The following is a 72,089-nucleotide window of genomic DNA, read 5'->3' as shown; positions in this document are numbered from 1 at the left end:
GTTAATCCAACTCCTTCAAATCATGTAACTACGTCATAAAGGATTTGTTGATTCCCTTGGCTGAAAATTATCTTAGAAGACTTGAAGATTAATTGGGATGGACTTATGAAGCACAAGGATTTGTTGATTCCCTTGGCTGAAAATTATCTTAGAAGATTTGAAGATTAATTGGGATGAACTTATGAAGCACAGTTGTGATCAGCAATTAGTATGTCCCATAAGCCTATTCAGCATGATCAAACCAAACACATTGAAGTGGATATACATTCTATCAATTAGATAGTGGTTTTGTACTCCATATGTACCTTCACAAGGTCAACTTGCATATCCTTTTTGAAGGATTGTGAACTCCAAATTTTGGGTGAATAATATGCTAGTTGGGAATGGAAAACATTTGTTCTCGAGTTTGTGGAGTGTTGGAAATAAAAGCATTCACTTTTATTATCTTTCCAAGTAACTTATAATTTAATAGGGTTCAATGTATTGCAAGAAGTTGCGATACATCAAGTAGAGCAGAGACGAGAGCAAAAACGTGAATCGAGCGCTAACCAAATGCAAAAAAAACGTCAATACAAAGTGGCCGCCTTCAATGGCTCTCAATGGTCTCCAAAAATGTAAAAGAGATACAAAATGGAGAGGAAAGGGTTTTGAAAACCTAAAACCCTATTGGACATCACTAATTACAAAACCGTCACTCTGGGCTGCAAAATTACAAAATTTACGCTTTGGGCAAATAGGAGATGGCCCATTACTAATACCGATGTGGAAAAGCAAGTTGATGTGGCACTGACGTGGCACTCTTCTCTTCAACCTAAATTTAATGTCCAAGCTCAAAAATGCTTCACAACAAAACCTGAAAATAACTAAGAAACAAAAATTAGACCAATTGAATCTAAATTAATTAAAATTCGAATTATTAGCCCAATGAAGCCCGATAAAAGAAATGCACTAAAGATAGATAATTAATCACTAAACATTCCTCAAGATGGGTACAAAAAGGTAAGAAAATAGGAAAAAATAATGGCTTATTAGTTACTCTACCTTTCTTATAGGATAGATGTTTATCTACTATTGGCAAGATATATATATCCAAAGATGTGATATTCAATGAAACTGGCTTCACTTGCAATGAAATATTTCGCTCACGTTCCCATTCTGTTAACCCCATCCTTTCTTGCATACCTGCTAACATTCCTTTAGTTTTTTCTAACCCTACTCAATCTCAACATTCCACACATATCATTGTTCCTACTTCTTCCTCCCTCTTTGCATTGTACTACCCTTGATGCTTTTCTTCTTCGTGGAATTAGAGAGGTATTCTTCATGGAATTAGAGAGGTATAGGCCTTCAACTGAAGGGGCTGTCCACAAAGCATCCCTGTGGTGTGCTCTGAAAATAAAGTTTCTATAGCATTTTGGATACCCTTCTTTGATTCTGAGTTGAGGGCAAAGGATGTTGATCCTTGTCTTCAATAACATGATAGAGCTTATAAAATCAGTTTGCCTCATGAAAGTACCATCGTGCGCCTACTTTCCTGCTCCTTTATTTAGGGCAAAAGTGCCCAATCCACATAGCATTGAAAGAAGAGCTATGTTGCCAATTCCTACCTAACCAGGAAGCCTGACAATAGAAAGAGTTAGGTACCTCTGTGGTAGGCAGTATGCAAAAGGGAAAGGCTACATCTTTTCTTTTGGGACAAAAATCTTTCTTTCCTCATTGCTGAATCGAGACATCGAAGTTTTGTGACCCATGCTACCTACTCTAGTGCTTCTTCTAGGCCAAAGATGTTACCTGAAGCTCTCCACTCTGATCTCAAAAGGACTAGACAAGACATATTCCTAGTTGCAAGCTGAAAGTAAGTAGCTTTTGCCTTCCCCATAGTCTAGGAGCTTCCCAACTCTTTCCAATTCAAATAGTGGGAGGGTCCTCACATCCCCTTACAAGAAGCTAGAGGACATTCATCGATTAGTTTAGATCTTTGTCAAGTTAGCTTTAAGCAAACCAGGCCATTAACACCATTCCTAAGCACAAATCTTTTGTGATATAGAAGATAGGGTTACCAGCAATCCCATTTGCTTTTCTGCCTGACTAGTTCTAGTCCCTCGAGTCAATTGTCTCCTCCTCCTTACTTTCCCATAATATTCGTCTTATGCAAACCCATTCCACATTGGGCCTTGTTATGCATCACATTCACCACAGTCTACTTGTTGCTCATATACCACACCTAAGTCTATTAAGCAAGCTTTAACTAAGTGTGCAGCTTTACAGAATGAAACTCTGTCCCTTGTACCTCTTCCTACAGATCGCAAACCCATTGGTTGCAAGTGATCATTCTCCATGGAGTTATAGGTTTCTATGTAGTAAAGGAGTAAGACGGGCCATACCTTTCCGTTGTCTTTTTGTTTCTTTGTTGATATTTGATACTTAATACTACCACTCTTTCCATCTGTCTGGTTTTTTTGTTTCTGTTAATATTTTTGTGGTCATTTGGCTTTAATTTTATCTTCGTTAACATTATTTCAGGTATATGGCTGGGGAAGGGGGGAACATGGCAGGCTTGGGTTTGGTGATAGTGACAAGAGCAGTAAAATGGTACCCCAGAAGGTTCAACTGTTAGCTGGAGAAGATATTGTGCAGGTACTCTTTTTCTTTCTACACTAATAAAATATAGTGCATCAATGTGATGGCTTAGTAATGAAAACAATCACTTTCTAGCCTTTTTCTCACGTTGACATCATTGATGCTGCAAAATGAAGAACCGAAATATCCAAAACTATTTAATTCTGAAGATGTAAATTTAGCTTCTCACATCACATGAACTGACTTCCATGTTCTTGACTAATCATGACAATCTAAGGGAGGCATTTTTCAGGATAATCATTTTTCTGATATGAAGATTACTGATTTGTTGTCAGGTATCCTGTGGAGGTACCCACTCAGTGGCATTAACCCGCGATGGCCGCATGTTTTCTGTAAGTATTTTCTATGCCATCTTTGTTTCTCTTTTCTATGATTTGGCCATATTATATAATCCTTCAAAAACAGATTTAATATATTGATTATTCAATTTTGTCTTCTTATTGATAAGATATTCAATCAAGTTTTTCAATCTTTTACAACGTAATAATGTGATCAATTTTTATCCAATTAACATTAAAATATTTAGTAAGCAAATATTGTAGATTTTATAATTCACATATAAACAATTTGTAAAATCTATATATCAATTTCAACACACGAAAGAGCCTTATTGTTTTTTATTTTAAAAAATTGAGGGACATGATTGAATCTTAAATAGTTACACTGTTATATATTTAAAATTTAGATACTTGATTGAATTCTTTATTAATAAAGGGATTAAATTGAACAAGAATAAATAAATGAATAAATAAATAATAGAACTAAAGGTAACTAAGCCAGGTTTTTCTCCATTTATTTTTAAATAGTGTTTGGTTCTTGAAACACTATTTAAGCCATTTTTCTCATTTAACGTTGTTTAAAAACACCAAGGACTAAAATTGATGCATTTCAAAATTAAATATTATTAAAAATAGACAGAAGTTTTTACAGACGAAAACTGAATTTACAAAGTTCAGAATGATTGAACACGTTTTACCCTTATTTGTCTTATTTTCAGGTTTTAATTAGTGAAATAGTTAAAGTATTTGTTTAGGACTTTGACTGAACATGTTAGATCTAATGTTCAATTGGACCAAAATAAAAGAAGTAAAATGTATGCAAAATTAAAGATTAAAGATTGAACCAAAAGTTGTGATTTTCCAAAATGGAATGACTATAATCACAAGAAAAATAGGAGGATTGGAATCCCTTATGACTAACTAAAGGGTTTAACATTGCAATTCAACCTATTCTTAAAATGTGTGGTAGATAATTTAGTTTGTGCTTTATGTTAGTTAGGTAGTTAGTAGTGATGTATTGTGATATGCATATGTCTGAAAATATAAACACTTGAAATTCAGTGTCCAAATCCCTTGTTCACCTTTGAATTTGGATTTTCTACTAGTTTTTTTTTTTATTGTTTCTCTTCCATACTTTCAAAATATATTAATGAACATTAATTTTGATGTTTTAAAATATATTAGAAAGATTGTTAAAGTACGAATACTAGTGTATTTTGTCAATCCTCAGTAGAAAATAGTACCAAAAATCCAGTAGAGAATCTGGATCCTTCTCTTTTCTTCTTTTTTCTTGGTAGTGTGCATTAAGAAAATGGAGATTTTGAATGAATGAAAAAACAGAGTGATTTAAGTATATGATTTGTTGGGTTGAACTGTTTGCAGTTTGGTAGAGGTGACCATGGACGTCTTGGATATGGTAGGAAAGTGACGACTGGTCAACCAATGGAGGTACCTATAAACCTTCCTCCTCCACACAACCTCACTGCCACTGAAGCTGAGGGACATTGGATAGCTAAACTTGTTGCCTGTGGTGGCAGACATACCTTGGCAATAGTACAATGGAATAACAGATCATCTTAACTCATTCATAAATCATAAACACAAACCAAAAATGAAACACTAGATTATAAGGCTAATCACTCACTCATGTCAAACTCTGCTGTGTTCAGTTTGGTATGATCTTCTTCTTTTACTAATAACTTCAATAGATATACTATTTTAAAACTTTCTTGTGTCATTTCTTAAAATCTTTTATTGCCATAAGATAACTGAAAAAGTAGATGATGCGGCTAATCACTCACTCATTTGAAACTCTGTTGTGTTGAGTTTGGTATGATCTTCTTTTGGTAATAACTATTTTAAAACTTTCTTATGGTATTTCCTAAAATCTTCTATTGCCATAAGATATATATATATATATATATATATATATATATATATATATATATATAAAACATTGCCTTTGAATGCAATAGAGACATTAAGTTATCTTTTAATAAAACTTTTAAATACATCAACTAACTTATTTTTGTTGGTTTCTCAGAAGCTAGCCTTTAAATAAACTAATGGATAAATAATCTGTTTACAGTAACAATTATTACATATTTTGTTTTTAGTATAATAAGAAAAAAAATTATAGTTGTAGTACAAATTTTTTAATTTTGTTAATATGGACTTAAATTTAAAGGAAGGTTTTTTTATTTTGTGTTTTTGTTTTTTAAATTTATTTTTTTTTGTAATTTTGTTATAATTAATTATATATAAATTGATTTTTTTCTTTAATAAATATATGACAATTATTAAAGATCAAACACATACCCAATCATTAATATTTTACAAAGTTCAAATAGTATTAATAATTAAAGTTATTGTATTAATGCTGTAACTTTTCTGTTATATTAAAAAAAAATAATGGTTTCTACTTTCTAAAAAAATGACAAGTTCATTTAGTATTATTTAGTATTATTTTAGTCTTAATTTAGTCTTGATTAACATAATCTTAGTATTAAATTTGATGAAAATTTTAAATCCGTTTTTAATAAATTTAACGGAAAAAATGAAATTGTATCTATTTTTGTAATAATTTTTACAAATCAAAAATAAATTGAGCCTAAAATAAATGAAAGAACTCAACATAACATAGACAAACGGGTAATTAAACCAAAACAAAATGTTTTACCGTTGACTAATGTGTTATTCTAAAATAATGCAATAAAATTTAATATAACATTATTAGGAGAGGAATGAATTACTTTTACGTTAAGAAGATAATTATTCTTTTCTTTTCTTTTCTCTTGTGTTTTTCTTCCTGCATTCTAACACTTCTGAAATTTAATTTCCAGAATGCAAAAACAGTTCAGAAAATTCTTTTCCGGACAGTAGTGACTCCTCCTTGATAAGGAAAGAGAAAAAAAAAAAAAAAAAAAGATTCCAGTAACTTTTTTGATGGGGTGGATGAAGAAATGTGATAGGAAGCAACACCGTCTTTTAAATTTGGAGGTAAACCTTATTATTTGAAGAAGTGGTAGAAGCTTCATTGTAAGACCTTTATGCGATTTATTAGTGGAAACGCTACGTAGATCTGTGTCGTTTTTCTTTTATTCTAAATAATTAATTTAATTTTACGAATAGTGACTTTTAAAAGGTTAAAATAGTAAAATAGTTATTTTAATTTAAAAAATATTTAAATTTAAAGAGAGTAAAAATAAAAATGTAATTATTTTAAATTAAAATAATGATTACTTAAAAAGTAAAATAAAGAAGTTACACAACAAAAAAAAAATTCAATTAATGTCCACGAAATTTGGGCTGGGAAAATTTTAATTCTTTTTAAAGTGGGTTGAAGTTCATTTAACCCAAGGGGTTTAATCGATTCAAGTTGGATTAAAGATAAGTTGGCGGGTAACTTATCACTAACAACATTTTATTAGTATTTTTATATCTTTTATATATTTTTCATTAAAATTATTTATTACTTCTAATTATATTATTCATATTTTTAAGTACTTTTAATAATATTTGAATAGTTAAGATATTTAATTTACTTGCTTGTTAAATTATGTATATTAATACTTTAATTTTCAACTATTATCTTTATAATAATAGTTGAGGAACTATGTAAACACTTTAATTTTACTATTATGAAAAAAATGAATTAGTTAATCCATTTTTATTGTACTATAAAATAAATTATAAAAATCAAATATTTGTAAGTAAATCAACTCACTAACTCGCGAACTCATGGTAGGTTGAGTCGGATTGAGTTGTGACCCTGATTGACTCATTTTGACATTACATATATAGAGGTGAAAATATATACTGATACGATCCTATCCAGGAAAGAGTATGATTGTTTCTGAATTTGAATCCTCAAGAGGCACGACACGAATAAATAAGAGAAAAACGCGGAATAAGACAGAGATGGAGGATGCCACAATCTAGCAGATTGATAAGTCAAGTGAAGATTCGCCACAAAGATGTTAATCTTTGATAAGAACCAGAGGCCTAAGCCAAGAACAAAGAGAACCCTCTCTTTAATGAAAATCAAATTCAATATATGATTAAAAGTGTCTACATTGTTTTTGGTACCTTTATATATAGGCACATAAGTTTAAGAAAACCTGAGAACCTACAAGAGGGCCCAAGTCCAAAACATTAAAACATAAACTAATTTATAAAAGAAAGCCCAAAGCCCAAAAACATAGAACAAAACTAATTTCTAAGAGGAAACCCAAAGTCTAAAAACATAAACTAATTTTCCTAAAAACTATCTTCAAATATGCTTCAAGCAATGATCTTCATATTCTTTGAATTTCAGATTGCTTGTAGCATTAGGAGCCTTGAATAGTTTTAATCTTTCAATCTCTTGCTCCTTGCCCTTGTCATAGGTCCTTTAAATTGTAACGGTTCATCTTCAAGTTCTTCTTGTATGAAATCTTGGGATAGTCCTCTATCATTCCCTCCTTCTTGAAGAGAATTTGTCCTCAAATTTGTCTCATTTGAAGATTCTTTATCATTCTCTCCTGTTTGGAGAGAATTCGACCTGAATTCTAGAAGGTCCTATTCACAAACACAAACATAAATCAAAGTCACAAATTGAAAATAAAATAATAGAAATTCTACTAAAATGAGATATGGATCCTGAAAGAGGTCAAGCTCTTATTATAAAAAGATTTTGGAGTTCTGCCTCCAGGGTCAAATACCCACCTGCACCAATCATCAAACAATTTTAAATTAAAGATAAAATGCTCAAAGAAAAGAAAAGGAATATTGCTCAAACAAACAACCCAATTATAGGTATGACTTTGATCACCCATAGGTTTGTTAGAAATGGGTAAACAAGTTAATTCATGAGCATATATTTCTAAGCTTGTGTCTTTTTTATCATCATTTCATCTTCCATTGTTGATCTCCTTGTTGCTTGATGAATAAGTCTTCCTTAAATATCCTTTCATCTTTCCATTGTTGATGTCATTGCTCTTTGATGAATAAATCGTCCATAGGCAATAAAACAATAAGAGGAAAGTTAGTACCTTTTTTCATGGACAATTCATAATACTCTCTTATTTCTTTTTCTTTTTCTCTCTTTTCTTCCTTCTCTCTTTTTCTACCCTCTTCTTTCTTTACTTTTTCTCCCTCTTCTTTCTCTTTTTTCTCTCTTTCTTCTTTCTCCTCTCTCTCGCTCTTTTCTTTCTCTTCTTTTTCTCTCTTTTCTTCCTTCTCTCTTTTTCTACTCTCTTCTTTCTTTACTTTTTCTCGCTCTTCTTTCTCTTTTCTCTCTCCTTCTTCCTGCTCCTCTCTCTCGCTTTTTTCTTTCTCTTCTTTTTCTCTCTTTTCTTTCTCGTCTCGTTCTCTCTTTTCCTTTACTTCATTTTCTATAAGTGTTTCCTTCTCATGGGTTCTTTTTAGCTTTCGCTCTTGCCTTCTTTTCAATACATCTAATTTTTGCATTGTCCTTTCTTCCTCCTTTCTCAAGTATGAAATGTAGTTCTTGAGGTCTTCATGAGTCATGGGACTTGCATCCCCATTAGGACATTGATAAGTTTCATGCCCATAGCCTTCACATTTGGAACATCTTAGTGTACTTGTCTTTGGCAATGATTTTCTATCAAGATTGTGCTTCCGTTTAATACTAGCAATCTTGCCAATTAGCTTTATAATTCTGGATTCCAAGGCATTAATGTCTGCTACCAAGACCTAATAAACACTAAGTGTATCTCTACGTGTCACCCTCTTGGTACGTTTAAGTCCTTGAACCAAATGATCTTGGTTAGGAGAAGGATAATTTAAACCATATATTAAACCATTTCCAGAAGGATGCCTTTGTGGAAACATGTTTCATTACTCAATATTTGTCAATTCCTGCAAGAAAATGTTTAGCATAATAAAATATATTTAGGACCTCACCACTCCGCTAAGTGTTTCACTCAATTTTTCACTCGTGTATCACACTTATAGGCTTTTTCTTGAATGTACGCTCTTGCCTTTTACCACTCAAATGCCCTTTAGGGCTTGGCAAAGAACTCTAGTAACTTAAGCAAAGAGTGAACAAACAATGTGAAAAAAAGTTGCGAGATCTAAATCTTGACTTTAGAGGACAAAGAAAATTCAAAACTCTAGACAAAACTTCAAGAAATTTTACAGACACAAAACAAGAAAATTAAAATTAGAAAATAATAGGACTACCAAAGAGATTTAAATGAGACAACACAAAGACTCTAAGAGAAAGACTGATTGCAAGTAAATATCAATAAACCACAAATAAAATTGCAATAAAAGTTGTGTTGAACTCCCCTTTTTTTTTGGATCCTTCTTTTTCTACTTTTTTTTCCAATATATATTTGTTTCCTTTGGACTTGATTCACAATATTTTTTTTTTGATTTTTTTTTTGCAGTTCAACAACAAAAAAATAAACTTAAACCATTGATCCTTCAAAACCTCATACTCATGTAAATCAAAAGTAAATGTACTTGCACATCCCAAACACAAAAAGAAATAATTTCCACGAATCAAATGTAGAAATACACAATTTAAATAAAGAACATAAAAGAAAAAAAATAGGCCAAATAAAAAAAAATCAACCAAATTGGAAACAACCTTAGGGATTTTACTCTTTACAAACGAAACAAACAAAATTTAAAACAAAAAAAAAAAAACAGAACAAGCAGACATTGAAAAATTGTAGTTTTTTTTATGTCAGAAAAATAACATAGAAGAGGAAATTCAGATCAGAACCTTGCTCTAGATACCAGATGATACGATCCTATCCAAGAAAGAGTATGATCGTTTCTGAATTTGAATCCTCAAGAGGCACAACACAAATAAATCAGAGAAGAATGCGGAATAACACATAGATGGAGGACGCCACAATCTAGCAGATTGATAAGTCAAGGAAAGATTCGCCACAAAGATGTTAATCTTTGATAAGAACCAGAGGCCTAAGCCAAGAACAAAGAGAACCCTCTCTTTAATGAAAATCAAATTCAATATATGACTAAAAGTGTCTACATTGTTTTTGGTACCTCTATATATAGGCACATAAGTTTAAGAAAACCTGAGAACCTACAAGAGGGCCCAAGCCCAAAACATTAAAACATAAACTAATTTATAAAAGAAAGCCCAAAGCCCAAAAACATAGAACATAACTAATTTCTAAGAGGAAACCCAAAGTCTAAAAACATAAACTAATTTTCCTAAAAACTATCTTCAAATGTGTTTCAAGCAATGATCTTCATATTCTTTGAATTTCAGATTTGAAGATTCTTTATCACATACGTTGTGCTAATAGACAATAATAAAACTATAACTATAAAATAATATAAATCATTTTTATAATTTTTATTTATTTTGTATATAATAGTTTGTTATAAATAGTTATTTTAGTTTAAAAAATGGTTAAATTAAAAAAATGGTTAAATTTAAAAAAAAATGCCACTTAAAGGACAAAATTGGTAAATGGATATTTAATAAAGGGTAAACTAGAAAAATAAAATGTGTACACAAAAAAGAAAAATGTTCTTTATATAATAGTATAGATATAAAGTTATAGATTAAAAAATTACAAATAAAAAACTTATCTTAAAAATATAAAAATATTAAAGAATTTCGAACAACAAACAAGTAATAAGACTTTAGTTCACAAAATATAAAAGTAAGAAGTAAAAACATTTTTATGAACTCAGACATGATAAAAGGCTAATGTAATATAGCTTTATGTTGTGTTTGGTTTGAGCTTTGAACTTGTGTTTGGAATGAAGGGGCATATGTAAAAAGATGAAAAGAGGAGATAACCTCTCACCAAATTGATTCTCAAAATAATAATAATAATAATATATTTAATAATAATAATAATAACAATAATATATTTAAATTTATATCACTTCTATTATATATCTAAGACAATGTTAGTGCAGGTAATTTACTGAGATAGACATTCTAACTCATTGACACCTATCTCAAATTGAGGGTAATTTAGTCTTTTGGATTTTGTTTTTTTTTCTTGCTGAAAACATTAAATGGTGATTGACGTTTGCTGCAGGCAGAGCCTTCTTCTTCAAGCCATTGCAGTTGATCGAGGTATTTGATTTTTTTCTTCTTTCGTTATCTTTCTTCTTCTCCTTTTTTTGTTTTCTTTCTTCTTTTTCTTCAACTTCATTGCTTCTTCTTTCTTCTTCTTCATACCAACGTAAGTGTTTTTAATTTTTTTTTTGTCTGTTTTTTTTTTTTTGTTAAATCATTCCAGAGGTCCCCATATTTGTAGCAAATTCTCAAGTAGGTCCCCCAATTTTCATTTGACTCAATTGGGTCCCCAATTTTGAAAAACAGCAACAATTCAGCCATATCCATTAACGATAGTCAATGATTATTAAATGAACAGTGATTGGGCATGTTGAGGTGTTGTTTTTCACTAACGTGGCTCGATCAGAATTAATTAATAATTAAGTGTTAAAAATTATATTTGAAAAATGAATAATAGAAAAGGACGAGAATACATGAGGACTTTGTGTTTTGAAATTGATTTGGGGGAAACCATCGAGCTAGGGTTCTTGCGTGAAGAGAAGCGAAGGGAAAAGAATAGAAAGGAAAGAAGCTGCTGGAATCGAATTGCACTGGAGGTTTTCCATCATCTGAATCGCGATTTGATTTAAATAGAAGGGCAGAAGGTGAGTTTCTCTCTATAGCATTTGGGGATTTGGGAATAAATTTTTCGGTGCATGTTTTGATGTTTGTTGTTTGGGGAACCAAAGTATTGATTGTGGTTTGTCAATGTTTAAATATGCTTTTTTTTTCCCACCATGTGTAAATGGTTTTGCGTTGTGGTCCCCTATGTTTAAAGTGTTGTTGTACTGTCTTTTTCATTGTATTTTGTATTTAATATATGTTTCATATTTTTTTGTCGGTATATGATTAATATATAGGTTTATGTATCTATCTGTATACGTGTTTGCGTGATGGACGAGGAATTTGAGGTGGTTTTTCACCATGGAGGTAAATTCATAAGTGATGGGAAGTTGCGATACGAATATGGAGAAAGTACTAGGTTATCGTTCGACCTAGACATGTGGAGCCACTTTGTTGTTTTAAGCATGATAAAAGGGCTCGGGTATGTTGGAGAAAATAAATTATGGTTCTCAGTTGGAGGTTCTTTAGTATTGGATGACAAACTGCAGCTTTTGTGTGATGACAGTGGTGTGTTGCATATGGTTAATATCGCAAGAATGAATGGTGAAGTTCATTTATTTGTGGAACACTCATTGTCTGAATCCCAAGTCATTGAAATGTTGGAGTATTATCCGGATGAACCTGACACACAGGAGGAAGGTGAACCTCAAGTTGAGAATCAGTGTTCCTATTGTAGTAGATGGTATTGAATGTGAAGGTGAATGTGATGTTGAGATAAGGGAAGTGGGAACTAAGGCTGATATTGGTGCTGTTTTAAGTGATGGTTTGTAGTGTGAAGCTGAAGGTGAGTGTGAGATCAGGGATGATGGAGTTTAGTGTGAAGTTGAAGGTGATGGTGAGATGAGGGAGGATGGAGTTCATTGTGAAGTTGAAGGTGATGGTGAATTAAGGGATGTTGAAGTGAACTGTGAAGCTGAAGCTAAGGGTGAGATGAGGGAGGATGGAGTTCAGTGTGAAGTTAAAGTTGAGGGTGAATTAAAGGATGTTGAAGTGAACTGTGAAGGTGAAGCTAGGGGTGAATTAAGGGATGTTGAAGTTACCTATGAAGTTGAAGAAGATGTGGGACAGACTGAGATAAAAGAAGATGGTGATGTTCACAGTTGGACTGAGTTTGAACCAGATGATAGCATGGATGAGAGTACTGACAACCTACTAGATGTTATTTTGATTGTGATATTGATGATGAACTACGTAATAAGGAGTGGTCTGGTAATGTAGAAGTTGAGGTTGAATTTGGTTCCCGTGGACAATCAACTGCCTCTGGGCCACAAGTGAACCAAAGCTATGACACTGACATGGAGGATGATGTGAGGGGATTGTCGGATAATGAATGGATATTTGATGAATATATGAGTGATGTAGTTGATAGTGATGAAGAGTGGTATATGAATTTTGGGACTTTTACAATGCCCAAGACAATGGCTGATTACAAATGGGATGTGGGGACCTATTTCACTGAAAATGAGGAACTTTTAGAAGCTATCAAATGCTATGCACTTGAAAATGGGAGAAACATAAAGTTTGTTAAGAATGACAAAAGACGAGTGAGGTTAAGATGTATAGGTGGGAAAGGAAAATGTCCATGGACAGCATATTGTGGTTACATGAAAGCTATTAAAATCTGGTAGTTGCGAAAAATTGTAGATAACCACACATGCAGTAGGGAATTGAACCTACGTGTACTTAGTTCAAAGTGGTTGAGTAAGAAATTGGAAAAAACAGTTAGGGAAAACCCAAGAGTAAAAGGAATTGAAATCTGTGAAAAAAAATTAGTAGAAAATGGAATGTTGGTATCTCAAGGTGTATGGCTTATAGGGCCAAAGCAATTGCAGCACAAAATGTTGAAGGGTCCTTTAAAGAACAATACAAAAGGATATATGATTACGCGCATGAGCTTTTAGCAAGAAATCCAAGATCAACAGTGAAAGTTAATGTTGAGGAGAATGAAGGGGAGCCAATATTCAAGAGGTTTTACGCATGTTTGAAAGCATGCAAAGACAGTTTCATTTCATGCAGACCTATAATTGGATTGGATGGGGCTTCCTTGAAAGGGAAATACGGAGGAAAGTTGTTAACAACCATTGGTCGAGATGCTAATGACCAAATGTTGCCTATTGCATATGCAGTAGTGGAGGTTGAGAATAAGGATTCATGGTCCTGGTTTTTAGAGCTACTTATTAAGGACCTTGGTGGACCTACAGTGTGTGCATCTTATACATTTATATCTGATCAACAAAAGGTACATTCAAATTCAAGCTCTTTTCACAGATTTATTTGATAAGAAAAATTTTAACCTATTGCTTTATTTATGATATTGTCAGGGCCTGCTACTAGCCATACAAGAACTTCTACTTGGAGTTGATCAACGTTTCTGTGTAAGGCGCTTGTATGCCAATTTCAGAAAGAAATTTCCAGCCAAAAGTCTAAGACGTCTTATGTGGAGAGCAGCTGCATCCACACACCCACAAGCATGGGAAAGGGAGATGAGGAATATAAAAGATGTGAATGAAGATGCATTTAAGCATCTGATTGCAATCCCACCCAAGTAATACAATTTCCATTGCACCGTTTTCAATGGTTAGTGATTTTATTTCCAACCAAATGGGATTGTATATTATCATAATTCGAATATTTATGTTATACTTAGATATTGGTCCAGATCAAGATTTACCACAAAGGCCAATCTGATACCTTGGTAAACAATATGTCTGAGGCCTTCAATAGTGTATTGTTGCATACAAGGACTAAGCCTGTGATAAGCATGTTGGAGGATATTCGAGTATACTTGATGAGAAGGTGGGCAAAAAACAGAATGAAGATACAATCAATATCAGGATCTATTTTCCTAGAATTATGAGCAGATTTGAGAAGGAGTCAGAATTAACAAAGTATTGGATTCCTAGGTAAGGATTGCATTTTGTTTAATTTGAAAAAAATGAAAGTTGTTTAATTGTTGGTGTTCTATGTGTCATTGCAGCTGGTCAACAGATAAATTATTTGAAGTTAGGCACATCTCGCAATTAGGGAAGAGGTTTGTTGTCAATATAGACGAACAATCGTGCACATGCAGGAAATGGAGTATAAGTGGTATTCCCTGCTGCCATTCACTGACTGCAATGAAGTTTCTAAACCTCAATGGAGAAAACTTCATCCCAACAGTCTTTAGGAAGTCCACTTATGAAGAGATATACACTTCCATAATATTTCCTATCAATGGTCAGACTTTATGGGAGATAACTCCATACCATGATGTCTTACCCCCCTCGAAGAGAATTTTACCAGGCAGACCGAAGAAAAAAAGAAGATTAGAGCAAATGGAGATCAGAAGAGATGAAACAAGACTGAGAAAAGGTGGTTTACGTAAAACATGTTGTATCTGTAAGCAAATTGGGCACAATAGAAGGGCTTGTCCGAAAGCAATTGAAATTCATTTGGCTCAATTAAGGAAAGCCCAGTAGCAATGTCCAACTGAAGGATCCCAACAGCCAACACCCATTGATGCATCTGAACAACAAATAAACCATCTAAGCACCCACCTCCACCCCAACCATCTTAGCACCCACCTCCACCCCAACCATCCCACCAGCCAACACCAACTCAACTATCCCAACAGCCAACTCCAACTCAAACATCCCACCAGCCACCTCCACCTCAACCATCCCAACAACCAACTCCAACTCAACCATCCTACCAGCCATCACGAGGTGCATTAAATGCCAGAGTGAAACTGAATGCTAGAAGGGGTCGAATGTCATAAAGTTACATGTGTTGGTTTTTTTTTGTGATCTCGTTTTGCAACAGCTGTGAACCTTTAAGGCCACTTTGAAACTTTTTTAATTTCTTTCATTGCATGAAGACATCTTTTAATAGTGCTAATGAGTGGCTGGACCACCACTTTTGTTTTGTATTTTAATGTTGCTACTCAGTGGTTGGACCACTTTTGTGATGTACTTTGTGTGAATTCAGGACCTCTTGATATGGAATCTATTATGAATTACAAGTCTCATGCTTTTCATTAATTGTATGTAGAATCAGATTTAAAATTAGCATGTGTTGATACACTTAAAATTGTAAATGGAAATAACTTCCAAATTCATTGATACTCAAATATAAATACAGTACATGAAAATAAGCATTCTAAACAACTAATTATAACCACTAAGGGGCACTGCAACAACTAATCATGCATTATTTATCAACATTGATAGCACAATTACATTAACCACACAAACAAAGATAATCATCCAAATCAACACCTTCATCCATTTCTCAAATATGGCAACTAATTTCTCCAAGTTAGTAATCGTTTTCCTATCACCATCACTTTCTTCAGTCTTCACCAAAATTTCACCCCTTCCTTCACAATTCTCACTGTTACCAATCTCTTCAATGGCATCTTCAGTCTACCATTTAAAGTAATTGCATCCACCATCTTCACTACCACTCTGCAACAAAATTACAAAAACAGTTATCCTATATACCATTTAAAAACACAAAAAACATACCTTCAACCTCTCTCACCTTATATTTTGAACAACCCCAAAATTGTTTCCCTTGTTCTTTGTTGTTTCCACAGTTCTTAAAACTGATTTCTCTCCACAGTAGCAAATGGGTAGTGAACCCAAACTCCTCGATCCTCCAGCACCACGTGAAGATAAACTAGGGTTCTTCTTCCCCCAACCATTACACGTGCAAGAGGAACAAGAATGGCAAAGCGACATTTGAAGATGAAGAAAGAAATGCACCAGTTGAAAGAAGATCACTACAAGGAAGAAGATGAGTTCAGCGGAGAAGATGTTGAGGAGAAGATGAATCCATTTAGGGTTTCAATCAATTTATTTCACATTTGACACATAGGCTACAGAGAATTTTTAATACCATTGACACGTATCTGTTTTACTTGTCCACTTCATCATCTGAAAACGCCATTTACGCAACTTTAATGGTTATGGTTGAATTGTTGTTTTTCTTCAAAATTGGGGACCCAATTGAGTCAAATGAAAATTGGGGGACCTACTTGAGAATTCACTACAAATATGGGGACCTCTGGAATGATTTAACCTTTTTTTTTGGCTGATTGTTGTTGTTGAAGGTTGACAAATGTTTTGGTTGGTGTAGGTAATTTTTTCTTCTATTTCTTTTTTTTCTGTCGTGGATTCTCTTTTTAATGCTTCTTCTTTCTTCTTCTTCATACTAGCCTAAGTTTTTTATTTTTTTGTTGGTCTTTTTTTTTTTTTGGTGATTGTTGTTGTTGAAGGTTTACAGAAATTATGGATATTTTTTCTTTTGTTTTTCTTCTTCTTCCGTCTTCTTTCTTCGCGATCCTTTTTCTTTCTTCTTCTTTCTTCTTCTTCATATGAAGTTATATTTTTTTAACTTCCTGTTTATTGTTTTTCATGCAAAACATAACGTTTGGTTCATCAAGGTTAGTTGTTGTTCTTCTTCTTCCTTTTTTTCTTCTTTTTCTTCTTCTTTGTGGATCCTTCTACTTCCTTTTTCTTCATACTCTGTTATTTTTTCTTTACTTTGTGTTCTGTTATTTTTTTTTACTTTGTGTTGACTGTTCTTTATGAAAGGTTTGATTTTTTTCAGATTGAAGTGCTTTGTCGTAGAAGAAAATAAGGCTCATGGATAAGGATCTAAGGCCCTTTGCAAATCAATTGGACTTTTGCTAAGCAGAGCATTTGTAATGGCGCCAACACTGTAGAGGACGTGATTTAGCGTTCTATTCAAAATGAAAAAATTGTCGAGGAAGCTTCTAGCCACGACTAAAATTCTATATTTTGTGATGCTTTTGTGGGATGAACTCGCAAACGATCCCTCCTTTCTCTCTTGCTCATATTTTTGGAACCCCAGATTTATATATTTTTCCTTTGACTTTTTTCTGTTAAAGTTTTGTTCTCCTTAATCAACTGATTGTTTTGTTTCCATTTCCTACGATTATTTTGTTTCTATCTCCTATTATCGGATTTTCGTGGATCTATCAAATGGGTTTGTGGTTTGTTTTTATTTTTGTGTATTTGTTTATTATATTGATGGTTGGTTTGCTTTGTTGCTTTTGTTATTAAGGTTTTGTTTTCTTTCATGAGATGATTGTTGTTAAGGTTTGCTTTAGCTTTTACTGTTAAGGTTTGCTTTGGCTTTTGTTGTTAAGGTTTTGTTTTCTATCTTGATGTTTCTATTTGTTTTGTATCTTGAATATGTTTTTGTAATCCAAAAAATCCTTTCCACGTGAATGTGTATCTAATGTTTTTCCTTTCTTTTGTCCTGATGAAACCTTAGGGAGCATAATCCTTTATCTGTGTGTTTGGAGTTACTGAAGGTTTACTGTAAGTTTGCCTTCTCCATATTTTTCTTTCATGGTTTTAAATTGAAATCACTCTAAATTCATAGATATTCTTAATATGAATGAATGCAATGATAGATATACTCTAAAAAGATCCCAAAAATTCTTTATTACTAATTTTAACACTCTTACTTTCTGAAATAACAAGTCTTTGTGGCACAAATAGAGGGGAAGGTTCAGCAAGGTGATGAAGACACTCAATTACTTTGGCATTGAGCTCATGGATACTAATCTCACTACTACAGAAGGAGCATTTATGATTACAGGTGATTCTGAGAATGATAATAATCAAGACTATTTTTTACTACAGTTATTTATCAAATTCATAAGAAACTTAAAGATGAGATATGATTCATCTTTTCACTACTATGAATATGTAGGTGTTCATGCTTACTTGACAAAGTTAACAATGTGATAAAATAATATTCATCCTATAAGAAATTGCTCTTGATTTTGATCAATTTTACTTTGGGAAGTTTCATAATGTTCAAAAAGTATAAACACCCATGCATGTTTTTCTTTGAAAGATATTGAGTACTTCATACAATTCCATGGAATTATATGTTTGATTGAAAGAACTTTATTCACAGGCAAGCGGGCAAGAAGAGGAGATCCCTCCATGAACAAATTGTTTTTCCTGCACGAAGGTACAAAATATAAATGTGTCACTTATGTTTATCTACATCTTCGGGTTTTAAGGGAATTAACTAAATTTAATGGCAGCAGGAACTACAGCTATTGAGTAGAAATGCAAACTAGAGATACAATTCTCTGAAGTAAGAATGGTTAGTAAATTTGTTTGTAAATTATAGTTGTATTTTACCATCTTACTTATATGATATCAATCTTAAACTTTGAACGTTACATTTTTATTAGGCAATTGATGAGGAGAAAAATGAAGTTATCTCTCTATACGTCTAATGATTTGGTTTGAAGAAAAGGTTATCTTGACGAAAATTTAAAACTTGCTAATGATTTAAAAGTAAGTATAGTTTTATGATGATATTAGTATTTTATTATTCTCTTTTCATTTTTTTTATTATTTTGTTGCTACTTTTATACCTATTTTTTATTAGTAGACATGGTTTTTAACGGTTAATGACTTTCTTTTTTTATTTGAATTCATTTTAGAATGGACCTAAACTTTTTTTTTCCCATATAGGGACATGTTGTTAGAGAGTTAAAGCCATATTTCCATATGTTGGTGCAGTCCTTCTAAAGTATCGGTGGCAATATGTTATTTTTTGTATCTGTAAGCACTGGCGGAACTACCTAGGGGCATAGGGGAGCAGTGGCGGAACTTGCTCGATATTTATGGGGGTGCCAAAATATAATTAAAATTTATATATTTAATTTATATATTTAATTATGGATCCGTAAGATTATTTAACTTAATAATAATTGAATCAATACTAAAATTTTTGGTTATATTTTGTTTTTAATGTAAATAATCATATCGTCAGCAAAAAATTCATCTTCCGTAATATTTTGCAGTCTTATTTTGATAATTTTCATTGTAGAAAATTATCTTTTTGATATAGTTGTAGAAACAAGAAGAGTTAAAATAAGACGAGACAGATTAAAAAATCAATGAAATAGATGTAATTGACTTCCTATTTTTGTCAAAGATTGATTTTTTCTATTTTCTTCCTCACAGTAGCTTCCATTTTATCACTTTTAAATAATTAATTTATTCTTTTATTTCTTCATCAATATACTTACGTTTAAAAAAAATACTAAAAGATAATTTATCATAATCTAAATAAAAATTGTGATATGTAATTAATAAAAGAAAAAGATATGATAATCAAGTCACAATTAAAAACCAGTTATTAAAAAACACTTAGTGCATTGCTTTTTCTTGATATTTATAAAAATGAATATACCAAATGCTTGTGAGATAAAAAATAATATTAATTATTAAACTAATATTTCACTATCAATTGAGAAAAAAAGAATTACTTTTCTCTTCAATAATAGAAGAAAACATACAAAAATGAGAGCACAAAATAATAAATTTGTGTTCAACTTTCTTTTTTTCTTCATAACCAAAAGAAAACAAAACAAGTAAAAGTCTAAAGTGGATACAATATGTGAGAAACTCAAAAAACAGTGAGAGACAAAATAAAAAATATCTTAATAAATTTATTTATTTTTTATTAAATTTAATTTTATGTTTTATTATTTATTAACATTAAATGTTATATTTTATAAAATAAATAAAAAGATACCTATTTTAATATTTATCAATTCCTAATATATATTTTTATTATTTAAAAAATTTCAAAACATTAAATTTTTTATACATAATTTAAAAAATTAAAAACAAAAAAAAATTCATATAATATAAATAAATAAAAAAATCAAAAACGTTGGGGGGGCCACGGCTCCCCCCCGTCCCTTCCTGGGTCCGCCACTGTAGGGGAGCCATGGCTCCCCCAAAATTTTTGAAATTTCTTTTATATATATATATTTATTTATTTATTAAAATTAAATTTATATATTATTTATATTAAATTTATGTTATGAAAAATTATAATAAAAGATAAAATAAAAAGTTTAATGAAGATATTGATTTATAAAAGACATTAGGGTTTTTTTTTTCTGACTATAAGAACTTTTCATCATATAAATTATCATGAAAGTGTGTGAGGAAAAATAAATACAAAAGAGATAAATAGAGGTTGGGGAATACATAGTTTGAGATTGAAGTATACATTCTCAGATGATCTCTCACATATCAAGGTTAGTATCTTATTATAATTTATATATGTTAAATTTATTATTCTTTTTAGGATGTTTCTTCCAAATTAAGTTTATCCCAAATTAGTATAAACCCTAATTATGATTTTAAGATTTTTTTTATGAAATTTGTATGAACCTTAATTATAATTTTTCCCAAAATTATTATAACCCTTAATTATGAAATTTAGGGATTTTATGTTTTCTACTGCCTATGGTAAATTTTATAAAAGTTTTGAATTTATACGGCGTTGCTTATTTAATTAAATTTGTATGGGTTTTGTTATGTTTTGCATTGTGATAATTGTGATTTGTGAATATAAATTTTATCTTTTTCTCTAAATAGGTGGGGGAAGTGATAAATTTAGATTAGAAAGAGTATGACAAAGAGTAAAAGAATTGATTCTTTTTTGGAAAGAGAAAGGTTTGTGATAAAGATGAAAAAAAATGCATCGACATTAACTAAACTCATGATTTGGTATGATATAATAACGAAGGATAGTGATATTTTTTTGAATTCTACTATAATGTGTGTTTGTTTTAAGCAGAGAAAATGAAAAGAAAAAATAAAAGTTTTTTTTCTAATTAAAAAAAGAAATAGATCTAACAAATTTAATTTGGCGCTCCTAAAATTTTTGTCCAAGTTCCAGAACTTAGATTAACGCTTTATGTTTTATCTGGTGGAAAATTAGTTCTGAGATATACCTTAATGTATCTTAATGTATATGATTGTGACTTTTGAATTACACTAATTACTTACTAAAGTAGTCGTTGGATATGATGTTGTAGATCCGACAATTATATCTCAATTCTTTTGCTACTTATCCATCTTGAGTCACCGGAAGCCTGCGGAAGTTGATGATGAGATTGTGGGTACAATATCTTTCTAGAGACTTTGGGCACAGTAAAAAATTCTTTCTGTGTAGTTTTTTCTTTTTGTGTAGTTTTTTCCTTTACCTTTTCTTTATACTTCCAAAAATTCCCATCTAAATGTTTTGCTTTGAGTTTTTGATTATACAACCTTTATGACAATATGTGGGTGATGGGAATTCTCTAGGACGAAGGAGGTGCAGAATTATTTAACATGTGTGATGTACAATCGACGGAACAAGTTCAATCGTTTGTGGAATGCACTTGTGCTTGATGACATTAAAAATGGCAAGAAAAATGGCCATAAGTACCTTGGCATGGTGTGAATTTGTGTTTCTTTGTTTTTTCTTTGCAGATCCAAATTTGGTATACCTGCAAGTTTTTTCCTTCCAACAATTAAAATCCTTGTATCTTATACAGGTTAACATGATTGGGATTATATTTTGTCAATATGTTTAATCATCTTTACATTATCTTTCTTAATTTGCAATATATTTATCATTATTATTATTGATATTATAATTTTATATCATTTTAATATTTTTGTCCAATTATTAATACTATTATTTGTTACTATAAATATAATGAACTGTTTTATTTTATTTCTTTATTTATTAATATTATTATTTTAATACTCAATGGAGCTTGAATTTGTATTTATTGAACATTGGAAAGATTTATTATATTTTATTTTTGTACAATTTCATGTTATATTTATTTTTTACGGGACTATATTACATTTTACTTTAACAATGACCCGTGCATATGCATTCCATTTTAATATAATATACATGTGTTTATAACACAATTTCATGTTGTATTATTTTATACGAGACATTATTACATAATAAGCCTACATTTTACTCTAACAAGGACCCGTGGATACACATTATATTGTAATATAATATATGTGTCTGTATGTGTTTCTATTTAAAAAATTTAACATAAATGATATCTTATATATATTTTGTATGGGACCATATAACACAATATGTCTACATTTTACTTTAATAATGACCTTTGCATACGCATATTTCATTTTAATATATCATTAAAGTGTTTATATGTACATGTGTTTCTATTTAAAAATTTTAACATCAATTTCAATTTCATGTTGTATTTAATTTATACGAGACAATATTACACAATATGCCTATACTTTACTTTAACAACGATATGTGGATACGCATTTTATTATAATGTAATATACATGTATTTCTATTTAAAAAATTTAACATCAATTTCATGTTGTATATATTTTGTACATGACCATGTAACACCATATGCCTATATTTTACCTTAATAACGTGCAAGCACATTTCATTCTAATATATCATACAAAGTACGCATCTTATTTTAATATAACATACAATGTTTTTTTTTTAATTTTAACATCAATTTTATATGGTTACAAAATCATATTATATAATATGTCTTTACTTTAGTAACGATTTATTATTATTACAAATTATAATAGTTAAATAAATCAATAATATATTTAAATAATAAAATTAATCATTATATAATTAAACCAATAATAATTATTATTAATTTAATTATTCTAACAATAAAATTTATTTTAAAAATAAAAAAAATATACAACGAAGAAAAACCCGACCCGTAGCACGGTCTCATGCTAATTAAATAAAATAGTAATTATATACTTTTATATACTTTTATCTATTAAAAATCTATCATATCATATCTTAATTCCACCCAAATTTACTCCCCTAATTCATAAAACTAATAAAAACTAAAGGACTTACTTTTTCCATACCTCATAAAAAATTTGCTTCAATCTTTTTTATTTTGAAATTTAAAATTGAATATACAATAATAGACAAAAATTGTATATAATAGGCCCTTGGTACCACAGAAAATGGATTTCTTCTGTCTGCTTTAATTAGAGCAAGGACCCCAAAATAATGGAAAATGTAGTTGGTGATTATCAATAAATTCACCAAAACAAAAATACAGAAAAAATATATAAAAGATTCAATGCTTCGATTTCAGATCTTCGTTAGTGTTTATGTTGTAGAATATAGTTCCATTCTAAATTTATTAATTGTATAATTTGACTAAATTTAGGCTCATGACCACGAATTATTTTATTTAAAAATATAATATTTTAATTTTTGTCCCATCTAGATGACGTAAATTTCTTGAACATGTAGAGAAGGAAGACTATGGAGTGTGGAATAATTTTACATCGTGATGAAGTCACGTAAATATCATTAAATTATAACTTTAACTCGTTAACCATTAAACTAATATTTTTTAAATAAATGTCATGATAATAATCTTTAGTAGTTTTTCTTTTTAAATAAACTTTTTTGAATATATAACTGTATTCTTTGTTGTATTATATGGGTCAGTTGACCATGACTCGAGAAATATTACTCCAAAGAATATTTGATTGATGCAACCAGCAGCCACTCAGTAACTGAGCAGATCCCTCACTGTGTCAGCAATTAGATTGCTCTCAAGATTTTACCCTAGGGTCCTTTTATACAAGTTGTATGCAATAAACAACATCCACTTGAAAACTGAACAGATCCCTCGTAGTACCAACAGTCAGACTAACCCAAGGATTTCCACCCTGGTGTTCATTTATACAAATTGTGTGCTACATCATCTGGACAGTAGGCCGAATGGTGTAAGAGTGAATTAATTAGTTTTGTAATCAGCAATCAGGTTTAAAAAACAATTGGACAATAACTAGGCTGACTCTAGTAACGAGCCCATGTAGAAAATTATAAATACATGTAAAAGGGATGGTGGTCAGGACTTTTCTCTCGTATCTATTACAATATTCATTGCTTTCACCGATCGAACCATTGTTGACTTTAGCATCGAAGTCTCTTTAACAGGTACATTGATCGACTAGCGAACAAGAGAACCGTAGATGTTAGAATAGTCACTCAATCTCCCATTCAACATACAAAACATTTAACTACTAGTATTATACTATACCATGGATTAAAAGTATATATATTTTTATTAATTTTAAATGGAAAAGATATTTTTTAAATAAAAATAAAAAATCATTTTATAATATAATTCAAAAATTAATCACATTGTTTGAAAGTTGTTTTTCTGTTTTATTTTTTTATAATGCAACATTAATTCAGTGATATATTCTTGCTAGAAGTTTCCTAATCCATGAAATAACGAGTATTAATGAGTAAGACCAAATAATTGAATGAAAGTTGTTAAAACATATCACATGGTTGATGGTTCCATCAACAGCAAAGCTTCGAAGACTACAATACAAAAGGATAATGTTAATATTGTCCACGTGTCCTTTTCATATAATGTCAACATGATATAGGTGTTTGTACTAGACTAGTCTTTCTAAACGTACTATTTTTTATAATAGCAATGGGTTTTGTGATATTTATTAACCTATAAAGTTATAATATAATGTTTTTAAAAAAATAACAATAAAAAAAGACCAAATTATATATTTATAATGTATTTTTTGTTAATGAACTTCATAACTTGTTTTTGTATACAACTTTGATTACTTCTTAAATCAGCATGATATTCATTGTAAGCCTTGAACTTTATGCAATAGATCCTGCATTGCACAACAAAATTATAACAAATATTTTAATTATAACAATATATCCTGCATCTATATTTATACAAACTTTCAAATTAAAACAAAATTAGAAATTACATACTTATAATGTGTTCATTGTCAAAGAGTTTCAAAAATTTCTTTGTACACAACATTTTTAGTTGTGTTTGTGGCATTTCCATCTTCATCCAATATAAGTATTTTCAATCCTCTCTTGGTTTTTACTCTAGAAATAGCAACATATAGTTGGCCATATGTGAATATAGGTTGTGGAAGATAAAGTCCCACTCTAGAAAGTGTTTGTCCTTGACTTTTGTTAATCGTCATTGCAAAGCATAACTGTCTTCTTTGAAATTTGAAAGGCAATCCGGAATTAGATGGCACTAAATCCATTCTTGGTATAAAAATCATGTCACCAATGTTTTTTCCAGTAATTACAATTGCAAAGATTACATTTTTTTTCCAAATGGTTGACTTACAATATTGTGTCATTGCAAAGACCTTTTGCTTGATCAATATTTCTCAAGAGCATAATTAATGTAACAACTAATTTTCGTATTTATTTTTCTTATTTCAATTATGGAACAACTAATTAATGTGGGTTTTTTTTATGTAGTTGTTTTATGTGATTTTTTAAGAATAATATTTTTCATTTTTTTTATTCTTCCAATAAGAGACTAGATGAATACATAAATAAGACATTTTAGATGACTAAGAAAGAGGCTATAGCATAAGCTAGAATTTTGTAGTAATTTTTTTTATTGGATCTATATTGAGCCTTTTAATTATTGTTTTTTATAATTCTTGGTAGGCTTTTGTTTCCTGCATTTTCATAACTTTTAAAATACCCATTTTACTCTTGTTATTTTATTTGAAAGCTTCTTTGCGAGTTTTTGAGTGTTGCTGGTTTTTTTCAATGTGGTTAAACTTAAGGATAAATAGTACTATTTTTTAGATCATTGAGTCTGGAATACAAGTTTCTAAAATACTCAGGTACTTATTGAAAAAGGAAATAAAATATATAATTTAGGTAAACCTCAAAACTTCGGTTACAATAAGTTTTTGACTCTGAAAATATTAAATTTTAAAGTCTAATTCAACCTTACAAAATAATTAGCTAAAATGAATCAATCTATAAATGAGGATTATATTTATTTATATATTATAAAATTATCTTATTTTTAATTGATGTGAGACTTTTAATACTAAATAAAATAATTAAAATATTTTAAAAACAACTTTATTTTTCATCGTATTTTTTAAATTATATTGGAATTTCCAAAAAAAAAAAAAAACACTTGTACATGCCCGTAGTAATACAGTTCCAGTTCAATATAAATACATTTCACACACATAATGAAAATCATATTGCAGAATGATTACAACACAATTAAGTAAATAAGGTAAAAGTTAAATATGAACAAGAATATTGGTGCATATTTGATTTATGCCTTAATCTGTCTTGCTGCTTCTACAATAATCTGAAGAGCATTTTCGAGAGAAGACTTGAATAATTTCTTGTCGATGAAATCTTTTTCTACTCCAAATGCAATTCTTATCTTTCCCATGTAACTCATGATTGTCATCGTCAGACTCTGCAATGGTCAATCTTTTCTTTTAAAAGGTAAACAAAATGAAACAATAATAGCAAACTAGCACGACTCAAAACAAAATTTAAAAAATTCCATGTATTGATAGTTAAAAGTTTTTGTAATATGAATAATAAATGACAGTGAAAAAATCACTTTCAATGATATTAATAGAAAAAAAATCTTTAATCCTTTCATCTCGGTAAGATAAATCGAAAAAATCTAACTTTATTGAATAAAATCATTTTTTTTATGTGGTTTAGTTTGATTAATTAGTCGAAAAAAACAAAATCATATATATATATATATATATATATATATATTAAAAAGTAAGAATATACTACTGATAAAAAAAACATAATTAATAATATTATACTAAACATTTAAATGATAACTAAATAGAGACAGAAATATGATTTTAGTTATTCAATAAATCTGTCTTATTTTTTAATTAATATGTGGGGGCTAGGTCTATGTTATTGGTTGACATGCATTGATGATGCAACCTAACAAAACCCACTTACACACCATTCATTAACCGACGCTTGTAAATGCAGAAAGCGAACGGTGTCTGGGAACACCGCGTGCAGTTTTTGGAGAAAAATTATATGCTCTGATATTTTTTGAAATGATTAAAATATACATTTATTTTAATGTTTTGAAATATATTAAAAAAATAAATATTATATATTTTAAAGATTGAGTAAAAATAAAAGAATAATAAATTGGAACTGAAAAAGATATTAGTGACAGAGATGAATACCTCAGGTGAACCAGCGACCATGAAATAAAATCCTTTGATTGGAACATTAGCCACAGCCATTTGCTCCACTGGTCCAATCATGTTTGAGATTGTTGTGCTTGAGTTTCTCAAGGTTGAGTACAAATATTTAGCTGCAGCCTGATACATCAAATCACTTATTTTATTATCATGAAATGAGTTATCAAATAAATATAGAAATAAAATATTTATAAAAAAAAGAGTGTAAAAAAGTGTTTGCATGGTAGTAATACCTCAGTTCCTCTGAGTTTTCTGAGTGTATCGAGAAGCATGCCGGTGAGAGGGGTGGCGAAAGAAGTTTTCTTTCTGGCTATCTCTTGATGTGCCTCCCAAATAAAGTGAAGAGGATTTGCATATTTGGAATCTGTGAGTTCTGGAATCGGAACATGCAAAAAGGCATATTGATTTCCCCATGCAGAATTGCTATTTTTCTTCTCCACCATTTCCTTTATAGATTTGTACCCTTCAATGTTTCTTGTGTTCAGCAATACCAGTGCTGTCGAATGACCCTCCCTTGATTTCACACTCATTTCTTCCATGTATAGCCGAATTCCAAAGAAAATTACCCCAGCAACCACATCGTTTATGCTCTGTCCGAATCTCCCATAATTAACACCAAAATTAATACACTTCCTAAACATATAATTGTCAAATTGTAAAAATATTTTGTGCAATAAGGAAGTTGAGATATGAAAGTTTATTAGAAAGATTTAACCTACCACTCCAAGTTTAGATTTGACTTCCCTGACGAGATCCAAGGAGAAAGTAACATCGGAGATGTTGATATGCCTTGTCTTGGTGTCTTCAGCAGCAGATCTAATTGGGGTTTGATCATCTTCAACAAAGTTACTCTTCAACAAACTCCATCCAAAATCTGAAACAGTGCGAAGAAAAATGGAGGGCAATCTCTTGAACAGAACTTTGGTGTTGGAAATTGGTGATTTGGGTTGGTTTTGGGTTGATGGGAGTGTGAAGGGGAGAGAGATTTTGTCAGCTCTTTCCATGCATGAAAGAAGGGCACCCATAAGAGAGAAACCATCCCCTAGGGCATGGTGCAGTTTGAACACTAAGCTTCCCATCCCTTTGCTTGTAGGGTACTTTATAATGTGAAGTTCCCATAAGGGTCTGTGTTGTGGCAACTGTTCCACTGCTATTTTTGACATGTATTCATCAAGATATTCATCGTATAAGAAGTTGGAAGAGTTATTGCCACTTTCAAATGTAGGAACTTTTATATGATCCTCAAGCTTCACTTCTACTTTCTTCCACTTTTTATCTCCATTTTTGTCCCTGATCTATTGTTCAAATCCATATTCAGCCAATAACAGCAAAAGGGTACATGCGTGTACCAAAAAGACACTGCATAACATTACTTTTTCTTTTTCATTTGATTAAAAGTATTGATGATAAAATGAAATAATCGCTTCTTTTTCATCTTATTTTGGTTTTATTTTGTTTCTCTTTTTCTTTTTCCATCACATTAACTATTACAAGAATACCATTGGTTTGAGTGAGAGAAATTGATCTAATGACGATATATAATAAATGGTGTAGGTCCTGAGACCAATTCATGTAAGTGGCAATAATGATTTTCTGAGAATAACTTAAAGTTTAAACTCACATCTTAATATAGTAGTGTCAAAGTTTATCTTACTAAAATATGTTAGGTCTCATATTAACTATAGAGATAAATCGTGTTACTATATATTTTGACTTAATGATAGGTGTGGCATGGCGTTGAATGCAATGTGTAAGTGTAAGTATAATTTACTTGACTTGGGTAGTGTAATTAGAGGCATGTATGTTGGGTAAAGAATGGGGAAGGTAATGGGTAACATACCTCAATTTAGGAAGGTTTCTTCATAATATATATGAGAGTAATAAAGGGTAGTCATGCCGGGCCAATTATGCATATGCTATATGTATACCACTGCATTAAAGCCACTTTAAAGAAAGAATTTTTAAAGCCATGGAAATTCAATTATTATTAAATGGGTTGCTACCCCTGTACGTTACACACATGCACACATTTTTGTTATAAATTTGAATTAACTTATATATTATATAATTTTTCATTTTTCATTTTTTCAGCACTTTTTGGAAAAAATTGACTTTGATAATTCGGCGGTGAGAGCTGATCTAGATCTTAAATTTAAACTTGGAAGCCACTATTGTCAGTGCCAGAACCGCATGTTATCATAAATGCAAGAAATTACCCACAAAAAATATTCTTTATTGAAAATATACTTCCCAAGAAAAAAAAAAGGTGTTTGATCTACAAGACATTTTTCAAAATATATACAAAAATATAAAATAGAATAAATAGAATAAATGAATACTTTGTTTTAAAGAAATAATGTGTTTTACAAACAAATTCTTCACTATATTCTTATCCATTAAAAAAATGATAGGAAAAACTTAAAGAATAGAAATTGAGACTTAAAGGGTTACCATGATGGAGGAGAAACGTGGGTTGATGGGAAGGAAGAGATTGTGAAGAAGTGGAAGAGTTTGAGAGTCATCAACAATGGGAAGCTCAGTTTCCATGACAGCAAGAATGTAAATACTGAGTGAAGAGCTTGTCAAGTATTGCCCTGTTGGACTCACTGGCTCCATAATCTCTCCTTCATCAAATGCTTCCATTCCTTCACCTTAAACAAAGCAAGGAAAGGCTTTGATATTAGTGTGTGATGGAACAAGTTTTGTTGTTGAGATGAGGCAAGATATATAAAAGAAGAGAGATAGAGAGAGAAAAGTGTGTTTGATGAATTTGATTGGTCCTCTTTAATGGTCGCACAACTATCACCCTCTACCCTTGGACGGTTCCATTATGTTTACAAAAATTATAGAATTTGTGGTAGCTTTAAGCATTCAATTCTTACTCTGTCAGACCATTCATTTTGGACAAAGCAAAAATGGGGAAAGGCTGGCGTAGCATAGGAGTAGTAGAATAAAAACTCCTAAATTTATTCTCCCACCTAAACCACAACACCAACCTCTATTCACTCGTGTCTGCATATATATAAAAGCTACACACAAAATTAATTAACAAATTATTAACTATTATGGAACATGATCTTGATTAATGTTTTCAATTTTTCAATGAAATTATATATTTCTCATTGAGGTAATTATAATAATGTAAGAACAACTACTTTTTATTGAGATTTTTCTTATTTAAACTTATATTAGACATCATTACGTACCTTGATATGTTAGTTAAAATTTACACTTTAAAATTAGGGATGACAAAATTATATCTTCACAAATATTTGTGGATAAAATTCACAATAGATAATTGATATTCACGTGTATCTATTATTTGTAGGTAACGAGTATTTTAATTTCTATCTATAAAAGTTAAGTGTAAGTATCATACCATCCATGCTCATAAGTTAAACTAAATAAAATCTATAAAATTTAATTTATATTTCATTAAGTTAAACTTAATTATAATTAAAAATTAATATACATATTATTAATTTTAACTTATATTTAATTTAATTTATATTATAATTTAAATTTTTTCTAATTTTATTTAGCTTTTACTTTAAGAATTAATAAAATATACTTTTTTAAATATTCACATATAATGGCAAGCTTTTAAAATTCACAAACATTTTTTATGCTAATATCCAATAAGTAACCAACAAGTAATGAGTTGAATTTTTTTTACAAATCAAGTAACAAGTAAACACTAACTGACCCAACCCATTATCATTCATGTTCAAAATACATCAATCATTGATCATCACATAAAAAATATTAATAAATCAACTTAAGATTAATAAATACAAGTAAATTAATCTAGACAAAATATTGATGAAACGTTTAAAGAATAAATTAACTCATAAGGACAATTCCAAATTGTTATAAAGGAAACTTAATTGAAATCTTCACGACATTATTTTAAGATTAAATCAAATTTTCACTTTATTATTTTTATGAAATTGATTTATTTTATTTCTATCTGCATTAATAAATTAAGAAATGTTCAAATTCTTATTCAATTAAACAAGAGAAATTCAGATGAAAAATAAGAACCTATTAGCTAATCCTGGCTCATTGAACATGTTCGTAATCACCATCAGAGAGAAAAGGCCCTGCAAAACATGCTTTGAGCTTAAAATATAAATTTCTTAAAGGTGGTCACCATGCAACTTCTTGCGCCAGTGGAATTTTACAGGCAATGGGTTGTGCAAGCGCAGTGCAATTAGAGTAACAAAAAGATTACCATAGCGCAAGCATTAAGGTTCAGGTCTATCTAAGTAGTTGCTACCATCTCTGAATAGCTGTGATATTCTGTCACCATACATACAGTGATGAAACATGTCACTACAATGATAAGCTTCCGAATTGCTTGTTCCATTGATCATACGTGCCAAGTTCATTTGGGGAAACAGAAGGCCTCACCTCTCTGAGGGAGTACTCGAAGTCCTACACAATTTGAGTTGAGTGTAAATCGTTTTAAAATTAAGCTGAGAATTTTACAGGTTTAGGTACATGGTGCATTCTGCATACCTGAAGAGTTACAGTTCGCATATCCTCCTTTTTCAACTTTGTAATTTCTATGCCTTGTCTTAAAGCCTCTCTTAGGGGTCCCATAGAAGCATCCTTCACCAAGTTTTTCATGTCTGATCCTGAATAACCTACAAAAGTTACCCAGTGAAAGCAAAGTAAATCAATCACTCCAAAACAAAGGATTTTGATTTCTTTTTAAAATAATTAAACCAACAGTCAAACTGCTGCTATACAGAAGATACTGCAAATAACTGGTGTAAACTCACACCTTCCGTTAAGTTGCATATGATATCCATTTCCTCGTTTGAAAGATTGAATAGTCCATCTTTCTGTAGAAGGTTACGTACAATCCAAGCTCTTGCCTCTTTACGTCCAATACAAAAATGTTAGTCACCTGGTGCTGGAAGAGTTTATCTAAAAATATGCAGAATCATGATTAGCACCTGAGGATGGTAGGGGAATATAAAGTCTTTTAGTAAGTCTCCTTCGTGCTGCTTCATCAAGCTCCTGGGGACGATTCGTTGCCCCTGTATGAATTTTACCAAAGTTCATAAGAAATAGTATGACAACTCTAGTTTATGTGAGAAAAACTTACTGCCATCAAATTCAAACGCTAGGAAAGAGAACCTTTTTACCTAAAAACCCAATTTACTTAGATCACAATTCCAAACACATAAAGAGAGAGAAATATTGAAGTAAATTAATCTAAAATCCCATAAAATCACACATACACCTCGTTTTTTCTCAAAAACAATTACATCTTTTAAAAAGGTTTATATATAATATAAAAAAGGGACTAATGTAATCTGCTTAAAGCTTAGAAAAGAGACGTGTAATATTTTTAAACTTAAGAGTTGGGTAAACAAAAATATTCTTAAAATTGAATTTGTTGTATTACTAAACTAATCTAAACTATTATAAGTTCAAATAATTTAGATTAATTAAAATCTAAAAATTGATTGCAAATCTGTATGACACATGAAAAGTAACCTTTTACATTTTATGTTTTCTTTTTCAACTATAAATAAATGTATAACATTTCTAAAAACAACACACACATGCTGGCCTAATCTGACTAAATATTCTTATAATTAGGTAACATACATGACATTTTTATATTCATTTATAAGGTTTTACTGAAATAAACTTAATCATCATATTTCAACAATAAGTTTTACATTCTCCTTCCTCTTGAACAAATACAAAGAAACAAAAAAGGGTTTGGGAAAGCATGAAAAATTACATCATAGGCTTATGTTTTCTGATTCATTGTCGTTGATAGCGGATATATACTGTGTTAATGCTCAAATTCATCAAATGTTTCAAATGCCAAAGATGAAATCACAAATATTGTGGAATTCACGAAAGAAAGGTTGTGAGGTAAAATTTGATTGTATTTCAAAGCCAAATAAAAAAGGAATTTGAACCCAGTGAGTCAGCAATAACCTATAAGCAGAATTTGCTCGCTACCACTGTCGAAGCCTTCCATTTCAATGAGAAACTGTGTCTTTAGCCGTCTACTGGATTCATGCTCACCGTCTGATTTACGCTGGAACAAGTTATTTGCATTAAATAATGAAGAAATTTTTCATGGCGCAGTTACTGTAAATTTTCACTTGGTAAATTTGCATGTTAGTACTTCCTCATAGACGATACTGCTATGGCTCATAATGTCAGAAACTACTACGGCAATAAATCCAGGTTGCTTTTATTGGCTATAATATAATACAGCATACCTGAGACAGGAGAGAATCTATTTCATCAACAAAAATTACAGCAGGCTGACGGCAACTGGCAACTCCAAAAAGGGCTCTCACTAGCTTTTCACCTTCACCGATCTAAAATAATCATAAGTAGGAACCATTTGAGGGTATTAAGAAACATTTCAACAGTTTTTGAAATTATTGTTACACGACCTAACTAAAAGCACAGATGCCTATGTTTTTGCATGAGTCAAAATGCGTCAAACTAACCCAAGAAAACTGACTTGACCCCATCCATATTGTAAGGATGAAGTAGGGTCAGAGAATGTGTAACTCGATCAAGTCGACCTGAGAACGGATCCAACTTTATCAGTTACAATATTAAAACGTTTGTATAACTTTATTATGGTATATTAGAACCGAAACAGAGAAACTAAGTGATCGACTCCTTTTTACTCAACCCAATTGGTGCATGGATTGTGCACATTTTATTTCTTTCTTTTTCTCAATTTTTCCCACAGTTTTCCCCTATCTTCTAGTTTTTTTCACTTCCTGCCCAATAACCTGAAAACCGACCCAATTTGACACAACATCCACAATACATATGATCAAATTATAGTTCATAAGTAACTGTAAACGTCATCTTATATATCAGTTGTGAAATTGTAATTTTTTGAAGGTTCACTTTTTTAAAATGGCATCAGAATCTATCCTATCAAAGTGTGTTGAATATATTGTCACATGCCATTAAGCCACTATGTAACCACCCATAAATATCGTTTCCCATGCTCAAGATATTCATTCTTTGACATGAGGTAGTGTGTTGCAGAATGTTAGAATAAATAGTTTTAAATAGAATTTATGGTAAAGATGTTGTGTGCTTTGGATTGTATCCGGTTCCTAAATATATCTTTTCAAATTCTCTCTCTTCCCTCTCATACCATGTATCTAATGCATTCAAAATTATTATACTGAGATCCGAAGATAGGAAAATTCAGTCTCTCAAATTGATCATAATTCCTTTGTATTTTTCTTAAGTCAGATCTCACATCAACTAGACATATGATTAAATATAATTAAATTGTAGTATATTTATGTTGTTTCTGTCTCCTACTATTAAGTCATTATATGACCACCTTTATTCTCACCTTAAAGATATTTAATCCTAACATGAAATAATATATCGAAAATCTCACATCAACTAAACATATAATCAAATTGAAGTATACTAGTGAACGCAAACCTCATCTTAAAAATCAATTTTGTGAAATTAGATTAAATTTAAGGTACACTATCTAAAATGATATCGAAATTTGTTCTAACAAGATTTGTTATCAATTTAGATTTGTTATCAATATTATGTCATCAGTTGTCTGATTGTTATCTAACCACCCAAAAATACCTAGTTCCACATTCAATATCTCCATTAATCAATTCAGGTTCTAACAAAACAAAAAACACACCCACCGAACCCAACTTGACTTAAACCCCTTCCCGGAATTCGACTTCAGTTATTGATTAAACTTGACACGAATATATCAGCAAACCTTCAAAATAGGACAGCTCACAAGCACGACAAACTTACCCACTTGCTAGTCAACGAACTTGCAGATATGTAAAAGAAGGTTGCTTTCGCCTCCCCTGCTATGGCTTTTCCTATCATTGTTTTACCAGTTCCCTAGCATTCAGAACATAAGAGAGATTAAAGACCAGAGTCTTGGCAATTTATACCATCACAGGAGAAATTTGTACTTACTGGTGGACCAAACAAAAGAAGACCCCTCCCAGGTGAACGACAGCCCATGAATATGTCAGGACGTTGCAAAGGATATATTACCATCTCATCAATACATTTCTTGGCATGCTCCAATCCAGCTACATTGTCATTAAACGACATATACTTATTTCCATGATTATGCAAAATGCCAATTTGGTGAGCTGAGTATAAAGATGACCAGGTTTTTATATTTACCAATATCATCCCACCGGACATTGGGATCTTTATCCATGATCTCGTTACTAACATGTTCAATGAGGCGAGGTTCCAAATTCCTCAATTTCTCTGGAAGCTCGCCATCAGGACCACACAGGATTTCCAAACTACAAGCATACGAAGTATATAAGGAAGTTGCATATATTATCCAAACATGATTGAGATCAACGATTTACTGGGAACTAGTCTCATATGCCTATAATTAAAAATAAAGATAAAAGAAAAAATCACTATGTTAATATTTGCGGGGGGTGAAGGAAACGTCACAAATTGAATACAGTACATAAAAGGGCCTAGAGACTAGAGTAGCGATTTCAGGTAAAGGTAAATCTCCCCACCGATAGTTATATAGATGAGCAGATAGTGAAATCAATATTCTTTTTGAGAAAATGTCTGGAAAAAGTTTGAAATAATAGTCATTTGGACATTGGAATGTGTTACGCAAAGAGAATGAATGAGTTACGGAAGATAATAGCAAGAAGAATTTGAGGAGTAATATGATGGTTGTACTACTAACCATTTCCTTGTAGAGTCATCTAAAGAATCATCACATTTTCCAGCATTTCGTGCGCTCATATTTCCAGCATTGTTCCCATTGGATTTTATAGGGGGAACGAAGTTACCACGGAAACCACGTCGTGAAACACCATATGATCTCCCACCATGCAACCTGTTGGCAGGATTGTTATCACACTGCGGTGAGACAGAGGTACAGGGTGAACCACCTGCTCCTCGCTTCTGCTTTTCTTCAATTTCCTGAACCAATAATTTGAGGGCTTCAACATTATTACGTGCAAAGAAATTAGTGCAAGGAATATAAAAAGAAATATGGCATTTTAACTCAGATAGAAGTTATATGATAATGGGTATTTCATTTATTTTACTGAAAGCTTGTTTGACAGCCACTCAATAATAGAGTGAGTGCGATCACCCGGGCGTTTCCTTAAAAAAAAAAATAATGTTTAGGTTTCCATCTAGAATACATCAATAGGAGAATAATGAAAAATTCAGCGAACTATTGATATGAAAATACCACTGGTTTGTTTTTGTACATGCATTTTGTCTGCTGATCCTACCACAATATATCCATGGAACTGTGGTTTTGTAAAAACAATATAGAAAAAACCAGTATTGAATTCTCTGTTTCGCTTACCTTAATATAACCGGGGAATCTGAAGTTGGATTCCCATTTTTCTATCTCTTCATGTTGTGCTTCAAACACCTAGATTTCTTCTTCTCCCTTTCCTTACCTGCTGTATCCTAACAACTGGCATCGATTGGGTTTGGTCAATTAGCAATCTAATGGCTGATCTACATGCAACGGTGTGGTGGTAAAAGAAATGGAACAACATCTTTTTGCTTGTTTGGCAGAGTTAGCTGACTCCCTCCATCACACTATAGATGATTCTTTGAAAGAAACCGTTCAAGAATTAGTCAACCAATCTTCTGACAATGACTTTAACCCTTTTAATAAATGAGGCACTCCGAGAACTAGTACTTATTCTTACAAGAATAGCAGGAATTGATTTCCCGCGATTTGATGGAGAAAATGTCGACTAATGACAGTATCAGTGAAAACATTTTACTAAATGATCATAAACACGAAAATATTCAGGTTCAATTAGCTATAGTCCATCTAAAAGGCCACACATTACAATGGCACATGGTGTGGACAAAATTTCACAATTGTTTTTTAGTTTCTTGAATGCCTTGGTCAAAGAGACATTTGGAGATGTCTATAAGGACCCCATGGCAGATTTGATGAAACTCCAGCAGAAAGCATTAGTGACTAAATATCATGAAGCCTTTTGACGCAATTATTAATCCCTTAAACCTTTCTTGTAATTTTTTGTGCATCAAATTGTGTCCCACCGTATAGGGTTCATCACAAAAGTAACAAAGACCATTGGCACTTCTTTCATTCATAAAAGTTGGTGTCAATGTTCGTGTTGAGTGAGGCTTACGAGTTTCAAAATATTGAATCACAACTGACTTCACCGGTGGTACAGGTTTAGGCCCTAATATGCCCTTAGTCTTGTTGAATTGCCACCAAGATTCCAATGACAGAGATGTATTAGCCACTTCGTACATCCCAAGCTAACACAAAAGCTTTTTGCACTGTCATGGGCCGAAACAAACGCACCAACACTTAAATATCTTTCTTTAATCTCCAAGAAAACAATTCAACATATATTGTTCAGAAAGGTTGAATCTATTAATAATTGCTTCACAGGATTCATGATATTCAATCATTGATGAAATCTGCCGAAACTGCACCAAATCAGTCATGGGGTCCACACAGACATCTCCAAATCTCTCTTTCATCATGGCACTATAAGTCACCCCTGAAACTAAAGAAGAAATGTCCACTCTGTGTCATTGTAATGTGCGGCCTTTCAAATGGACTATAGATAATTGATCTTGAATATCCCCCGGTGTATGATTAATTACGACAAAAAAAAATCATATTGGCCTCAATTATTAAAAGAATTCAAGTCACCAAAAGAAGATTAGTTAGCTAATTCTTGAACAATTTCTTTCAAAGAATCAGCAATAGTGAGTTCGAGGAGCCAACTAACTCTGCCAAACAAACAGAAATACGTTCTTCCATTTCTTTTAACACCACACCTTGCATGTTGAATCAGTTATGAGACTACTAATTGGATCAAACCCAACTAATACCAATTGATAGGAAAAAGGTAAGGGAAAAGAGAAAAAGAAATATAGGTGTTTGAAACAACACGAAGAGATATAGAATCGGAATCCAACTTTAGATTCCACGAATATATTTAGGTAAGAGAATCAATTCGATACTAGTTTTTTCTATAACTTTTGCAACCACAGTTCCTATATATAGGTAGGAACTGGCAAAACGCATGTACAGAAACAAACAACAGTATTTTCCTATCAATCACTATAAAGACAAATTAAAAATTCATGCACCAAATTTGATAAAATAGAAATAAAACGCTCATAATTGTCAAACGCATTGGGAGAAAAAAGCAGAAAGTAGATAAATAAGGTAAACTAATTATACCAGTTTTGCTCTAGCGGTAATAAACCCTTTGCCACAGACATCAGGGTGAACTTCGTCCTTATTTGAAGGTGACTTCAAGTATCCAACTCTGGGGCTATTAGCTTCCACGTGTACACGTTTGGTGGAGAATGTGTTTCCAAAAGCTCTTTCTTCTCCTTCAACTTGAAAGATAGAAGAGACACCAAGACCCTTTGTATGGCTGGCTTGAGATTGAGGCCTACCAAGAATCCTGCAATCCTCGGAACTGTAATTTTTCATGTTCAAAGAACTCTGGGAACAGTTGCTAGTCCACAAGCTGCTTTTCCCATACATGGATGGTAGCTTCGTTTGCACCATTTGCTTCGAGGCTTTGCTGCCCGTTTTGTCCTGTTTTCCCAGGTGATCAATCTGAAATAATAATTTTTTTAAGAAAAGAAATCTAATTCACAAATAACGATGTCAAGAATACCGAGGAACAGAAAACAATAACTAAATTGATTTTAATAACTGTGGTTGTTAGCATGTCTTACCAATTTATACGCGTCTTTTTCTTTAGATTGGTTGACAAGAGCACGGAAGTACTTTGAACTCTGAATCTTCTCAATGTCAATATCTCCTGTTGTGCCAAAAATGTATCCTGGAGATTTCTTTGCTTGCTCAAAAGCTTGCCTAGTTAAATAACAGGTACCAAAATGTTCAGAAGCATGAAGACAACAACAGAAAAACGATACCAGAACAGATGGGAGAGTTAACGAATATTCAAGAGTCTAAAAACTATTTGCAACCACAATTGCCGCTAGGACATCAATATTTTTTAATTCTCCCCACCGGTATGGTGACCAGAATTCTCATTAAATCATTTGAGTGTGATTAAAGTTCAAAAGATTAGAAAGATTAAAGTTAAGTAGGAACAACTATAAAACTATAATATAATTCACTCCTCAATTTTAGAGTGATCTGGTTGCGAATACTGCAAAGTCCACTATATTACAGCCACACCTACGAGTATGATAGATATTTTTTTATGGCTGTAATATATATGCAGAATGAAAAAAAAAAAATCCACCATCAAGTAGTAAAAATTTGCATTTAATATGACTTCACATGTTGCCATTCGAAAGTTCTACAAAACCTACACTTCCAGATAACTTTTTTTCATAAAAACTTTTAAATGAGAAAAGAAAATAACTCACATAACTTCAACCGATTAAATTATTATGCATAAACTAATTTCAACTTATGAAAAAGTGTTTCACAATTTTTTTTCCTAAGATGCGCATATGTGAAAGCTAATTAATCTGGTAGAATACACTTAATTACGCCATTTGATTTTCACCGAATTCTTTAAAATTTTTAGCATTGTCAGTCTATATAAAAATAAAAATAAAAATCACAAAGTTCAAGCAAAACATTCGATTGTTGAGGAGTAGGATCAAATCATTGTCAAAAGAACGCACCGATCAGATAGAGGGGTGAGGGATTTGCGAGCGGTGTGAAGCTTGGAGAGTGCGTCGCGTCGAGTCGGTTGAAGGAAGGCCTCATCGACGGCGTCAGAGTAGGATTTCACGTCGAGGAAGCCGAGAAGACGAAGCGCGAGGACGTGAGCGGAGGCGAAGTCCTCTCTTGCTAGAGCGTGTTCCGCGCCCAACAGAAGAGATTGCAGCCTCTGCAAATTCTCCTCCGCTTCCATTCTCCAATTCTTCTCCTTCATTTCCTCCATCACGTTTCTTTTTTCTTAGCATAGCAATAACAACCTTCTGGGAAAAAAATAAACAAAAGTGTTTATATGAATGTGCTTTTGTTTTTGATTTTGGGTGCTCGCTATCTCCCGCCACTTTGCCTTCATTCTCCCCCGCTGAGGAAATATTTAGAAAGAGTAATATCTACTATTTTACGATATTTTAATATATAACACGAGATTCTTTTAAATAATGTAGATTTTCTCTTTTTATCCACATTTCATAATACTAACGATGACACTTGTCGCACTTGTGTATTAATTAAGATCAATAATAAATATATAATTTTTAAAATAATTGTTAAATATAAAATTTAAAAAAAAAATAAGATATGTAAAAAGAAAATTTAAATAATAATTTAAGACAAAAAAAATTTGTAAAAAAATGATTAAAAGTAAATTATTTATAAAATAATTAATTTTTAAAATAACTAAGGGTAAAACGGATATTATGAAATGTAGACACAAAAAGAAGAATCTCCATTATTGTAATTTTCAAAAAATTTAAGTTAAGATCAATAACAAATATATAATTTTTAAAATAGTTGTTAAATATAAAATTTAAAAAAAATAAGATATGTAAAAAGAAAATTTAAATAATGATTTAAGACAAAAGAGATTTGTAGAAAAATGATTAAAAGTAAATTATTTATAAAATAATTAATTTTTAAAATAACTAAGGGTAAAAAACGGATATTATGAAATGTGGACACAAAAAGAAGAATCCCTAATATTGTTATAGATAGATAGATGTTATAGATATAGATATAGATTAATTCTATCATTTATAATATAATTATTTTTTAAATTTTTTAAAATTAATTGTTATTTTTATCTACTTTTTATAAAACTGTTTATCTTTTTTTCTTTTTTTTATTCATCAACAATTAATTTTTCTATTCATTTTACTTTATTTTTAACATTTCATTTCATTTTTAATAAATATAAATTTATTTTATATATTAACCTAATAACATTACACTATTATCACCTACTAAGATACTATCATTCATATCTAAAAAATGCATATACACATGCACGATAGCGCCCTCTGTGTACGCTAGTATATATTTATTGATATACATAAATATTAAGGTAAATATCATTACATTTAAAATTATTAAATATTATTAAAGACAATATATATGTTTTTCCTACAATTTTATTTGTGTAGGCTTAAATATACATTTAGTTCCTATTTTGGTTGTTTTTATCTAATTTGGTACTAATTTTCGTTTTGTGTTCAATTAGGTTCTCATTTTCGCCAAATTTTGGTCAATTTGGTCATTTTGTGTTTAAATAGTTAACGTTTTTTAACCGTATATATCACGTGTTAGCTCCTGGTTTTTTTATTTTTTATTTTTATTTTTTCAATTTTTTAAATTTTTAATTTTTTTAACTTCAAAAAAATTGTCCATATGTGTCAAGTCACAATTGTGTCACATGTCAATGCTAGTGCCACGTGTGAGTTTGTGGTTGTGTTATTTGTTTTTGTTAAATTTTGTCCCATAAGTTATTTTTGTTCAGTTTAGTCCCAATTTTATTTAAAATAAATTAATTTTGTCCCTTTCAAATTGACATCAAATTTAATAATTTTTATAATATTTATATTCTAAAATAATTTTAAAATTTATATTTAAAAATATTTTAAATATTCAAAATATTTAAAAAAAATAAACTAATATTTGTAAAATTAACATTTAAATATAAAATATGTTAGATTTTAATATCTAAAATGCAATAAAAATATTAAATATTTTAGATTTAAATGTTAATTTTACAAATGTTAATATATATTTTAAAATTTTAATAATTATATTTCAATAATATTTAAATAATTATATTCTATTTAACAATTGAGTTTAAGAATTATATTCAATTTATAATTAAATATAATAATTTATAATTGAGTTTCAAAAATAACTAATAATAATGTCAATTTTAAAAATTAAATTGTTTCATTTTGACAAAAAATAGGACTAAATTAAAGAAAAACAATGAATACAGGACTGAATTGAACAAAAATAACGAATATCGGGACTAAATTGAACAAAAAGAAATAATATAACCACAAATTGACATGTGGCACTAGCAATGACATGAGGCATAATTGTGACTTGACACCAATGACGGAACTTGACTAAAAATTTTAGGGGGCAAATTATATTTGTTATATATAAATTATTTTTTTACTAAATCAGGTCGTCCGCTTGGTTTTTTACTAAAAAGATAGCACAATAAGCAATATCCAACATTTTTTAATGGCGAATACTCTAACCATGAAGGAAATAAGCTAAACCAAGTGTACTGAAATCTTTTTGGATGATCATCTTTACCAGACAATGGATCATTTTCTAGACGCAATTGATATGGACCCCATTTTAGATAAGCTCTTTCGTACTTCATCAATTTGATTTGGTGGGTATTGCCAAATTTGAAGACGCTTTCCCGGATCACGTTCTAAAGTATTTTCAAATTCATTATATGTAACTTTAGGAACCTAAGAGAGTTGTTTTTCATTTTCTTTAATATTTGGATTCTCATGAAGTTTCTCAATTTTAGATGACGTAAATGCATTTTTTTCATCTTCATCACAAACCTTCCTCTGGAAAAAATAATCAATTCTTTTACTCTTTATCATAATTTTTCTAATATAAATTTTTCACCTCTCACCTATTTACACAAAGATAAAATTATGAATACCCCAAATTAAATCTTAAAAGCAAGACTCAATATTTTAAGAAAACTAATAACTTCTAAATGATTAGTTTCCCCTATTGTAACATCCCGATAGGATATTACTTAAAATAAATAATAAACAACAATTTATATAACTAAAACCTCATTTATTAATGAAACTATTTCCCAAAAACCACGGGAAATTTCAAAACTTTAAAACATTAATAATCCCAAATATTCTAAAACCATAAAAACTGTAATCAAATTACATATAAATTAAACCAAAAACAGTTATAAAATCCCCTCGTGCACTGAGCCCACTCTCTACCACTAAGCGTCTCCTGACTCACCTGTAACATCATTTGCTCCCAGATAATAAATTACCTAATCATCGCCACACACAAACAGATAGGGTGAGCTATGCACATAAACATAAATAAATATGAAATTAAATTCCCAGCCCAAACATAAGTATCCATTTGTTTATTTTTAAAATACCCTTTTTCCCACACTCATAACCAATGTGAGTTCATGTATGTATTCTAACTCTGAGATTTCATGTGCTTCTACGACCCTCCTTGCTCGTGGTCTAACCTACAAGTCTATCCCGCTTGTAGTCCTGCTTCACGGACTCTCACGCCCATTCATTCGAACTCCTCGCTTAGACTTGGACACGCATACCCGCCTTTCCTATTATAAACTCCCTCATTCATAGCATTCCCAAGTTGAGCATGAAATGAACTCCCTCGCTCATTCATCCCAACAAGAGTACCTCCGGTGAACTAACTGTTCACGTTTCGCATGCGATCCACCCATCACAAACTCCTCGTTCGCGACTCATTCCAAGCACATTCCAGAATCCTATGTACTTAATCCTTCAAGCCCAACCCTCACTAACACAAGCATAAATCCCTAGAATTTAGAAGCCACAAACAAACCAACTCAATCATCTCACACAACCATAGATCATGCATCATTCTCGCTTAAGCCAAGGGTCTTCGCCTAGGCTAAACCATCAGCCTCACTTAAGCCAACCCACCTCGCCTGAGCGAGTGTGCAATAGTGGTTGTACCACTTCATCTCGCTTAGGCAAGCTCTTCTCGCCTGAGCGAGACCTTAGGTTGCTCAACACACAAAGCTCCTCGCCTGGACGAGGATTCAACAAAAAAAACACCAAGTCTCATCGCGACCTCGCTTAGGCGACCTATTCTCGCCTGAGCGAGTGTATATGCCGCTCAACACTCCAAAACTTCTCGCCTGGGCGTGTAGTTGCGCTCAAAAGTCCAGGTTTCCTTGCGACCTCGCTTAGGCAAGCCACTCTCGCCTGAGCGATGTAAGACCCGAAAAAAAAAATTAAAATAAAGAAATGAATATTTAATTTATATCTGGGAAGAAAGCAATAGCGTTAATTGGACTAACATGATGTAGCAAAGTACTAGCTTAAGTGGTGAGAGTACTTTGGGGTTGTGTGTGAGGACTTGGGTTCAAGTCCTATGTATGTAAATTGTGTGAGTTTTAATGTTTTCTTTTAAGTAAGAGAAAACGGAACTATAATTTATATTTTATTGTATACGTATATTTAGCAATAAAAGTGGAATGGTTAAGTGGTTGGAGCGTGATAGGGGAAACCCATGGTCCTTGCTTCGAACCTTGGTCAAAGAAATTTAATTTCCACATTTTTTTATTATTTTATTATATTCAGAACCTAGGCATAGATGGGGGTGGCATTGATGAGCCTCCATTGCAGTTGGACGAGAATTTACATAAAATGGGAGGGGAAGTCTGAAAAATGCAGTGCAGAAAAAGTGTGGAAGAGAGTGAGATTTGAAAATTTTGGAGGAAAGGTGTGGAGAAGAAGAAGAAAGGAGACCACCAATGAATTGTATGATTAAATTGATGCATGTACAATGCCCTACTGTGTGTAATTCGTGTTTCTGGAATTTTCCAGAAACCGCCTGGCGGACGATGAACTGCCGCCAGGCGACTCATCCAATTTTTATCCCTGATTTTCGTTTTTAACTTGCCAATAGCCTAGACCTCGAAAAATAGTGGTTTAGTAGTCAAATTAAAGCTACGGAAGTCTAGTTTCCAACCCAACAAGAATCAACTCATTTGGATGTCTATGGAAAACGTAAGGATCGAAACAGTGAGTAGACGTTGGGACAGGAAAGCTGGAAAAACGCTGGAGGATCCCTGATTTTCGTTTTTAAATTGCCAATGGCCTAGACCACTAAAAATAGTGGTTTAGTAGTCAAATTAAAGCTACGGAAGTCTAGTTTCCAACCCAACAAGAATCAACTCATTTGGATGTCTATGGAAAATGTAAAGACCGAAACAGTGAGCAGACGTCGGGACAGGAAAGCTGGAAAAATGCTGGAGGATCCCTGATTTTCGTTTTTAAATTGCCAATAGCTTAAACCTCCAAAAATAGTGGTTTGGTAGTCAAATTAAAGATATGGAAGTCTAGTTTCTAACCAAAAAGGAATCACCTCAATTAGACATCTGTAGAGAAAATTATTGATAAAACTGTAATAGGTGTCGGTTAGTGACGTTGACATTGTTTTGTAAATGAGTATTCTAAATTCTGAACTTCCTTAGGCCAGTGCCTGGCCTTAGTGGTTGGTCTCGCCAGACGAGATTCGATGCTTGTATTGTTGTGTGGATGTGTGGCGTCTGACGGGTTGTTTGTTACCGCCAGGCGAAGTGAGGTTGTTTCTGATTTGGTACCTGTAACCTGGTGCCTGGCAGCGCTGAGTGTGGCGTCAGGCGGTCAGTGATGTTGTTCCACTTGACAATTGCCTAGGCAGTGTCGGTGTTTTATTTTCTGTTGCGGCAGGTTGTTGTGCTAACCTTTGAGCTTTAAGGACTAAGTTCTTAGTGGGTCCGGGATGTGTTCGGATGAGGTCACGAGCGGGGAGGTTCGTGATGAGTTGGGACCGCATGATGGGATATTGGACAAGTTAGTCCTGGTGCTGCTATGGGCGGGGAGGTCCATAGTATGGTGATTGCATGCGTGTCATGGTCCGAGCGGGTGAGGTTCGGATGGTTTGACTACGGACGGGGAGGTCCGTAGGGTAGGACTACGAACGAGTTAGGTTCGTAGGTTTGACCACGAGCGGGAAGGTTCGTGGGAGCACAAGAAATCCCGAGACCAAGAGCATGTGCATGTCACTCATAATGGATCTTGAGTGAGAGGGAATTGAAAGGTTTAAATATAAATGATTATGAAATTTTTTTGGGTATGGGTTTCTCATATTTATTCATTTTATATGCATAGCTCACCCTATCTGTTTGTGTGTGTGGCGATGATCGGATAAATTTTTATCCGGGAGCAGATACTGATGCAGGTGAGCCAGGAGCTACATAGGCACGGAGAGGGGTCTATGGGATGTTTCAAGAAGATTTATGTTAAATGTTTTTATTATGTTTTAAAACTATGAGTGGTCTGTGATAAATTTTAAATCATGTGTGATGTAAGATATAACTGAAGTTTTAAATTTCCTACCTTTTTGGGAAATTATGTTTAATGAATATGAGTATGTTTTCCTTTTATTATTATTTTTCCAAGTAATATTCCTGGAGGTATGTTACAAGCGAGACTACGTTTCGCTCAACCCCAACCTTGGTTGCCTGAGCGAATTGCTTGAGCCTAAACCCTGAATGAACTCCTGCAACTCTCACCTAGGCGAGAAGGAGTCGCTTGGGCGAAACTTGCAGAGTTTCACCACCATTCAATCACGAAAACAACCAAAACCAAAACCAAAACGCAATAGATACAATACCAAGCACTCCATATCAACAATCAACCTATCAGTATATGTTTACATCCAATGGAACTACCAAAACCCAACATTTAATCAATTATAACCATTCAATACCCAAAACCCTCACTCTAATCATAAAAATGTATAGCATGGCTTTGCACACAATCTCAACCAACCAGATTCTGAATCACAACACATACCACATAAAATTCGTATCTCACAGAATGCAATTTATAAAAGTAGAGACCCGATATAGTCCCAAAAATCCGATTTAGAATCGTGAACCACGTAAACAGTGCATGAGTCCCTCATACACCTAAACTCACTATTCACAAACATATTATCAAAATAATAACAAATGAAATAACACACAACAGGCATACAAAGGACTCGAACCCAAGTCTTCTCAACACAATCAAATACTCTCAACCACTTGAATTAGTACTTTTCCACATCACATCAAACAATATTTAATGCCATAAAGGCTTTTCATACCCGCATTAATTAATTAATTAATTTTCATGGGTCTTACACTTATCTTAGAGTAGATTCCTAATCTTGTTCTTCCCTTACACAACTTCAAAGCCTAAAATAGCTTTATATACACAAAGAAGTGTTTGATCAACAATTAAAGCATATTTTTATGATCTTTAACAGATAGAGATATGCCTAGAACGTAAAAAAGCCACATATAAGAGGAAAACATATTGCTTAAAAAAAAAAAGGAAAAGATTAACTTACTAAAAAAAAGAAATTGTTCGGTCCAAAATATTCCTGAACTCTTCAATTTTGCTGTAGTGCAATTTGATTTTGAAAATAATAAGGAATTGATGGTGAAAATTGAGATGGAAATAAAACGAGAGCAAGAGATGGAGGCACGAAAGAGAGAAACCAAATAAATAAGTATAAGAAATTATAATAGAGAAAAAAACGTGATTTTTAAATTTTAAAAAAGATTTTTCAAACTAAATTAATATAAATAAGATAATGATATATAAATAAAGTAATAATATATAAATAAAGTAGTAATATATAAATATATATTTTTTTAATATATAGAAAATAAAATAAAATAAAAATTAATATAAATAAAGTAATAATTTATAAATATTATTTTTTAAATATATAGAAAATAAAGTAAAAAAAATGGTTGATTGGAAATTTCTACGGGCATTTCAATATTTTTTTTAGGAATCTAAAAAAATGCATTTCATTTCTATCATTATTATGATATTACATATTCAAATTCAATTGGATACAAAAAAAAATCCATTCGAAATTGTCAATAAAAGATATATTTTGAAGTGAAGTATTTTGGAGAGAATTGGGGAGAATATGATTAGAGTATGTTATGTGTAATGTAATAAGGCTTGTATTTTTGAAACATGCATATATTTAACTGCAACTATAGATCTGTCTCTAACTTTATTGCAGTCATATTTGTTCGTGGCTCCCCTTGTCCCTTCATTCTTCTGTCTTTGCTTGACACATGGATCATTTTTTAGAAATTAAAAAAAAATTAAAAAAATAAAATAAAAATTAATGTTTAAAAAAAATATCAAAAAACCAGAAGCTGACACATGACATGTACTGTTCAAAAACATTAACTATTTAAACAATGTTAGTCAAAAGGACAAAATTGACCAAAATTTGATGAAAATGAGACCTAATTAAACACCAAACGAAAATGTGAACCAAACTGAATAAAAACAAAAAGAAAAATAGGCACCAAATGTATATTTAAGCCTTTTTTTATTATAATTATGGTTCCCAATATGTGACATAAAATAGAGGTTTGTTTTTTCTTTTTCTTTTAATTTTGTATGTGTAAAATAAAGAAATATTTATTATATTTGTAGTAAGTGATTATTTTATATATGACATTATACAATATTGTTGTCTATACGAATAATAATAAATATTAGAGTTATATATTATTATAAATATGATGGATTACTGGTTTTTTTAACGTGTGTCGTTATTTAGACATAATTAATTATTGTTTAGTGAAAAATTTAATAGATATTTAAGTTGGTAGGGTAATATATCTTTTCACTATATCAAGTTAGATTTTCTTCAAGTTGTAGAACGTTTTTAATTCTTTTTTATACTTGTAATTGCAATAGACCTTTTGTTTTCACTTTGGGGTTCAGTGTCAGTGTTTTAGTTCATTGGTTTACGCTGGTGAGGTTGTGGACGAAAATGCATTTTTCTGCAGATACAACTTCAAGAACTTGTTCCAAAACTCTATTTGTTTGCTATATCCGAGTGATGTAAGTAATATTTAAGTTTTCCATTTGATTTGCGCTATTAAACATTTTTAGGTTTTTAGTTAGCTGGGATTTGTATCATCAATACTTGGGTTGTCATTGCATTGGTTGTTATAATGCTTTGATGCATCGTTTGGGAAAATTTTTTGACATGTATAACTTATATTTGTGTCTTTTTGCATATATGTGTAATGTAGGGGTTTGTGGATTTTGAAGATGGTTTTACGGTGAATGGGGAAACAAACTGGCTATGGGGACAAACTATTTCACATACCCAATGGGAAATGTTTTGAATTTAGAGTTTGAGGATGACTTGATTAAAAAAGGAATTTTCCGCATACCATCTCATTTTGAAGAATTTTATGAACAAGATGATTTGCACTATATTTGTACTTTGTTTCCGACTAAGAAACAATAATTTAGAAAGAGTAATATCTATTATTTTATGTTATTTTAATCTATAACACGATATTTAATATATATATATATATATATATATATATATATATATATATATATATATTACATAAATATTAAGGTAAATATCATTACATTTAAAACTATAAAATATTATTAAAGACAATATATATAATATATATGTTTTTACTACAATTTTTTTATTATAATAAGTATGGTTCCCCATTATTATGACATAAAATCGATGTTTAGAACAAATTGACCCATAAAAAAAATTAATAAATCACAACTATAGTTTTTTAAAGAAAATTAAAATATTAATCATTTTATTTCTTGTTTTATGTATAAACTATTAATAATAAATATTAATTTTTGTTAATGAAAATTCAATTTAAATATGATACACATATTTGAAATTTTAATCTATTAGTTTTATTTTTGTTTTATTTTAGCTTTTACATTAGGGAATGCAAACTTTTCAAACCATGAAAGTTCTTAATTTCTTCTACACTTCTTTCTTGAATGGTCTTTATTTTCTAAGGGTCCACATGAACCCTATTCTTATTGACCACAAAACCTGGAAAGACAACATTATCGACACAAAAAGTACACTTGTCTATATTACCAAACAAATTATTAACTTTAAGAAAGGAGAGGACTGATATAAGCTGACCTACATGATCATGTGACTCTTATTATACACTAAAATGTCATCAAAATAAACTACAACAATATTTCCTATATAATCCTTTAAGACATGATTCACGAGTCACATGAAAGTACTTGGTGCATTAGTAAGGCCAAAACGCATCACTCACCATTCATATAGTTCAAATGTAGTCTAAAAGCAGTTTTCCACTCATCACCTTTTTTAATTTGAATTTAGTGATAACCACTCTTAAGATCAATTTTGGGAAATATAATGAAACCATGCAATTCATCCAACATATCACGTAGCCTAAGGATTGGATGTCTATAATTTATTGTAATATTATTGATGGCTTTAGAGTCACAACATGTGTAAAAAATTACAAAGGTTAAAAATGTAAAAATAAAATAAAATAAATTTGAGTATTTAGGTGGAGTGATCTGATGTATACATTTTAAAAAATTATTTTAACATGTATAGATAAGTTGTAGTTAAGCATAATTACTAATTTGTTCTCAAGTTGAAGAGGACCAAATTGGATCGTTTTAAAAACAAAGGGACTAAATTAAAAACAACCAATACCACTGTAATGTGGCACAATTGTAACTTGATGATGGTAATTTGTATATTCAAAAGAAAAATAAAAAATTTTAAAAATTTTTAAAAAATTAAAATTCCACGACTTGACACATGACATGTACAGAAATGACCATATTTAACCTTTTCAAATAATTAGAAGACTAAATTCAACAAAAATTAATAAGGGTGTTGTAATTAAGCAGCATAATCATTTGTTAATGGACAATAACCAATAGGGGGTGAATTGGTTTATTGATAAAATTAATACTTTAAAAAATTTCCCAAAATTTACCATTTAAATTAAACCCTCAACTCCTTTAAATGCAAGAGCAGATAAATTAAAGAGATAGAAAAGAAGATTCAACATAGATATTTATATTGGTTCGGATCAAAAGACTCCACGTCTAATTTTTATTCTCTTAAATAGAGAGATTAACTTAATCACTATAATATACAATCAGATTAAGATAATAAAGGATTAGAAAACACCTCTCTTAAAGACACAAGAGATGAAGAGATACTTCCTTTGAATTACACAGAAAACCGACCATCTTTCATAGCAACAATAGCACCCAATCTCCCAAGAACCCTCTTAGGAAAATGTATCGCTCTACCCACACTAAACTTTTTAAAGCTATTTTTAAGAACACTCGGAGTAATATTTTGCAGTCACAACATTAGAACTCTAGTTCTCAAAAAGGTAAGTTTACAAATGAAAAGGAGTTTTATTTAAAGCCATTCGAAACTTGGGTTAAGAAGCTGAAAAGACAAATTCAAAAATGGTAGATAATCGATTATTCTAATGCGTTTTCTAAAAACAAAAGTTTGAGCAGATAATCGATTATTCAATGAGATAACCAGTTATTCTAGTGAGTTTTCAAAAAATTGAATACAGCTTAAGATAATCGATTATTCTAAAAGTGATAATCGATTATCACAACTAATTTTACAAAAATAAAAGGATCCAAAAAGATTAAGAGTATGTTGCTGATTCTAAGCTATTATAAGTTACTTTAATACATTATTAACTTATTTACAAGAGGACATTAAACATAAAAAACTTGTCTCCAAATTATCTTTCAATTTGCTTGAGATTCCTTGTCATCATCAAAATCTTTAAGTCTTCCTCTTTTTGCCAATAAAAGGGACCAAAATGAACCAAACAAAAAGGTTAGAGGACTAAATCAATAATTATACCTAAAAATTATGTTTCACAGTTATTCCACTTAGTGCACCCAATTACACCAACACTATGGATTGCTCAAGTAAAATTGATTAAATAATTAAGGGTTAACTATGTTTTTGGTTCTTAAACTATTAAGCGATTTTGGTTTTAGTCTCTCTTTCAAACTTTAATTTCGTTATTAGGTCTCTCTCCTTTCAAAACTTGTGAAATTAGTCCTCATTAGCTAATAATGTTAGTTCTTTTTTGACGTGGTAAACAAAATACCACATCATGATCCTGTAAAGGGACTTAGTCCCAAAATCCAACTTATTCTTCTCTTTCTCTTTTCACATTAGGGCAATGAAGCAAAGGGGTTCCTTTCTCCCCCATTTTAACCAATCTCACCAACCAAGAGTCTGTTGTTTCATGTTCATCTATGTTCACCCAGAACCATCGTTGGTAACGTCTCATCGTGGTTGGGCATCACCAACCCACTGCAACAATAGTCATCAATGTCAACCACTAGTCTGTCTTTTGACAAAGCATATTACAAAGAAATAAACCCAAACTTCAATGAGAAAAAAAAAACACAACATTGTTCTTTGATTATCGAATTGTATACTGTGAAAATTTGAGGATTAAAAAAATGGATTACGACAGAGAATAAACCTTCTCTATGAGCCTTATAAGTGATTTACGATTTATACTCCATGACGTAGGAGAGCGTAAAAACGAAAAGAAAAAAAAAACACAAGTGAAAAATAGGTCACAATTTTAAACACGGACAAGTAAATATGGATAGTAACATAAAATAGACACTCTAAAATGACCAAAATCCTAACATTTGTGATACCTATAAACAAGATAAATATAATTAATAAGATAAATTTTCTTGTACTTGTTTTCTTATATTTAAAATATATAACAAGGTAAAATAGGTATTTTACAAGTTATGGTGGTATAGATAGCAATTGTAGGGGTGCAGGAAACAGCCCATGTGAGATTAAAAATGCGCTGACACTCCAAACGACACCGTTCAACTTCTAAACCCTAGCAGACACTCTATATTAAAGTCTCTGCCACCAAAAAATTTAGGGTTTCTTCCTTGGGGCAAATTCAGACCATTATCACGCTCTTCAGAGAGTTCCAACGCCACCATGGTTGCTGCCAAGAAGACTGTAATATCTCACCCCATGTCTTTCTCTTCTCACATCCATTATAATAACTATTTTTATTGTGTTATTGGTTTCTGATTTCTTTTTGTTGTTTTTTCTGCAGAAGAAGACCCATGAGAGTATCAACAACAGGCTCGCTCTTGTGATGAAGAGTGGGAAATATACATTGGGTTATAAAACGGTTCTCAAATCCCTCAGGAGCTCCAAAGGTGTTATTCTAGCTTTTCTTTTGAATTTTGATTTGATCTATATGATCTGATATGGATTTTTTTTTTTTGAATATTTATCAGTTGGATTGATTTAATGGTTCTGCTGAAAGTTTGATTTTTTTTTTAATTTTTCAATATTAAAGAAAATCTGGATTATCTTTTGTCATGCATTGTGGGTTTTAGGGGGATTGAATTGTTTTTTAGGGTTTAGGAAATCTGGCCTTATGCACGTTCGAATTTCAAATATTGGGTGTTGGAGTTAGGCACTTATGTTGAAATTCTAGTTCTGTATGCTGGAGATCCATGATGTTTATAACTTATTTTGTTATCTGTTCCGGATTTCTGTAGCGCATTGGATAATTAGCTAACTGTACAAAAAGTTATGTTTTAACATTTCGTATGCTTTTATTTCCAGGAAAATTGATTATCGTTGCCAACAATTGCCCACCATTGAGGAAGTCTGAAATTGAGTACTATGCTATGTTGGCGAAGGTTGGAGTTCACCATTACAACGGCAGTAAGTTCTAATCTAAACAATGTGTGCCATCTCATGATAATGTACAAGCACTTAGACAAGAAAATTTTTGTATGTTGATGGACACTGAATGGAACGTGAGAAACACTATACTAGTACTCTTGTAAGCATTTTCCACATTTGGTTTGGCACAATTATGCCTACATTTGATGCTCTCCTTTCCTCTAGTACTCAAGGGTATGCTTGATTATGAGGATTCCTGATTCATTGTAGTTTACCACACACATGTTCTCTCACTCTCTCTCTCTCTCTCTGTACACTTACACACTTATGAACCCCCAATTTGTATGCAAGTTTTGGTAACTTGAACTTGACAATGTTATTCTTAATCTTAAATCTGTTTGCTAGGTTCAAAGCAAAGATAGTATTACTTTCATATGGTGAAATGGGCCCATCTGTATCCATGGATTATACTGCAATTGGGCACTAGATAATGTTTAAATTATGCTTGCTTTGTGGATGAATTGTTATGGTTTTTGCCATTCAATAGTTCCAAACTCCGTCATGGAATGTGTATTATTATTGCTTCTCAGTTGTCGCCATAATGTCAATGGACATGCAGAAGCTAATCAATCATATATCCGTGTATTAACCGCTCATAGCAAATTGTCTTGTTTCTGCAGACAATGTGGATTTGGGCACCGCATGTGGCAAATATTACAGAGTTTGCTGCCTTAGCATTATTGATCCTGGTACTGTCTAGTTACTTCTTAATTTTTTCATATTTGGAACTCATTGCATGCACCATGTTTTCTAACTTAGTTATTATTTTCAGGTGATTCGGATATCATCAAGACAATGAACACCGAGCAGTAGAGTTGTATTAACTCCTTTTTTTTGTCCTTGAAAACTTTTGATTGTTTGATATTTGTTCCTGTTTTTTCGGACTTGTCTTTAAGAAATTTTAATATAGGCTGAACTTTTGAGTATTTAAGCTTTTAAGAAATTATCTACGTAATTTATTTTTTTCGTGATGGTTAACAAGCGATACTTTTAACTTGCCTTCGCATCAAATTTTGGTTCAATATTTTCCTACCTAAACTATTCCCTGACCAGATTAACATATAATGTATTTATAATTTGGTTTCTTTGCATACAATTTACTAAATTGGTATGTACATTTTTGTAATGAATTCTTAATTTGATATGTATGGTGTGTGATACATAATAATGTAGCACGGTTATGAAAACATACTAAATTTGTGCAAAAAGTATTTAATGATTAGAGCAGATTTGTGTGGTAATGTGAATTGTATATTTGATTAAAATTTAGAGATTTATTTCATTGTGTTTGTAGGATGCGTGGATACGTGGCAAATTAACTTTTTCGAGTTGAACAGAAGATTTAATTATATAAAAGATGTAATGTAATTATTGTTAAATAAATTTATTGTGGTAACGAATTATTATAAATTAGTTAAGATTTTATTTTTATTATTTAGAAGTCGTAAATTGTTTACTAGAAAATCATAGTTTTTGTATGAAATTATATTTCTTTTATACAATTTATTCAATGTTTCGAGGAAACAAAATTTACATCTTAATACAAAAGCTGTCGTTAAATTACTGATGCAAGGATGTTGGCACAAAGTTCGTGATCTGAAGAATTTTTCTGAACTCAACGTGCTTATATTTTGATTTACTTGTTTGTGTAATTTGATATTTAGTGCTTGGTTATCTTCTCAATTTTTAAAATATAACTCCTAATGTGATTTAAACCAATCAATAAACATTTTATTTAAACCAATAAACTTCATATTCTATATACCGAGTTTGTTTTTTATAGTTAGATTTTAACATTTCCAAGAAATAGTGATAATAGTTAAAAAAATTGGCAACTACGATGCGAATTATAATTGTAAAATATAATTCATGTTAAAACATTCAATAAACTTTAGTTACATTAAAATAACACTTCTCTTTACAAATGTGCACTAAGATGAAAAATATCACTACTTTTGTTCTTGACCAATTACAGACTTTCTTCCCCTAAAAATAATTCAACTTTAACTATATTTTTCTTTTGTTAATTTTTTTTTTCATGAAACATCTAACTTGAATTAATATTTTTACTTTTCTATTGTACCATTATTATTTTGTATTTGTTTTAATGATAAATGTCTTTTTAGGAAGAATTAAGTATTAAATAATTCAAATTTATATTACTCTAATTTTATTTAAATGGATTTTTCTTAAATTCAAATCTATATTTTATCTATTTATTTTAAGTATAATTTACTTAATAAGATTTAGATTGAATCATTTTTTTAAGAAAATTCAAAATCAATGTGCGTCTAAATTGAGTTAAAACAATGAGGACTAGGTCAAGCTATGTTGGAACGATTCTAAGGTTGAGTAGAGTCATTTCGAGGCAGATGGCTAAGTTAGTCGATATTAGACGAAGGCGGAGCCAAACTGGTCTAGGTCAAGCCAAATTATTGGTGCATCCCGGTTACCACTTGTTAGAGGTTTTCCTCATTTTAATTATTTTTATCGTTTATTGTTATTTTATTATCATCTTTTTAGATATTTTAGATTTCATTTAATAAAATTGAAAAAGATAAGATCCAATTCAATTTGAAAAATCTATAAATAAGAGACTTGAAAAAGTTAAAAAAGAAAAAGCAACCCTTCTAAAAAAATAAACACCCCTCATGGGAAAACTCCCCGAAGAAAGGGGAAAATAATTATTTTGGGGAGAATGACACTTGACCTAAAAAGAGATAAGGTAGAGGTACATTCTGAAGGTTAAGACATTGATCTTTATTTTTATTCTAATATTCTGAAGGTTGAGACATTGATCTTTAAGGAATAACTAACTCTCTTATTTATGGGATTGGGTGTAATGTATTATTAACTCCTTGTAAATTTTACTATTCACTATAATTCTTTTCCATCACTCTCGTGTTCTATTATTGCTTTACTACATATTCTGTATATTTTAGATTGATTGCATATATGAGAATACCTGATAATCGAAAGATGGTGGCTTGGAAAATCTGATTAGGATAAAACAAGTAATATATTTCACATGCTAGATGTAACATCCCTACTTCTAAATAACTATATTCTTTATTTTGTCCTCATCTTTACAAATCAGATTTAGAAAATCTTAATGTTTCATATTTTATCTAAATGTAGTTTGAACATTAATAATAATAATAATAATAATAAATCAAGTAGCTTTATTGTAATTCTCATCAACCAAGTGTAAACTTCCAAACACTCGTTGGTATTGAAGGGCACTTTGAAGCATCAAGAACGTTGAATTCCATCTTGTTGGAACATCTAAACACAAAGCACTTTTTTGCATCAATGTCTCCAACTTGCTCAATGCATTGCTTTAATTTTATCATTCTACTCTCTGATCCCCTAACATACTTAATGCTCTCCCTTATTAGATCCACACCATCACCAATCACTCTCAATCCTTCTTGCACAATGAGGTTTAAAATGTGTGCACAACAACACACATGGAAGAATTCACCATCATAAAGTAAGGAATTTTGCAAAACAAACTTCTCTTTTAAGGTTTTGACCAAAACATCATTACTAGAAGCATTGTCCAAAGTGATGGAAAATAATATTTTTTCAAGCCCCCACTCATGTAAAAACTCATTTATCTTCTTACACAATTCAAATCTAGTGTGAGGTGGAGGCAAATGACAAAAGTTTAGAATTTTGCTAGACAACTTCCAATTACTACTAACATAATGGGCTGTCAAACATATGTAACCATTTGTAGTGCAAGATGTCCACAAATCCGAAGTTAAACAAATTCTAGATGGAATGCTTGTCAACTCTTCCCTCAACAAGTTTTTTGTCTCTCTCTCATATATATATATATATATATATATATATATATATATATATATATATATATATATATATATATATATTCTCAAGTACACTAGTTTCATCAAACATAATTCACTATAATTTCAAGTAACCTCAATGAAAATAGTTTCAGCAAGCTCAAATTTCAACAAGTTTCAGCAAGCTCAACCACACATGTTTCAGAAACTCAATAAAAAACACTTTCAAGGTCAAAACAGCTACCAAGCTCACTCATGCGCCAAACTCATGTTTCGAGTTACACATTTATACTTGTTTCAACACATACACACTTCAAACAACACATACACGCTTTAAAACAAAATCTCCCATAAAAAAAACAGTTTCAAGCCCACTCAAAACAACAATAATTACAGACATAATTATAGACACAATTATTGTATGACCCGAGAAATTAAATAATTATTTAATATAAATGCGGGTAATGGAATCTTTATGGCATTTAATGCGAACGATTATGACAAGTAATAGTACTAGCTCAAGTGATTGAGAGTACTTAGTTATTATGAAAGGACTGTGGTTTGAGTCATGTGGATGCCATTAGTGTGTTATTTAATTGTTTTTTTATATTTGTAAAATCGGTGACCATGGTGCGTGATAATATAACCGTAGATGTGTAGGAATTATCATGAAACTTGAATTAGTTGATTGGTTGTGCATCAACTTGGTAATTATGTGGTTGTGTGTTTGAACCTTGACAGTCGAACCTTGATTTACCTAAAATAGGTTCCTTTTTGCCAAATTTCTTTTTGGTCATGAATGAGAATGTTCAGAAACCCCAGCTGTCATAGAGAGCAGTTGGAAGGGCTGAGTAAATCACCTGTCCTCATAGAGAGCAGTTGGGAGGGCTGAGTAAATCACATGTTAATGGTATTTGATGGCCATTAACGGTTCCATAATCCCATTTTTGTTTTTTTTAATTAAATTTAATTAATTTGAGTCTAGAGAGGTGAGAAAGGAGAGAACCTAGGGAGAAAAGAAAATGGTATCCTAATAAAGCAACTAGGAACAGTTTTGAGAGCATTAGGGTTGAACCTAGAAGAGGATTGAAAGTGAGTGTTGGTAGGAGCAAAGGAGAGTCATTCCGAATCAAGAGGACATCCTAAAAGGGCGTTGGAGCAAGGAAATCCATGTTAGGGGAGTTCAATCCACATTTGTTTAATTTTACAGTATATTATGAATTGGATGACTGTTGCTTATGTGTTTTGCCTCTACTGTCTTGAATTTTGTATGTTTCTGAAAATTTTCCAAAAACTGCCTGACGGCATTGAAGGTCTGCTAGGCGACGTTGAAGACCTGCTAAGCGACACATCAGGGCTAACCAATTTTTCTGGGTTCTAGCAAGAACTGTCTGGCGACGATGAACACCTGTCAGGTGACTCATGCTATTTTGACTCATTTTGGACTTTTGGGCATTTTATGGTGATTATGATAGAGGAAAAATGGTCCTTAGTGTTTTATTGATTGATGAATGCTCTGAATTTATGAATTTTGTAGGGATTATGAGGTTTGGATGATTAAGAGGCATGTGGGTGAATTAGGGTTAAGAATGAATGCGAAAAATGAATTTTTAATTTGGGTGACACTAAATTGGTAATTCAAGATGTAATCGAATGTGGCTGAATACTGGAAAAATCATTTAGGACTGATCTTGTATGGTGGGTTGCATGATAGTAACGATTTTGAGTAACCCGCATGCATAAGAGGTTCTAGAACTTCCTAGAATCATATGCATTGCCTGGCGGCACATCCTTGCTGCCAGGCGACACACGAAAACCGACAATTTGATGTTGGTTGGGTCGTGTGCGTGTTGGGGAAAATCTGTTGGGGGAAAACCAGTGGGGTCAACTATTTGAAAAAAAGAGAAAAAATGGGTAATTAGCATTGTATAGATAGGGGAAGGGATAACTGTGATTTGAGTTTTGGAAGAATTGGGACTTCAAGAATGTTCAGTTGAGACTTAGCTGAATGAATAATAAACATAAGAAGTTACAGAATATAAATTAGGAATTATAGTGAATATGTTGGGTGACCTAAGTTGAGTGAATGGTGTAATGGTATGCTAAAGCTTAATTGTTGTGTTACATGAGGCTATGGGAAAATTGCAGTGATGTTTTGGTAACAGTGATGGGAAGTAGGTGTGGTTGGGGGATGGTGGTATATTATTGATGAGCATGGTTGTTGGTAGTTAATATTAAGGGATGGTATAATTAAGTGAGAGCATCCATTGGGACTAGGTATGTTAACAAGACATAAAAGGTGTGGGTTTCAAGACTTGATGAATGAGATGCAAGTAACTTGGTAATTCTGCAATGGGCTTGTGATGCTTTATATAATTACTATTTTTGTAAACCGTCATTATGAACAATTATTAAGTTTTTTATGAACGTTGAGCTACTTTTCGTACTTTGGTTTTGGAGTATTTAATAAAGTTTAAAATTTTTCCACGCCTTGGGAAAGAGTTTTTCATATTAATTGCATATTTAATATTAGTTATATTTTATTTTATTTTAATTAGTAATATCCGGTCAGGATGTTACAATTACTCTCTCCAACACATACACACTTCAAAAAAAATCTCCAAACAATAAAGCTTTCATACAAATAAGTACCTAAAATTTTAGTTGATCATAGCCCACACCCTCAGACCCTCCAACAGTTTCAAGCACACTCCAATCTGTGTCACGATTCCATAAACCCAAAGTGATTGCTGTTGTTTTTCACTATAAATGAAATGAGAAAACAATGTAGACAAAAATTAGGGTCAATCTTTCATTATTTAGGGAAATCAAGGATTAATTGGGAAGTTACACTCAATTGAACAACTAGGGCAGAAAGGAATTGAAAAAATATGGCAAATTCAGGACAGAGGAACCAACCTCTACACTACGTCATCCTTCATCGTTGTTGAAATTGGTGGTCATCGAAGAGAAGGTTCAACAATGACGTCCCCTCCTTTCGTGCGAGATTGTCATTGCAAATATGAGAATTGAAGAAGAAGATGTAAGTCAGTGCAGACGAGCTTCAATGAAGGAGAAAAAGATGAGATGCTTAAGTTGTGAGTGTGCTTGGGTTCGAGTAATGAAGGAGAAGAAGTGTGTAACAACTCTCTCTCGCACTCGCACATAAACAAGAGAACATAACGAAAAAAATTGAATCAGTGATCAACGATAGAGTGACTGACCTAGAGAGGAAAAACACATGTTATTAGTGGTGAAACAGGTTGCGGGTTGGCCCGCTCCAACCCACCCTATAACCTGTTGGGGCAGCACAATAAACGGGTCGGGCTGTAGCCAGTCTACGGGTTGGAAACCCTATCTCGGCCCCCTTTTGTGTGTCGGGCTAACAGCCGGCCCGTCGGGCTAGGCCCCCTTTGACACCCAAGGTGTAGCGCCTGGCGGTGAGGTTTCAATCGCCAGGCGATAGCTACAAAAACAGAGAGGTCTTATAGCGCATAGCGCCTGGCGGTGAGGATGATCCAGCCAGGCGACAACTGTGTGGGTAGTGTCCACTGAAACGCGTGGCGTCTGGTGGTGAAGAGAGCTCTGCCAGGCGATACTTGTAAAACTAGAGACCTTTGAGGGATGTGGCGTCTGGCAACGTGTGACTCCCGCCAAGTTGTCTACAACATAATTTCACTTGGGGGCGCTTAGGCAGCGCCAAGCGATAATGCAGGGGACAGGGGTTGTTCACTTGGAATTGTGCGTGCTCTACATTGCTTTGGATGATACCTTGAGTATGGAATTTGCTGAGGACATTCCTGGATTTGTGGCTCAGAATGAAGGGTAAACATGTGGCGATCCCGGGTTGTGGCTTAGTGATATGTGAAATATGGTGTGAGCATGCAAGTTGTGGCTCGTATGGTTTGGCTCCACTTGATTGGCAATTGCAGGTAGTGGTCGATGATGTTGCGAATCTTGTATTGAGAATACGAATTATGGTTCGTATTGGGGAGCTCCATTTGACGTTACGAATGGTGGTTCATAACATGATAGCTCCGCACGTGTAATCTACGAGTGGTGGCTTGTAGGGGTGGAACCACAAGTTATGGCTTGTGGTAGAAAGTGTTAACTTAAGGTCATTATTAGAGTATGTAGAACATGTATGTACATGGTGGTGGCCATGATTTCTAGTATCGGAGGATGGAGGTTCCCCGACATGTGTGTATTTAAATTATAATGTTTATTGTTTGGTTATTCTATAAGCTCATCCTATCTGTTTGTGTTTGGCGATGATCGTGTAACTTGTTACACGAGAGCAGATGATGTTTCAGGTGGAGCTAGTGAGGTATAGAGCCAGAAAGGGACTAGTAGGGGATACTTGTTTATGGACTATTTTTACTTTTTTGTAAACAATCGTTTATGATTAGTTCTTGGATTTTTGTAAACATTGAGTTGAATTTATGGATTTTTAATTTTGACGCTTTAAATAAAAATTTAATTTTCCTGCCAACATGGAAAGACTTATTAATTGCCTATTTATTTTTATATAATTTTTTTATTTTATTTAAATTAGTAATATCCGACCAGGATGTTACAAAAGACGGGAAAGTGAATATTAATAAGTTCGACGGAAGTGATTTCAAATTTTGAAAGATGTAGATTAAAGATTATTTGTATCAAAAGAAGTTGTACCCGACTTTGTCTGAGAATAAACCAGAAACTATGTCTCATGCAAATTGGGAGTTGCTAAATCGACAGGTTTTAGGCGTCATTAGATTAACATCGTTGAAGAATGTTGCTTACAATATTATCAACGAGAAGACGACATATGTTTTTATAAATGCATTTATCAAGAATGTACGAAAAACCATCAACATAAAACAAGGTATTTTTGATTCGTCAATTAGTTAATATGAAGATGCGAAAAGGTGCTAGTATTATAGTGTTGAAAATAGTCTAAGTGTGAGTCAAAGTCCCACATTGGGTAGAAAAGACAAAGTTAAACACTATATAAGATGAAAGGCCCATAACTACATTGCCTTAAGATTTTTGGTTAAAAGTGATGTTAAATGCCTTATATGTGTAAGACCAATGTCATATAGAGAACCACAATCTCTCAATGATTATAACCCACATACAAAGAATATATAAATTCATCAGTGGTATCAAAGTCGATGGTTCAGAGTGACTGACTGCATAACCATAACAAAAGGGATCACAGTATATAAGATGAAATGCCCATAACTCCATTGCTTTAAGGTTTTGGATTAAAAGTGATATCAAATATTTTATATGTGTAAGACCAATATTTTATATATATATATATATATATATATATATATATATATATATATATATATATATATATATATATATATAACCGTATATAAAAAATATAAATCCAACATATAGGTCATGTGAGCGAATTTAATTCCTTAATGTCAAGATTAGTTTCGGTGGGTATTAATTGGGACTACAAAATTAACTTTGGAAGGAATTAAGAATGTAATCCTTAGTAAGGATGTTTGCAAAAGGAACATAGGAAAATTTGCAGGTTCCTTATTAAGCACCGGAAGTAGAGACAGAAAGCCTAGAAAAAGTAATAATTAATTATGATTTGAGATACTATTTTTAGAAAATCACAATTGAAGATATTATTTTACTAAAAAAACTAATAGGACAAAAATATTTAATTAGATGACCGAAGCCATCAAAATCATTTGGTTAAAAAAAAAATCTTATATTAGAGGCGCTTATAGCTTTTACATGCTTGTGAATAATCACCAGTTTTAAAAGGAATTTAGTGAATTTTATATATTGAATTTAAAATGTTCTATCGTTATAATGTACTAGTTCTTGTATGCTTGTAAAGAAAACTGAAATGATAGTTGTTTTTTTTTTTCCTTTTGCTCTTTGATTCTAAATCTAGTAATGGATTTATTTGGGTAGATATCAGTTTAATATAATAAGTATTAAATATTAACATATTTCATTTCTAATATAATAAAAATAAAATTACGTTTTTAATATAATAAGTTTAATTTATCTAAACTTCATTAGCCACCGTTAATATAATCGAGAACATATTTAATTTTTAATAATTATCATATCTATTTATTAGGAAAAAGAAACTTCAATAGATAGATATATTAATTACTAATGAAATTTAAACAGAGTGCAGTTTTTTTTATCGTAAGAAAAACGAATTATTTCAATTTTTATTATACAACCAATTATTTACCTTATTCATTTTTGGGTATTTTAAATTTTGATGATATTTCTTTCTTTAAATTACTTTATTTGGAAACAGAATAGCACACACTAATTCCAATTTATTCGTATACTATACAATATAAGCAAAAAACTTTTCCATATTACAGTATTAAAACAACATAATTAAAACAAATATAAATAAAATTTACATGTATTTGTTTAAAAAATAAAATTTTCAGGACCCAAAACTAAAAAAAAAATTATTAATACATTACTTATATAAAAAAATCAAATCAATTTGATTAAACTTAAAATAAGTATTTTAAAAAAAGTAAAGCAAATATTTTTTAAAGAATTATGTATAATTTACTTATTAAAAATAGTTACTTATTTTACGTTAATAGTTACATAATAAAGACATAAAAATAATTAAAATCAGCTTATGTTATTAAAAAAGTAAAGTAGACATAAACAATCTCATCTTTTTTATATGAATTTTCTTTTTCAAAAAATTGTGTCATCTAGTGTGACCACAAAGTGGACCATTTTAGATATTTTGGTTTCATTCCTCTGCATCACAATTCATTTTCCCACTAAGAAGTTGTAGGCCATACATTTTCCCTTGAATGGGAAGGAAAATCCGAAGGAAGTTTAAGGTGCTTAAGCATGCAACGTGGGAGATTAACCTAAGTGGCAAGTGGACCCACCCAAATCCTCTGCATTTATTGGCTAACAAACATTGAATATCTCTTGTTCAACCCATGAATGGCTGAACAAAGATAAGGTACAATGAAACAGAATTAGCTGTCATTTTAGATTCTTGTCTGTGCAATTTAACAAACACCATGAAGCCATTACCATATGTCATTTATGGAATACCAAGTAACAACTTTCACTTCATTTCTCTTCCAATTCTCTAGAAGCTAAGATATGAGTGAGAACTAAACAAATTTTCTGCATTGTTTTACCTTGACAGGTAGAACCAAGTCCAACTCTTTATCTTTTGCATTTCAGTTTATTGATTCTATGACCATTCTTGCTGTAATTTTAACATGCACCTGTTCATGTTGCCTTGCCTTTCTTTATTTCTTTCTTTCTTTCTGTCTTAACCATTTCAATTCGTTAATCAGTGTTCTAACTGTAAAAACAAGGCCTTGAAGGGATTCATGTTTTTCTGTTTGCTGGAAAAAGAACCTACTGATATCTTTGACTGCATGAGGTGATTTTTGTGCATGGTTCGAAATATTAATGCAGAAATGAGTGAATGAAGATATGTTTACAATTTTCTGTTATGATATAACTGTAGATATTTGGGAGTATGTAACAATCTGACAAAGGTGTTTGTGGTTCAAAGGTGAATACGTTATTGTCCTCATCCACTGTTTTTTGTCTGAGCAAACCTTTTTGTACGAACAAGGACCCAATAAGTCTGAAATAAAATTATCGTTTTCTTTCTAGTTTTCTTATTTGATTGCAGCCCGATAAAGTTGATTTCATTTCATGTTATTTCCCACTTTCACTGTTGCTTGATTAAGCTAAAGTTAGGATTTCAGGTGAATGAATTAAAAAAAATGAGAAAGTTGAACCATATATAAGAAAGAATATAAAAAATTTATTGACTTTAAGGTTTTGGGTTTATACGAGTTGTCTCATAACTCATTAATTTCAAATTTCCTTAATATATTGCAGAAGTTAACAAATATATCATGAATAGTGATTAGACGAGTGTATAAGTCCTTGAAAGATACTATTTACTCTAGTGAGTCTTTGTTTTGACTTGCTTTATTCCTTTGTATGTTGATTATCCTTTTCTTTCCTTTGTGTTTTGCCCTTCAGGTTTTCATGGCAGCATTTCCTATGTTTTACAAAATGCCCTACAAGGACAAAAATTTACCAGCTCAAAATGCAATGAGGCAGAGTGAGAAGAGGTTCCTGTATGAGTGTTATAAAATGAAGAGGTCCATCTTTATGTGCAGGAGTTTCCAACCATGGAACAAAGTCAACAATGCCCTCACAAAATCAAACACAAGAGAGAGAAATGTACCTAGGTGCACACTTCATGACAAAGTTTCTCTGCATAAGAATGTGACAAGACTCTGTGTCTCAGACAATCAGAGATGTTATTCAAAAAAAGAAAATTTTTCCAGAGTTTGGTGCTCAGCAGGTTCTAGCTCAACTGAGAAGCAACTAAGGTCATTAGATTCTTATTTTGGAAAACTCCAAGATAATGAAAAATTGCGTACATTTGATTCCTCACACAAGGTGACACAGGTGTATCAAACAGAGTGCCAAACTAGATCAGAAACTGCAATAGAGTCTCTTGATGAGTATCTTGGAAAAATAAATCATGGTAAAGTGTAATTACTTTCTGGTATTGCGGTGTCTTTCATTCAGAGTGTAATGTTTATGCACGGCTAGCGTAGAATGTTTTACAATAGTAAGTAACTAATCAAAAATCAGGATTGATGTGATTTCTAAGAGTGATTATAAAAGTCACCAAACTTTCAGTACATAGTAGTTTCTGATTAGATGATAATATAAAAACCCCTGACGTTGTCAATGCGTAAACGTATCTCAACTAGTCATAAGACCGATTTTTATTATATAAGTTGGTGCAAATCTTATCTTATAAATTGGTTTTATAGGATTGAATTAAACTTAAAATTCACTTCTTAACATTTATTATATAAGTGGGTGTAAACACTCACCTTATAAACTAGTTTTGTAAGGTCAAAATAGGTTTAAAATCCACTTATTAACACTATATACTAATACCTTGATGATCCTTCTCTTCTTCTGGCTGACTTGGCCTTCTCAATCCTAACCACTTGAACATTGTTCTAACAGAGAAAAGAACATGTTTGTTTCAAAGATGAATGACGTGGTATTTTGATATGCAGGAGCCAACCAAGAATCTCGCATGCCATATTATGTTGAAAATAGTAGTGAAGAAAATTTAGCACCAAAACAATCTGTGAGCGAAGACATTGAAAGATCACACTTTAGGAAACAAAATGCTTTTGTGGGAATAAGAAGACTAAAAGATGTACACGGTCCAAGGTCTGATACAGATTCATTGCAGCATTTTGAAACCTCCAGTCTCTACCTAATGTAAGTTCTGCTCTGTCAAAGTTCTTGTTTTATTCTTTCATTGGCTATTGTTGAAGCTATCATACTAACTTTCCTCACATTAATTGTTTGTGATATTATAAATAACTTTCTTTAATCCTTCATCTGGGTGCAGTGGCATATTGGTTTCTATAAACATTGCAGTGTTTCTATTTGAAATAGCAAGTCCTGTAAGGACTTCTGATGTAGAGATGTTTTCGATTCCACTACTGTATGGAGCAAAGATAAACCATTTGATCATGGTTGGAGAATGGTGGAGGCTTATAACACCAATGTTTCTGGTACAAGATTGAGAATTGGGTCCGTGTTTCCATTCTGCAGATATATTACATGACACTCGTCATCATTTTGCAAAATCACATGGTTTTATTTATGGTGTTAAATTTAAACCTTTTAATTAAATGTCTTTAATTCTTAAAAAACAGTGATTTTGGCAACATGGGTCCAGAAAAATCACATTAACAACTACTCTCTCACATGTGACAAGACATGTATTCAGATTGCATGTCATGTTATCACCAAATTTAACAAAATGATTTGAAAGAGTAAAAATTTTTCAAACTGATTGAGACTAAGAATACGTAATCATGAGTTGAAGTTATACATTGAGTAAAGATGAGAAAGTTGAACTCAACATAAGGAAAGTTTTAAGTTGAAAATAGAGTCAATCTTTTATGCAAATTAGTCTAGTGTGTGTCTTACTGGTGTTGTGTTTTCCTATGAATACCAAAGGTTTAACCTTTTGTTTTGTCTTACACTTTATTTGCTTTTGAATTTTGCTTTATTTTGATAATTTAGCTTCCTAACTGACGGCTTTAAAATACAGCCATTACAGTCTAGAATATACTTCCTGCATGAAAACAATGGAACTCATTGCTTAAAACTGTTATAACATCATGCATCAAACACGTACTCTTGATATCTAGAAACACTTAGCAAAACAAAGTGAAAAAGTCTCTTCTGTCTATTGTGTAAGAGACTTATTTAATACCACGTGCTAAATTAATCTCACTGAAGCTATGTTTTTCATGCATGCATCTTAGAAAATTTGTATATGCAGCATGCAGGAATATTTCACATGGGTCTCAGTTGTTGGGCCCTTGTAACATTTGGGCCTCAAGTTTGTAAAGACTATGGTTCATTCACGTTTTTCTTGATCTATATATTGGGTGGAATTGCTTGCAACTTCACAAGTTTTCTACATACACCAGACCCCACTGTTGGTGGAACTGTAAGTACCATTTTACAATTCTAGACCATGGTCCTTTAGATTGAATGCTTTTTCTAATGACTACCCTATAATACATAATTTTTAATTTATATGAATTCTCGAGAATTATTGTTGATGTAAATTATAAAACCAAGTGGGATTTTGTGGTTGGTCAACAAGGATGCTGCATGAATTTGATCAGTCCCAAATCTCAATTGTAATCGCTTTGTAGTTGAACATGTTCTAAGGGTTTGATGGAAATCAAGTGAGAATCATTTGGTTAAATTAAGTACATATAGAGTCAAACCATTTTAAAATCTTCTAGATTGATTAGTGAAGTGATGAGTGAAGTTAGCTGAACTTTTTTTACTTTTCATTCTGTTTGATCTCCTTTGATGTCTTTAACTCTGTTACTAACTTCAACTTGTACTCAGGGTCCTGTGTTTGCAATAATTGGTGCTTGGCTCATGTATCAAATTCAAAACAAAGATCTTATTGCAAGTGATGCTTCAGAGAGCCTGTTCCAGAAGGCAGTTATTATTACAGCTCTGATGTTCATATTAAGCCACTTTGGTCCAATTGACGAATGGTATGTCATACATAGTTATTCAGAGAAAGTAGTTCAGTCATGAAACTCAATAAAAACATGAAAAGAATTTAACATCATGTTCTTTCTAACTTCTATCATTTTCAGCACTTCTGGTTTTACCTCTGTTTTCTGATTTGTTTATGTGGTAGACACATAAACACTTGTTATTTAAACTGTAACATGGAAACCTTTATTTGAAGGTCACACTTTGGAGCAGCCTTCTCAGGCATGGCATATGGCTTTTTAACTATTCCAACACTTCAGTTGAATGATACATCATCAGGAACCAGTCAAGAAGAAGGACTCAAACTTGTTAGAAAACAAGGTGATTCTTGCAAATCACTATTCATATTCACCATATTCATCGTTGTTCTAAGCTCATTCCTATTGTTCATGGAGCCCCCACCAAATGCACTGGCATCTGTCAATGCAGCAGCCTTTGATGCCCTGGAATATGTGTTGATATTTGGCTGATGCAACATGTCATCTACTCATAAGGTTTCTGAACCAGATTCACTTTGTGGGAAGGTACTTGCAATTGCCCTACAAAGACATGCATATTGTAAAAAAGGAAGTAAAAAGTGGGAAGTGAAAGAGAGGTACTTGTCACTTAGGTAGTTGTATAAGAATATTATAGGGTTACAAAAAGTAAGTTGTATATGCTAAGTCCACGGCCTAATAAACTGTTGCAAACAATATTTTCAAGAGTAGATTACAGTTCCCATATCTGATAGATGCTTAAAATACAAAGCTCTTTTACCTCCGGTGTGTAAAGTTGCATATGCTAAGTCCCTTTTATTGTAAATAAGATTTTATGATTGTACGAGAGTTATATGTTTATTTTAGTTTAGTTTGTTGGCCCAGCTCTCACTTGTCTCTATTTTCATATTGAGTTTACATTCGTCGAGAAGATTCAACACCAATAAATTATATATATTTCTTATAAAAAAGTTAAAACACTGGTACTAATTCAAAATTTTAATACAATTGATGTATAAATTTTCTTTATTATATAATACTCTTTAGAGCCATTTTTATTTAACGTGACCAAGCTCTTACTTCGAATCATCACAAAGAGGAATAGAATTGTCCTCTAAGCGATTCCCCTTTATAACAGCCACTACTATATTGTCTCAATCTTTTTGTTAAGTAGATTGTGTTTTTCATCAACAGTTATCAATTTTTAATAGCGCAAAGAAAAGGCTAAAACTTATTTTTTTCATAATAAACAGAGTACCTGTAATTCTCCTGATACCAGACTCCTCCCTTTTGAACCCCAGAGAACATATTAGCTATCATTTAGTTAATTATTGCTATTATTCTTCATAATGTAATTTTCGTTCAATCAATAATACATTACGACAGTAATTACTTTACACGTCCAGACTTGGAGAGTCTTTTTCTTTCTCATTTATTGAGATAACTGTTCATAAAGTGTTTTATTATTATATAAAAAATTTGTCATGAAAAATATATTTTTATGTATTATATAAAACTCTTAGCTTAGGAGATCATTAACTTTGATGTTATTTTCAAGGTTATGTTGATGACGTAATTGACCATGTCTTCCTATAATTGGATATATCAATTTGACTCATGGGTATTCTCAATCCATTCTTAAGTAAATTCTTAAGTAAGTTATGGTTGAATTAGTCCATTGGATGAATGTTTCAAAAGTACCAATTTCGAGAGATTTTTTAAAGTGAGTTAGGGTTAATGTCAGAGGACCTAGCCGGATAGTCCACCAAAAAAGATGAACTAGATGGGAGTTTTTAACCCACCAATCAATTTTTGTTGGACTTGCTTAGTCCGTCAAATTGACACGTCAAAAGTGGGTCAGTTTGCCCTAGTATGGTGGCCCTTTTTTTTTAATTTTAAAAATTAAAAATATTAAATTTCCTATATTATATTTTTGTATAAAAATAAATATGTAATGCTATTATAATTTAAATCATTGATATTTATAAATTAAGTTTCAATAATTAGTTATAATAGATTAATTTAACATGTAAATATAATAATTATTTTAATTTATCCAATTAAAGATATTAATTTATCAATTAAAAGCTTTAAAATGTTTATATGATTAAATATGCTCTAAATATTTATTTCTAACTATATATAAAAAAATAAATTTTATAAATAATTTTTTTTAAAAAAATAAACAAAATTTAATAAAAAAAGTGGCGAGCCAACCTGCCCTATGGCAGGGCGGGATGCAGTTTCTGACCCGTTTTTCAGTTGTGGGTCAGCTTGGACCAGCCTGTTTTTGGTGGGGCGAGTTGGCCTATTTTACCCACCCCTAAGTGTCAAAGTGAGTTTAACTTCTCCACAAGATTTTAATTAATTTCTAAATGCAAGACCTTCAGTCCAGGTCGAATATCAAGCTGAGTCAACCTGTGTTGATGGTTTAATCAACTCGGTTAGAGTCGAAGGTCGAGACGAGTCAATCCGGTTGAAAGTCGAGTCGAGTCAGATTAGACAAAAGGGTCAAGCCTTCCGTCCATGATAAAGTTTTTAGTATAAATAGAAAAAGTTAAATAAGAGTTCATTTATATAAAAATAATTATCTCTCTAGAAAAATATAATTTCCTTCTTTCCTACCTTTTCTATAAACTCTCTCGCACCCTATTCTAAACTCTCTACTTTCTTCTTAATACACTAATAAAGATTGATATTTTAAAATAATTTTGTTTTAATATACCAATATCAATAAATTATGAAGATCAATAAAAAATAATACCAAAAATTAAATAAATATACAATGCTTGTTAGTTGAGATTAGAAATATGACCTTAAAAAATCTTAACTTTTACAAGATGTCATTGGTTATTTTATTATTAAAAATCTTTATTATAAATAGCAAACTTGTTCGTTGAGATTAGAAATATGACCTTAAAAAATCTTAACTTTTACAAGATGTCATTGGTTATTTTATTATTAAAAATCTTTATTATAAATAGCAAACAGTTAAATAAGAGTTAATTTACATAAAAACAATTATCTCTAGAAAAATAGATTTTTCTTCTTCTCTACCTTATCTGAAACTCACTCACACCCTACAATAAACTTTCTACCTTCTTTAAAATACACTAATAAACATTGATATTTTTCAATATAATTTTTTAATATACCGATATCAATACATTTACCAAAAATTCAATAAATACAATGTTTGTTCGTTGAGATTAGTTGTAAGACCCTAGAAAATCTTAGCTTTTATAAG

General features: G+C 31.5%; 5 protein-coding genes and 1 pseudogene across 5 annotated transcripts in view; 4 read left to right on the top strand and 2 right to left on the bottom strand.

Moving 5' to 3' along the window:
* LOC114182083 (ultraviolet-B receptor UVR8-like) overlaps positions 1–4,643 on the top strand; it is a 13,865-nt gene extending 9,222 nt beyond the window's left edge. The window contains exons 9-11 of the mRNA XM_028068837.2: positions 2,524–2,637; positions 2,916–2,972; positions 4,302–4,643. Of these exons, the coding sequence (XP_027924638.1) occupies positions 2,524–2,637; positions 2,916–2,972; positions 4,302–4,499 (369 nt within the window). The 3' untranslated portion in view covers positions 4,500–4,643. The remainder of the gene's footprint in view (positions 1–2,523; positions 2,638–2,915; positions 2,973–4,301) is intronic.
* A 7,798-nt stretch (positions 4,644–12,441) lies between these two features.
* LOC146887013 (uncharacterized) lies at positions 12,442–15,059 on the top strand (annotated as a pseudogene).
* An 11,366-nt stretch (positions 15,060–26,425) lies between these two features.
* Positions 26,426–30,225, bottom strand: LOC114181636 (wax ester synthase/diacylglycerol acyltransferase 4-like). The gene is made up of 5 exons (XM_028068143.2): positions 29,964–30,225; positions 28,232–28,807; positions 27,746–28,102; positions 27,495–27,632; positions 26,426–26,737 (listed from the first exon to the last, which is right to left on the bottom strand). The coding sequence occupies exons 1-5, from the start codon at positions 30,153–30,155 to the stop codon at positions 26,588–26,590; spliced, it is 1,413 nt and encodes a 470-aa protein (XP_027923944.1). The 5' UTR covers positions 30,156–30,225; the 3' UTR covers positions 26,426–26,587.
* Positions 30,226–31,628: 1,403 nt separating this feature from the next.
* On the bottom strand, positions 31,629–40,590 carry LOC114181496 (P-loop containing nucleoside triphosphate hydrolases superfamily protein). Its single transcript, XM_028067966.2, has 13 exons — positions 40,203–40,590; positions 39,276–39,414; positions 38,767–39,153; positions 36,247–36,485; positions 35,709–35,836; positions 35,493–35,611; positions 35,322–35,414; positions 33,770–33,871; positions 33,480–33,582; positions 32,477–32,560; positions 32,302–32,397; positions 32,034–32,161; positions 31,629–31,949 (listed from the first exon to the last, which is right to left on the bottom strand). Exons 1-13 carry the CDS (start codon positions 40,463–40,465, stop codon positions 31,848–31,850), a joined length of 1,983 nt encoding a protein of 660 aa, XP_027923767.1. The 5' UTR covers positions 40,466–40,590; the 3' UTR covers positions 31,629–31,847.
* A 12,443-nt stretch (positions 40,591–53,033) lies between these two features.
* On the top strand, positions 53,034–54,854 carry LOC114181349 (large ribosomal subunit protein eL30-like). The gene is made up of 5 exons (XM_028067775.2): positions 53,034–53,184; positions 53,285–53,390; positions 53,806–53,907; positions 54,549–54,617; positions 54,701–54,854. Exons 1-5 carry the CDS (start codon positions 53,164–53,166, stop codon positions 54,739–54,741), a joined length of 339 nt encoding a protein of 112 aa, XP_027923576.1. The 5' UTR covers positions 53,034–53,163; the 3' UTR covers positions 54,742–54,854.
* Positions 54,855–64,736: 9,882 nt separating this feature from the next.
* Positions 64,737–69,713, top strand: LOC114181193 (Rhomboid-related intramembrane serine protease family protein). Its single transcript, XM_028067565.2, has 7 exons — positions 64,737–64,911; positions 65,772–66,285; positions 66,836–67,046; positions 67,180–67,345; positions 68,125–68,295; positions 68,709–68,863; positions 69,064–69,713. Exons 2-7 carry the CDS (start codon positions 65,778–65,780, stop codon positions 69,335–69,337), a joined length of 1,485 nt encoding a protein of 494 aa, XP_027923366.1. The 5' UTR covers positions 64,737–64,911; positions 65,772–65,777; the 3' UTR covers positions 69,338–69,713.
* Positions 69,714–72,089: the final 2,376 nt, after the last annotated feature.

Source organism: Vigna unguiculata, chromosome 4 (assembly GCF_037176805.1).
Source record: "Vigna unguiculata cultivar grain cowpea cultivar isolate G323 ecotype 2 chromosome 4, ASM3717680v1, whole genome shotgun sequence".
In the NCBI taxonomy this organism is placed as follows: Eukaryota; Viridiplantae; Streptophyta; class Magnoliopsida; order Fabales; family Fabaceae; genus Vigna; species Vigna unguiculata.
The sequence above is the reverse complement of the archived record's forward strand: the minus strand, read 5'-3'. Positions and strand labels throughout refer to the sequence as shown.

Coding starts and splice junctions, on each gene's coding strand:
- LOC114181636 (XM_028068143.2), bottom strand. CDS start 30,155: ATGGAAGCATTTGATGAAGGAGAGATTATGGAGCCAGTGAGTCCAACA. Junction 28,103..28,231: donor TCAAATCTAAACTTGGAGTG/GTAGGTTAAATC, acceptor AGATTCGGACAG/AGCATAAACGATGTGGTTGC. Junction 26,738..27,494: donor TGGTCGCTGGTTCACCTGAG/GTATTCATCTCT, acceptor TGACCATTGCAG/AGTCTGACGATGACAATCAT.
- LOC114181496 (XM_028067966.2), bottom strand. CDS start 40,465: ATGGAGGAAATGAAGGAGAAGAATTGGAGAATGGAAGCGGAGGAGAAT. Junction 39,415..40,202: donor CTCACCCCTCTATCTGATCG/GTGCGTTCTTTT, acceptor TTATTTAACTAG/GCAAGCTTTTGAGCAAGCAA. Junction 35,612..35,708: donor TGTCCGGTGGGATGATATTG/GTAAATATAAAA, acceptor ATGACAATGTAG/CTGGATTGGAGCATGCCAAG.
- LOC114181349 (XM_028067775.2), top strand. CDS start 53,164: ATGGTTGCTGCCAAGAAGACT. Junction 53,185..53,284: donor TGGTTGCTGCCAAGAAGACT/GTAATATCTCAC, acceptor TTTTTTCTGCAG/AAGAAGACCCATGAGAGTAT. Junction 53,908..54,548: donor AGTTCACCATTACAACGGCA/GTAAGTTCTAAT, acceptor TTGTTTCTGCAG/ACAATGTGGATTTGGGCACC.
- LOC114181193 (XM_028067565.2), top strand. CDS start 65,778: ATGGCAGCATTTCCTATGTTTTACAAAATGCCCTACAAGGACAAAAAT. Junction 67,047..67,179: donor ACCTCCAGTCTCTACCTAAT/GTAAGTTCTGCT, acceptor ATCTGGGTGCAG/TGGCATATTGGTTTCTATAA. Junction 68,864..69,063: donor TTTGGTCCAATTGACGAATG/GTATGTCATACA, acceptor CTTTATTTGAAG/GTCACACTTTGGAGCAGCCT.